The sequence below is a fragment of the Callithrix jacchus genome, chromosome 11 (genome assembly GCF_049354715.1).
Source record: "Callithrix jacchus isolate 240 chromosome 11, calJac240_pri, whole genome shotgun sequence".
In the NCBI taxonomy this organism is placed as follows: domain Eukaryota; kingdom Metazoa; phylum Chordata; class Mammalia; order Primates; family Cebidae; genus Callithrix; species Callithrix jacchus.
The window spans coordinates 59,460,296-59,532,384 of NC_133512.1; the positions used below are offsets into that span (position 1 = coordinate 59,460,296).

A 72,089-nucleotide genomic window follows, 5' to 3' on the forward strand; every position below is an offset into this window, starting at 1 on the left:
TCGTGGCGATGATTTTCCCCATACTGTTCTTGTGGTAGTGAATAAATATCATGAGATCTTATGGTGTTATGAGGGGAAATCCCTGTTGTGTGGTCTTCTTTCTTTTTTGTCTGCTGCCATGTAAGACATGTTTTTCGCCTTCTATTATGATTGTGAGGTCTCTTCAGCCACATGGAACATTGATTGAGTCCGTTAAACCTCCTTTTCTTTATAAATTACGCAGTCTTGGGTATGTCTTTATTAGCAATGTAAAAACAGGGGTGTTGCTGAAAATGTGGAAGCGACTTTGGATCTGGTAACAGACAGAGGTTGAAGCAGTTTGGAGGGCTCAGAAGAAGACAGGAAAATGTGGGAAAGTACAGAACTTCCTAGAAACTTGTTGAATGGCTTTGCCCAAAATGCTGATAATGATATGGACAATGAAATCCAGGCTGAGGTGGTCTCAGATGGAGATGAGAAGCTTGTTGGGAACTGGAGTAAAGGTGACTCTTGTTATCTGTCAACAAAGAGACTGGCATCATTTTTCCTCTGCCTTAGAGATTTGTGGAACTTTGAACTTGAGAGAGATAATTTAGGGTACCCAGAGGAAGAAATTTCTAAGCAGCCAAGCATTCAAGAGGTCACTTGGATACTGTTAAAAGTATTCAGTTTTAAAAGGGAAACAGAGCATAAAAGTTAGGAAAACTTGCAGCCTGACTATGCAATAGAAAAGCAAAACCCATTTTCTGAGGAGAAATACAAGACTGCTGCAGAAATTTGCATAAGTAACAGGGAGTCAAACGTTAGTTGCCAAGATAATGGGGAAATGTCTTTAGGGCATGTCAGAGAACTTTGTGGCAGCCCTCCCATTGCAGGCCTAGGAGGAAAGTTTGGTTTCCTGGGCCAGGACCAGGGACCCCTGCTGTGCACAGCCTAGATACTTGGTGCCCTGAATCCCAGATGATCTAGTCATGGCTAGGAGGGCCCAGGGTGTGGCTCCAGCCATGGCTTCAGAGGGTGCAAGGCCCAAGCCTTGGCAGCTTCTATGTGGTGTTGAGCCTGTGGGTGCACAGAGGTCAAGAATTATGGTTTGGGAACCTTCACCTAGATTTCAGAAGATGCATGGAAATGCCTGGATGTCCAGGCAGAAGTTTGCTGCAGGGACAGGTCCCTCATGAGAACCTCTGCTAGGACAGTGCAGAAGGGAATCATGGGGTTGGAGAACCCACATAGAGTCCCTACTGGGGCATTGCTTACTAGAACTGTTAGAAGAGTCCTCCAGATGCCAGAATAGTAGACCCCCTGACAGCTTGTGCTGTGTGCCTGGAAAAGGCACAGACACTCAATGCCAGCCCATGAAAACAGCCAATAGGAAGGATGTACCCTGCAAAGCCACAAGGGTGGAGCTTTCCAAGACAGTGGAAATACAGCTCTTGCATCAATGTGACCTGGATGTGAGACATGGAGTCAAAGGAGATCATTTTGGAGCTTTAAGATGTGACTTTCCTGCTGGATTTTGGATTTGCACTGGGCCTTTAGCCCCTTTGTTTTGGCCAATTTCTCTCATTTGGAATGGGTGCTATTTATCCAATGCCTGTACCCCCACTGTATCTAGGAATTAATTAACTTGCTTTTGATTTTACAGGCATATAGGTGGAAGGGACTTGCCTTGTCTCAGAGGAGACTTTGAACTGTGGACTTCTGAGTTAATGCTAAAATGAGTTAAAACTTTGGGGGACTGTTGGGAAGGCATGGTTGGTTTTGAAATATGAGGACATGAGATTTGGAGGAACCGGGAGCAGAATGATATGATTTGACTGTGTCCTGACCCAAATCTCATCTTGAACTGCAGCTCCCATAATTCTCATGCTTTGTGAAAGGGACCTGGTGAAGATAATTGAATCATGAGGGCAGTTTCCCCCATGCTGTTCTTGTGGCAGTGAATTAGTCTCATGAGAGCTGATGGTTTTATAAGGGGAAATTCCTGTCGCTTGGTCCTCTTTCTCTCTTCTCTGCTGCCATGTAAGGTGTGCATTTTGACTTCTGCCATGATTGTGAGGCCTCCCCAGCCACGTGGAACAGTGAGTCTGTGATATAGCTAACTTAAGTTGGAACCTGTATACTGCCATCTTATAAAAGACAAAAATGTTTCCATTCTCCTCACAAGGACTGCTAACCTTGGTTTCTGTAAACTGCTAGATTATTTGCAGGATGCAAAGAGAGGTAAAGCTGCATACCTTCTCTTATCTGCCAGAATTGCTGGCCTTTGTTTCCCAGAGTAAGCACCCCCAGATAATTCCATCCTGGTGCCAAGCAACTGAAAATCTATGGATCCCACCCCTACCCAGACGATGTGTAAATGAATGCTAATCTTAGCATCTGTGAACCCCTTAAATAACAATCAGAATGTCAAATAGTCCCCTGGCCCTCTAAATGCCCGGAACCCCCTCACCCTCCTCTTCGCCCAGAAGGTGATTTGAATCCACTGGCCCTCGGAATTTCTGAAGCCCCTCATCCTCGTCTTAGCCTGGGAGGTGACTGACAGCTTTCATTCCCATCTCCACCCCCACTCCCAAGGTGGTTTTGCGAGTATAAAAAGGTCTTGTCTTTCTTCTCTCGGGGCCATGGGTTGGAGAGATGTGAGTCCTCTGTGGTCGCCGGCAATAAACCCTGTAATTTGGCATACTTTTGTTCTGGTGCTGACTTTCTGTGCTGAGTTCGATATAACAATTGGAGGTCCCACCGAGATATTTTTATTTCTCACCACCAGACAAAAGCCATTTCAGAGTCTCGCCTGGGTGGCCGCTCCCACCTCGGAAGCCTCTAGGGGAGGCGCCCCCTGAGCTGTCTCAGGGCCCCGGAGCACCACTGCAAAGGAGTGACCACCCGGCTGACATTCGCCCAAAATTCTTCAGGGTCCTAAAAGCCTCCGGAGGTAGGTTGGTTTGGAATCTGGGAACCGGTTCAAGGGAAAGGGCCTGTGTCAGGGGACTGACGGGTCATTGCAACTCCGACCTGGCAAGCATCACCGAGACATTGCTTGAGGCTTCTGGTGGCTGGCATAGTGGGTGCCAGCCTTCTGGTAGCTGGTACACTGGGTACCAGCATCGAGTAGCTGGTATAGTAGATATCAGCTTTTGGTAGTTGGCATAGGGGTGTCAACATTCGATTGTTTTCCGTAGCCTCTGTGTGAGTGAGTGTGTGAGTATCTATGTAGTCCCACAGCTGAAAGCTACGGGATTTGAGTGGGCCTCCACCCGCGGTTCCACGGGAGCATCATAAGGCATAATGGTGATTCACCTCAGAGCTGTCCTACTCGGACTTCCATCCTGAGGTGACCAGGCTCGGGGATTATACGAGTACACCTTAGTCAAGACGTTCCTGAAATACCCCTCTGGGGGCGTGGCCGGGCAGGCAACTGAGTGGTCTCCTCTGGGAGGCTCCCATCCCTTGTTCGTCACTCTTTCATGTGGTTCTGTCTCACCTGTAAATTTGTTAGTTTTATTAGACTTCTGCTAGCAGACATACGCTGGTTCAGACCATCTTCCCTTGAGGTAGGAGATATATTACAGTGGTTGATGAACCACTGGATTCAGGGAACTTTCATTGATTATACCCCTGCAGAGATTACTCTCTTCTCCTTCTTTCTCATCTTCTTATTCTATCACTGAGGCCTCATTCTTTCTTTCTCTGCCATGTGGCAGATAGTCTTAACTTTTGTTGTTTTTATTCTCTTCCTTGTTATGATCATTGTGGGCTGTAAATTCTCCCAGCCACCTCCACTGGGAAAAGAATATTTTTGCCGGTGCTGGGTCTGAGTCCATGTCGGGAAGGCAGTTGTGCCCTCGGCCCCTCGGAAGCAGTTTCTTTGGGGTTATAGGAAACAAAGTCCTAGATCAGGGTCTACGAGAGCTCTTTATCAGATTGGGATGGAAAACTGGTAACTGCCTATTCTGTCAGAAAAGTGTCCAATGTTGTTATGGGCAGTGCCCGGTGGTGTATCACAGGGAGGCATACTGGCATCATCCCAATTGTTGGGAATTCGGGTGCCATAAACTACTAAAGACAGATTGGCAACTCTTTTGCTCGCTCTATGAATTGTGGTGGGTACAAAATACACACCCAGTTGATCTGTTAGTTCATCTCTTTTGCCATATCCCCACTTTTCCACGGGCTTTGGATAGGAGAGCCTATAATTGGGAGGATTATGCCCGAGCAGCAGTAAACCTCCATAGAGCTTATTCTCACTAGCTGTGGTTTGCAGAGAAAGAGGCCACCACCTTACCCTGGCCCTTATCCCCTGTTCCTTTAGATAGGACTAGAGACAGACCCACCAATTCAATTGTCTGGTCCTTGCAGGACCTGGCTGCAGAGGCCTTACTGAAACCTGCTTTAGAAAGGGCAAAATTTGAATTGGAGGCTTTCCAAAATTGGCTATACCACAGAAAAAGAAAGACACGAGTAGTAAGCAAGAGTCCCAAGAGAAAGAACAAGAAAGCAAGAGAGAGGGGAGAGGAAATAGGAAGAGAGAGGGAGACAGGAATTAAATGCTTTTCAGGGTCCCTGCGTAAAGGTGACAAAAAAAGCTGCGGGCGGGGAACTCACAGCCGGCCCAGCAGCGGCTTGGAGCTCAGTTTAAACTGACACAAAAAGTATTTTTTTTCCCTCCTCTGCCCGCTGCCAGCCCCACCTGGCTTTCAGGCAGGACACATTGCCTCAGAGTGTAGCATTTGCATCTAAAAACTGGCTTTAAGAAAAGCTTTTCTAACTCTTAGCAGTGCAAATTTATTTGTTAGCACAGCAATTAAAGTGGGGGAGGCCACAAACTGCAAAATTGTTAGTTTAAGTCCTCAATAAAGCCAGTCTTAAATTAGTAAAATTTCTCAAGGAAAAATTAAAAAAAAAGTAAAAAAAAAACCAAATGGGCTCATCTCAGTCCCGACCATGCACCCCGCTCTGATGCATGATGGAAAACTTTAAAATAGGGTTCTCCGGCCAGTATAGTATAAAACTAACCCCACAGAGGCTTCAGACCCTCTGTGAGTTAGAGTGGCCAGCCTTTGGGGTAGGCTGGCCAGATACGGGGACATATGACCCCAAGATAACTCAGGCTGTCTGGAACATCGTGTCAGGGTCCCCAGGCCACCCTGATCAATTTCCATACATTGATCAATGGCTGAGGCTGAACCAGCACCCCCCTCCTTGACTTGAAAAATGTATAAGGCATGCTGGACTTCCGGTTATGCTAGCAGGCCCAAAGAAGGGCCCCTCAGCACTGGCTGTTCTTCCAGGCTCTGCCGAGGACCAAGAGTTGCCTCGACCATATTCTCGGCCCTCAGGAGCGGGGTCCCAACACCCCTCCCCAGACAGTACTAATGACCAGCCCTTGTCTCCTCTCCACACTCGAAGCAGGGCCCCACACCCACAGGCAGTCCTTCCTCTCCAAGAGGCTCCCCCAACAGCAGAAAACAATTAGGATCGCCCATTCTTCGTTCACTTCTTGTCAAGTGACTTATATAACTGGAAGGTGATAGAAATTAAGGGGAGGGCCAAAACACCAAGTGCTAACACAAGGTTTATTGAGAGCAAGGAAACATCTGCTGGGCTGCACCCAAAATTAACACGCAGCACCTGTGGCGTGGCAAAGGGGATTTCTATGGCCTGCAAGCCGGCAGATGCCTCTAGTGTCAGGGGCTGTGCAGGAGGGGAGGGGCTGGGGAAGTGCTAAGTTTGATAGTTCCTGGGAGGGCTGGGGAACTGCTAATATGGTGAGAGGGGGAGGGTTAGAAACCTGCTGAGATGAAAAGTTCCCCGGGAAGGGGACTTGCTTGGGAAGCTGAGGATCATAAGGCGGTAGCAAGGTTTTGTAAATTCTGTCAGAAAGCTCAACATCCCCCATTCTGGGCACTTAAATCTGTACTACAGACTTATCGCCCCACTTAGAATAACTGCCAACAATTATTACTGAGTTTGTTCACCACAGAGGAGAGGAGTAAAATTAGATAAGAAGCCCATAAAGCAATACTTGGGACAGGGGGAAGGTCAGTACAAGACCACCAGGAACAAATTAATGAACTTTTCCCTTCCACCAGGCCCCAGTGGGACCCAAACACCCCAGTGGGCATGCAGGCTTTGAACAATTTTCACCGGTACTTATTAGAGGAAATTAAGGGGGGCAGCCCGAAAACCCACCAACCTCTCCAAGGTAGGGACCGTGACCCAGGGTCCACAGGAGCCTCCTGCCGCTTTCCTTGAGCGCCTACAGGACGCCTATGGCACCTACACCCCTACTGATCCTGAGGCCCCGGAAAATCAGCGGGCCATCAATCTGGCTTTTTTTCCCAGTCAGCCCCAGACATCAAAAGAAAGCTACAAAAATTAGAGGGGTTCCAGGGAATGAATCTAACTCAGTTGTTGGAGATCGCCCAAAAAGATTTAACAATGGAAACACCGGACCGGGCGTGGTGGCTCATGCCTGTAATCCCAGCACTTTGGGAGGCCGAGGTGGGTGGATCACAAGGTCAAGAGATCAAGACCATCCTGGTCAACATGGTGAAACCCCGTCTCTACTAAAAATACAAAAAATTGGCTGGGCATGGTGGCGCGTGCCTGTAATCCCAGCTACTCAGGAGGCTGAGGCAGGAGAATTGCCTGAACCCAGGAGGCGGAGGTTGCGGTGAGCCGAGATTGCGCCATTGCACTCCAGCCTGGGTAACAAGAGCAAAACTCTGTCTAAAAAAAAATAGAAACACCTTAGAAGCCAAACAAGATAAGTGAGTTACTAAGGCAGTAATAGCAGCTCTCCAGGAAATGTACACCTCCATTGGAGATCAGGAAACCCGAGTTATCTCAAGGGGACCAGAAATACAGCAGAGAGGCCCTAGGAGACAGAGGCCCCAGCTGGGGCCTAACCAATGCGCATTCTGCTGAAGAGAGGGACACTGGAGGAAGGAATGTCCAGAAAGAAGGAGTCGAGGGGTAATACAGGAGAGAAAGCCAAGGGCCGTTTTCAGCTTGGAAACCTGGGACTGACAGACCCCGGGCTCTTATCAACTAAGCCCCCAGGAGCCCAGGGTCACTTTGAAAGTTGGGGGGCACACCTGTCATTTTCTTGGTCGATACTGGCGCGGCCCACTCGGTCCTTACTCAGCCGTTGGGACCACTGTCCAACAGAAAAGCAATTATTCAGGGAGCTACAGGAAAAACCACATCAAGCCCTTGGACCACCAACTGACTCGTTGATCTGAGAAACGGTACTGTCACCCACTCCTTTTTAGTTATTCCAGAGTGTCCATACCCACTCCTAGGATAGGATTTACTCCACAAACTTCAGGCAAATATTTCTTTTTGCGAGAGTCAGGCTTGCCTCTTAATTCCTCCCCGCTTGACATCAGGGCCACCTCAGCAAATCCTCATCACCTGTGCTCTATCAGATGAGTATCTCTTGCAGGAAGCGTTATTCTCAGAAGCAGATCAACCGCCAACATCAGACCTCCTCTGCCAGTTTCAAGAAAAGGTACCTGGAGTATGGGCTGCGACAAATCCCCCAGGCTTGGCAAGTCACTGTACCCCGGTCATGGTCCAGCTATTGGCAACGGCAACTCCAGTCCAGGTATGACAATATCCCATGAGCCAGGAAGCTAGATGGGGAATTGCTCCCCATATAACCAGACTTCTAAAAGGAGGAATCCTTACTACCTGTAAGTCCCCCTGGAATACTCCCTTACTCCCGTCTTAAAACCAGGCACAAAGGACTTGAGGGGAGTAAACAAATGAGTGGAAACTGTTCATCCTACAGTTCAGAACCCATACATCCTCCTGAGTCTATTGCCACCGGACCACCTCCTCTACACTGTCCTGGACCTAAAAGACGCATTCTTCTGTATACCGCTGGCTCCGTTCAGCCAGCCCTTATTTGTTTTTCAATGGACTGACCCGGACACAGGGGTTTCTGGGCAACTCACTTGGACGAGACTGCCGCAGGGTTTCAAAAATTCCCCTACGCTGTTTGATGAGGCATTGAGCCAAGACCTTGCAGCTTTCCGAGCTGAGTTCCCAGAATGTACCCTGCTCCAATATGTGGATTACTTACTCTTGGCTACAAAAACTCAGGAGGCCTGTAAAGAGACCACTCAGTCATTATTAAAAACCCTGCAGACTTTAGGGTACCGGGTCTCAGCTAAAAAGGCCCAACTCTGCCAGCCGAGAGTTACTTACCTGGGCTATATTATAGAGAATGGCAACCGGGCATTGGCACCCAGCCGAATCCAAGTCGTGCTGCAAATACCCACCCCCACTACAAAACGCCAAGTTCGAGAATTCCTTGGGGCAGTAGGATACTGCAGACTATGGATTTTGGGATTTGCTGAGATAGCCAAGCCCCTGTATGCCTGCACTGGAGGAAATCAGCCCTTGACATGGACAGAGGTAGAGCAACGGGCTTTTGACAAGCTCAAGACTGCCCTGACTGCGGCCCCCGCCTTGGCCTTGCCAGACATCTCTAAACCTTTCCAGTTGTTTGTGCATGAAAAACAGGGAGTTGCTAAGGGGGTACTCACCCAAACTCTGGGACCCTGGTCCCGGCCAGTCGCCTACCTCTCAAAAAAACTTTACCCCGTAGCCTCCAGATGGCCAGCTTGCCTAAAAGCGGTAGTGGCGACAGCCTCATTAGTCAAGGAGGTGGACAAGCTGACTTTGGGGCAGGAGTTAAACTTAGTAGCTCCCCACACGGTGGAGTCGCCAGGAAAATGGATGTCAAACGCCCGCATAGTTCAATATCAGGCCTTACTTTTGGATCAGTCCCACATAAAGTTCTTAAAGACCACAGTTTAAAACCCTGCTACATTGCTACCTGACAGCAAGCCAGAGGAGCCTTACATGATTGCCAACAGGCAATAGACGTCCTCCACGTTGCGAGACCAGATCTCACTGACGTCCACCTGCAGAACCTGGAAGAGGTACTGTATACAGATGGAAGCAGCTTCATGGTCAACGGAGTCAGGTACGCCGGGGCAGCTGTGGTCACCCTAGAGCGGGTTATCTGGGCCCAGGCTCTCCCACATGAGACCTCAGCCCAGAAGGCAGAACTCATAGCTCTAATAAAGGCCTTGAACTGGGCAGAGGGAAAAATTGTCAATATCTACATGGATAGTCAATATGCCTTTGCTACAGCCCATGTACATGGAGCCATTTATAAAGAAAGAGGGCTGCTTACCTCAGAGGGAAAAATCATCAAAAACAAAGAGGAAATCCTAGCCTTGCTAGAAGCTATATGGAAGCCTAAGGCAGTGGCATTAGTACACTGCAAAGGACACCAGAAGGGAGATTCACCAGAGGCAAGGGGAAATAGGGCAGCGGACCTACAAGCCACATAGGCAGCCCTGTGGCCAGTAAAACCTCTGACTCTTCTTGTGACTCTGCTGGCCCCAAACCTGCCTCCTACCCCAATATACTCGCCTGAGGAAGAAAACTTTGCTAAAGAACAGGGGGGACGGCAAGATTCCATAGGATGGTGGATTCTACCAGACACAAGGATTGTGCTCCCCAAGGCCCTAGGAAGGGTTCTAGCTAAGGACATACATCAGGCCACTCACTTACGGCAAACAAAACTAACTGAGCTGCTGAGGGCCAGATACTACATTCCACATTGATATGAGATTGTTAAGGAAACTTCTACTCGTTGTGACGTCTGTGCCAGAGTAAATCCAGGGGCCAGTAGGGCTAGTCAGGCAGGGATAAGACTTAGGGGTGCCAGCCCAGGGGAACACTGGGAAGTAGATTTTACTGAAATAAAGCCCCCAGCATGTGGCTATAAATACCTCCTTGTGTTTGTAGACACTTTTCTCTGGACGAGGCTTTTCCTACTAGGTCAGAAACCTCACTGGTATTAACAAAGAGATTGCTACAGGACCTGGTTCCTCATTCGGCTTGCCCCTGACACTGGGATCAGATAATGGCCCTGCCTTTACAGCACAAGTTTTTCAGGGCCTGGCCAAGGCCCTGGGCATATCCTGGAAGGTACACTGTGCCTATCGCCCCCAGAGTTCTGGGCAGGTTGAAAGGATGAACCAGACCATAAAGGAAACTTAAACAAAATTTATCCTAGAGACTGGTGAAAACTGGGTCAAACTGCTTCCTTTTGTTCTCCTCCATACCCGATAAGAAAGGCTTTACTCCTTTTGAAATTATGTTTAAAAGGCCCCCCTCCCTTACTTCCCAGACCCACGGATACCGTGCATGCTAAAATTCATAACCATACACGCCTTAAGTCTTTGCAGGCACTCCAGTCTGTTCAGTCCCAGGTGCATGCTGATAAGGGGAGCTCAACCTACCCCAGGGGGCCTCACTGGCTAGCCGGTACACCCTCTTCCAGCCAGGGACGAAGTCCTGATAAAGAGATTAACTGCCTCCAGCCTGAATCCTCGCTGGAAGGGACCCTACACCGTGATTTCTCGTCATCCCCACAGCAGTCAAGGTGGACAGACTTCCTGGGTTCACCATCCACACGTCAAGACCTGCCCCCGCGCCGATGCAAGATGGGAAGTGGTTTCATCCTCAGTGGACTCCCTAAAGCTAAGACTTTCGCGCTGTTCACAGTTGTCATCCTAATCTCTTTAATTCCTGTAACCACCCCCTTAATGCCCACTTATTGTCAATAGGAAGGCTCAATGGGACAATTTGTTAGTACTGTACTTGGGGCTGGAACCACCCTTGTCAACTTAACCCTAGAGTACATTCCCAGAGATCCCATAACCTTCTCCCTAGACCTCTGCACTCTTAAGTGAGAGCCTAGATGCAAATACTATAAGACAAATGAAGACAAAAAGATAGGGTGGGGAAATGCGGTGAAAGCAAAGGAAATAGGGTATAGAAACGTAGTGGCCGAAAAACAGCTTCAGACAATGAGGCTATATTTATACCCAGAGTCCACAACAGATAAGAAGTGAAATTCTCATAGCACCCAATACAGACAGATGTTGGAAACAGGCCCCCATAATTATACCCCTATTAGTAGGACTTGGAATAGCAGGGTCCACCCCTATAGAAATATCTGCCTTAGTCACTGGGGACCAAAATTTCCAAACTCTTTCACATCAAATAGATGCAGATATTGCCCATCTGGAAAATTCCATCACCAGATGAGCTGAACAAGTAGACTCCTTGGCTGAAATGGTATTGCAAAATAGAAGGGGTTAGACTTAGTTGTTCTTGAAGGAAGGAGGGTTGTGCGCGGCTATCGGTGAGCAATGTTGCTTCTATGCAAATAACTCTGGAATTATCTGAGACAGCCTTGCTATGGTTAGGAAAAACTTAGAAATGAGGAAACACCTCAGAGAGGCCTTAGGAAATTGGTACCAAAACTGTTCTCTTGGTCCCCCTGGCTGACATCCCTGCTCACTGGGTTAGCAGGACCTTTAATATTAGTGGTCCTAGGGTTGACATTTGGGCCATGTCTTTTAAACATGCTCGGCAAATTTATCCAGGAAAGAATAGATTCAGTAAATAGTTCTAAGATCCAGCTATGGGCCCCTGTGTCAATAAAAAGACACCTGTTGAAGATTCAATACATGTTATAAGAACAGGGGGGAATGTGATATAGCTAACTTAAGTTGGAACCTGTATACTGCCATTTTTTTTTTTTAATTTTTTATTGGATTATAGGTTTTGGGGTACATGAGCAGAGCATGCAAGACAGTTGCGTAGGTACACACATGGCAGTGTGCTTTGCTTTTCTTCTCCCCTTCACCCACATTTGGCATTTCTCCCCAGGCTATCCCTCCCATATACTGTCATTTTATAAAAGACAAAAATGTTTCCATTCTCCTCACAAGGACTTCTAACCTTGGTTTCTGTAAACTGCTAGATTATTTGCAGGATGCAAAGAGAGATAAAGCTGCATACCTTCTCTTATCTGCCAGAATTGCTGGCCTTTGTTTCCCAGAGTAAGCACCCCCAGATAATTCCATCCTGGTGCCAAGCAACTGAAAAATCTATGGATCCCACCCCTACCCAGACGATGTGTAAATGAATGCTAATCTTAGCATCTGTGAACCCCTTAAATAACAATCAGAATGTCAAATAGTCCCCTGGTCCTCTAAACGCCCGGAACCCCCTCACCCTCCTCTTCGCCCAGAAGGTGATTTGAATCCACTGGCCCTCGGAATTTCTGAAGCCCCTCATCCTCGTCTTAGCCTGGGAGGTGACTGACAGCTTTCATTCCCACCTCCACCCCCACTCCCAAGGTGGTTTTGCAGGTATAAGAAGGTCTTGTCTCTCTTCTTTCGGGGCCACGGTTGGAGAGACGTGAGTCCTCTGTGGTCGCCGGCAATAAACCCTGTAATTTGGCATACTTTTGTTCTGGTGTTGACTTTCTGTGCTCAGTTTGATATAACAAGTCCATTAAACCTCCTTTTTAAAGATAAAGTATCGGAGGACTCAAGATGGTGCTGTGAGAACAACCCAGGATTGGAGCTCATGTTGAATCCACAAACGGTGAGTCTGAGCTGCATTTACAGACTGATCTTTGTTGCCCACAGAACGGGGAAACTCCCAAGTATAAAAAGACACGGGACACCAGGCAGTAGGTCTGCCTGGCAAAGCCGGCAGCCGGGGCGGCGGCGCCGGCCCTACCCAGCAATCCCCACAGGGCGCGCGTGTCCGGGTGCCCTGTTGAACCGGCAACCTGAGACTTGAGAGGGCTGGACTTGAGACTGAACGAGACTTGGACAATAGCCCAGCCCAGGGGATTGCAGGGACAGATCGTTTGGGATACCCAGTGGGACGAACAAAACCGCGATTTCAAACTATCCCGAGCAGACGGTCCGAGACGCTCTATGGGGGAGGGGCGTCCACCACTACCGAGGCAACCCGCCCCAACTGAGATACACGCCCACTGCTGACACAGCCAGCCGTTGCCGAGGCAACCCGCCTCAACTGAGATACACGCCCACTGCTGGCAGCCAGCCGTTGCCAAGGCAACCCATCCCTACTGAGATACACGCCCACTGCTGATGTAGCCTGCCGTTGCTGAGGAAACACGCTACAATGAAGAGACTCCGCCGCAGGGCGTGGCGGAGACCACAGCAGAGCCTGCAGGAACAGGGCGAATCACACAACAGCAGGGCGGAGCCTCGGCAGCCAAACAGTGGCTAGTCTGCCTTCTAGCTGGGCAGGACACCTCATCGAACATCCAAAAATAAAGCCCAAACCCCTCAACACAGAGCATTTGAGGAAAAAAAAAAAAAGGGTTTTTTAATGAGCTGTGTTGCAGCAGAATCAAACATAGCAGCCTAACAGCCCTGAATGAACAACAGAGTGCACAGCTCAGCAATTAAGCCCGTATAAAGTACAAACTGTCTCCTCAAGCAGCTCCCTGACCCCTCTATATCCAAAAGACTGACACTAGGCAGGCATCATCCTGGGACAAAGATAGCAGAAAAAGAAACTGGTAGCATCCCTCGCTGAGCCACAGCTGCTAGAGGTGCACCCCAGACAAGCAGGGTCTGGAGCGGACCTCAGCAGTCGTACAGCAAAGGGGCTAGACTGGTAGAAGGAAAACCAAGCAACAGAAATACTTCATCATCAACACTCCGGGTGTCCACTCAGAGACCCAATCGAAAAGTCAGCAACTACGCAAACGACCAGCGGACAAATCCACAAAGATGGGAAGAAACCAGCGCAAAAAGGAGGAAAACACCCAAAACCAGAACACCTCGCCTCCTAGAAAGGACCAAAACTCCTCACCAGCAAGGGAACAAAGCTGGACAGAGAATGACTGTGACGAAATGATGGAATTAGACTTCAGAAGATGGATAATGAGAAACTTTTGTGAGCTAAAAGATCATGTATTAAATCAATGCAAAGAAACTAAGAACCTTGAAAAAAGATTTGAAAAAAGATTCGAGGAAATGATAACAAGAATGGATAACTTAGAGAGGAATATGAATGAATTAAAGGAGCTGAAAAACACAATACGAGAACTTCGTGAAGCAAACACAAGTTTCAATAGCCGAATGGACCAAGCAGAAGAAAAAATATCTGAAGTCGAAGACCAACTCAATGAAATAAAACGAGAAACCAAGATCAGAGAAAAAAGCGCAAAAAGGAATGAACAAAGTCTCCAAGAAATGTGGGACTATGTGAAAAGACCTAACCTACGTTTGATAGGTGTACCAGAAGGGGACGAAGAGAATGAATCCAAGCTGGAAAATACTCTTCAGTACATCATCCAGGAAAATTTCCCCCACATAGCAAGACAGGCCAACACTCAATTGCAGGAAATACAGAGAACACCACAAAGATATTCTGCAAGAAGAGCAACCCCAAGGCACATAATCGTCAGATTCAACAAGGTTGAAATAAAGGAGAGAATACTAAGGGCAGCCAGAGAGAAAGGTCGGGTCACCCACACAGGGAAGCCCATCAGACTCACAGCAGATCTCTCGGCAGAAACACTACAAGCCAGAAGAGAGTAGGGGCCAATATTCAACATTCTTAAAGAAAAGAACTTTCAACCCAGAATTTCATATCCAGCCAAACTGAGTTTCAGAAGTGAAGGAAAAATAAAATCCTTTGCGAACAAGCAAGTACTCAGAGACTTTGTCACCACCAGGCCTGCTTTACAAGAGCTCCTAAAAGAGGCACTACACATAGAAAGGAACAACCAGTACCAGCCATTCCAAAATCACACTAAAAGCTAAAGAGCATCAACATAATGAAGAATCTATAACAACTAACAGGCAAAACAGCCACTTAGCATCAAAATGGCAGTATCAAATTCACACATAACGATATTAACCCTAAATGTAAATGGACTAAATGCACCAATCAAAAGACACAGACTGGCAAATTGGATAAAAATCCAAAACCCATCAGTATGCTGTATTCAGGAAACCCATCTCACATGCAAGGATACACAAAGGCTCAAAATAAAGGGATGGAGGAAGATATACCAAGCTAGTGGAAAGCAAAAAAAAGCAGGAGTTGCAATTCTCATCTCTGATAAAATAGACTTTAAAGCAACAAAGATCAAAAGAGACAAAGAAGGCCATTACATAATGGTAAAAGGATCGATACAACAAGAAGAGCTAACGATCCTAAACATATATGGACCCAATGCAGGGGCACACAGATACATAAGGCAAGTTCTTAATGACTTACAAAAGGACTTAGACTCCCACACAATAATAGTGGGAGACTTTAACACTCCACTGTCAATACTAGACAGATCAACCAGACAGAAAATCAACAAGGATATCCAGGGCTTGAACTCAGACCTGGAGCAAGCAAACCTGATAGACATTTACAGAACTCTCCACCCCAAATCCACAGAATACACATTCTTCTCAGCACCGCATCACACCTACTCAAAAATTGACCACATAATTGGAAGTAAAGCACTGCTCAACAAATGCAAAACAACTGAAATCATAACAAACAGCCTCTCACACCATAGTGCAATCAAGCTAGAACTCAGAATTCAGAAACCGACCCAGAACCGCACATCTTCATGGAAACTGAACAACTGGCTCTTGAATGTTGACTGGGTAAACAATGAAATGAAGGCAGAAATAAAGAAGTTCTTCGAAACCAACGAGAACGAAGACACAACGTGCCAGAACCTCTGGGACACATTTAAAGCAGTCTCTAGAGGAAAGTATATAGCAATAAGTGCCCATATGAGGAGAATGGAGAGATCCAAAATTGACAACCTATCGTCAAAATTGAAAGAGCTAGAGGAGCAAGATCAACAAAACTCAAAACCCAGCAGAAGACAAGAAATAAATAAGATCAGAGCTGAGCTGAAGGAGATTGAGACACGAAAAACCCTTCAAAAAATCAATAAATCCAAGAGCTGGTTTTTTGAAAAGATCAACAAAATAGACAGACCACTAGCCAGATTAATTAAAAATAAAAGAGAGAACAACCAAATAGATGCAATAAAAAATGATAAAGGGGAAATCACCACAGATTCCACAGAAATTCAAACCATCATCAGAGAATATTACAAACAACTCTATGCACATAAACTAGTAAACCTGGAAGAAATGGATAAATTCCTGGACTCCTGTGTCCTCCCAAGCCTAAACCAGGAGGAAGCTGAAACTATGAATAGACCAATAACAAGGTCTGAAGTCGAGGCAGCAATTAAGAGCCTACCACTGAAAAAAAGCCCAGGTCCAGACGGGTTCACAGCCGAATTCTACCAGACACACAAAGAGGAGCTGGTACCATTCCTTCTAAAACTATTTCAAACAATCCAAAAAGAGGGAATCCTTCCCAAATCATTTTATGAGACCAACATCATCCTGATACCAAAACCCGGCAGAGACCCAACAAGGAAAGAAAACTTCAGGCCAATATCCATGATGAACATAGATGCAAAAATCTTCAATAAAATATTGGCAAGCCGATTGCAACAGCAAATCAAAAAACTTATTCATCATGATCAAGTAGGATTCATCCCGGGGATGCAAGGCTGGTTCAACATACGCAAGTCTATCAACGTAATTCACCACATAAACAGAACCAAAAACAAAAACCACATGATTATCTCAATTGACGCAGAGAAGGCATTTGACAAAATTCAACAGCCCTTTATGCTAAAAACCCTCAATAAACTCGGTATCGATGGAACGTATCTCAAAGTAATAAAAGCTATTTATGACAAACCAACAGCCAATATCATACTGAATGGGCAAAAACTGGAAGCATTCCCTTTGAAATCTGGCACTAGACAAGGATGCCCTCTTTCACCACTCCTATTCAATATAGTACTGGAAGTTCTAGCCAGAGCAATCAGGCAAGAAAAAGAAATAAAGGGTATTCAAATAGGAAAGGTGGAAGCCAAATTGTCTCTATTTGCAGACGACATGATAGTATACCTAGAAGACCCCATCGCCTCAGCCCAAAAACTCCTGAAACTGATAAGCAACTTCAGCAAAGTGTCAGGATATAAAATCAATGTGCAAAAATCACAAGCATTCGTCTACACCAATAACAGACTTAAAGAAAGCCAAATCAAGAGCGAACTGCCATTCGCAATTGCTACAAAAAGAATAAAATACCTTGGAATACAACTCACAAGGAACGTAAGGGACCTCTTCAAGGAGAACTACAAACCACTGCTCAACGAAATCAGAGAGGACACAAACAGATGGAGAAACATTCCATGTTCATGGTTAGGAAGAATTAACATCGTGAAAATGGCTATACTGCCCAAAGTAATTTACAGAATCAACGCTATCCCCATCAAGCTACCATTGACTTTCTTCACAGAACTGGAAAAAACCACCATGAACTTCATATGGAACCAAAAGAGAGCCCGCATAGCCAAGTCAATTCTAAGCAAAAAGAACACGGCGGGGGGCATCACAGTACCGGATTTCAAACTATACTACAAGGCTACAGTAATCAAAACAGCATGGTACTGGTACCAAAACAGAGATATAGACCAATGGAACAAAACAGAGGCAGCGGAGGCAACACAACATACATACAACTATACAATCTTTGATAAACCCGACAAAAACAAGCAATGGGGAAAGGATTCCCTGTTTAATAAATGGTGTTGGGAAAACTGGCTAGCCATGTGCAGAAAGCAGAAACTGGACCCCTTCCTGACACCTTACACTAAAATTAACTCCAGATGGATTAAAGACTTAAACATAAGACCTGGCACCATAAAAACCCTAGAAGGAAATCTAGGCAAAACCATCCAGGATATAGGAGTAGGCAAGGACTTCATGAACAAAACACCAAAAGCATTGGCAACAAAAGCCAAAATAGACAAATGGGACCTAATGAAACTCCACAGCTTCTGCACGGCAAAAGAAACAGTCACTAGAGTGGATCGGCAACCAACAGAATGGGAAAAAATTTTCGCAGTCTACCCATCTGACAAAGGGCTGATATCCAGAATTTACAAAGAACTCAAACAGATTTACAGGAAAAAAACAAACAAGCCCATTCAAAAGTGGGCAAAGGATATGAACAGACACTTCACGAAAGAAGACATATATGAAGCCAACAATCATATGAAAAAATGCTCATCGTCACTGGTCATCAGAGAGATGCAAATCAAAACCACATTGAGATACCATCTCACGCCAGTTAGAATGGCGATCATTAAAAAATCTGGAGACAACAGATGCTGGAGAGGATGTGGAGAAAAAGGAACAGTTTTACACTGTTGGTGGGAGTGTAAATTAGTTCAACCATTGTGGAAGACAGTGTGGCGATTCCTCAAGGCCTTAGAAATAGAAATTCCATTTGACCCAGCAATCCCATTACTGGGTATATATCCAAAAGACTATAAATCGTTCTACTATAAGGACACATGTACAGGAATGTTCATTGCAGCACTGTTTACAATAGCAAAGACCTGGAATCAACCCAAATGCCCATTGATAATAGACTGGATTGGAAAATGTGGCACATATACACCATGGAATATTATGCAGCAATCAGAAATGATGAGTTTGTGTCGTTTGTAGGGACATGGATGAATCTGGAAAACATCATCCTCAGCAAACTGACACAAGAACAGAAAATGAAACACTGCATATTCTCACTCATAGGTGGGTGATGAAAAATGAGAACACATGGACACAGAAAGGGGAGTACTAAACAGTGGGGTCTATTGGGGGGAAAAGGGGAGGGCCGGTGGGAGGGATAGCCTGGGGAGAAATGCCAAATATGCGTGAAGGGGAGAAGAAAAGCAAAGCACACTGCCATGTGTGTACCTACGCAACTGTCTTGCATGCTCTGCTCATGTACCCCAAAACCTATAATCCAATAAAAAATTAAAAAAAAAATAAATAAAATAAAGATAAAGTATCCAGTCTCGAGCATGTCTTTATCAGGAATATAAAAACCGACTAATACACTATCATAAAATCTGTTCTTTTTATTTTCAGAGAAATAAGCAGGTACCAGAATTTAAAACCAATACTAGGGGCATTAAGAAGACAAACCTATTATATATTTGTTTTCTCTTATTTTAAGCCAATCACCCATAATAATCATGTTCTTTTGGGATCCATTCTCCTCTAGGTGGCACCTACCCATTTCTGTGCATTTCTGCCTGATCAGGGTTATTGTATTTCTAAGAATGAAACATCTGTGCACAGCAATCTAGAACCATGCCAGAGCAGCTTTTCCAGTTTCTCACAGCAGCTTGGATTTCTAGTCTTTCTGAATTACCTGAAGCAAGTTTTAGTTTTTCTTAGCACGGATAATACCTATGCCCTAATGCATATTACTTCAATTTATTCATAAACATTTATTAAGTGCATTGTATATACACAATATTTTGCTAAATCCTGTTAGGTAAGTCCAACTTAAAGAGTTACTTAAAAGATTTCTGCAGAGAAACTGCAGTGTGAAGATGATTGTCCATAATGAAAGCATAAGCAAACAACAGGTGGCAGAACTGGCATTTTTCTTATCCAAGTTTAATCTCTTTATCAGCTTCATTGCAAAGTAATTTTTTGGAAACCATCCAGAAGACTATCTGAAATGTGGATTTATATACAGCATAGGTAATGTTAATCCCAAGCCTTATCTTATTATCTTGGGATATTAGCTGAGAGAGAGAGAGAGAGAGAGAGAGAGAGAGAGAGAGAGAGAGAGAGAGAGAGAGAATACATATGTATGTATATGTCTTTATAAATATATTGGGAATGCATACATGGATGGGGGTATGACCAAAAGTTAGGGAGATCTTTGTTGTAGGGAAAAGGGGAATGTGGAAAGATTCAGTAAAAGAAGAGACAGAGATAATTCTTCTTTACGTTGTACTCAGCCCTCTCTGTTAGAATGTAAACTGAGAGGGACAGGAATGACTACTTTCCATTTGACTCCTCAGGCTTACAATAGAGTATGGTATATATGGTATGTAGTGAGTAGTTGGTAAATAATTATTGAGTGAAGAGTACCTGCAGTTTTAAGAACTATAAAAGGGCCAAAATAAGATAGGGGGAAAAAAAGAGTCTGCTTAACTCATCATTTAAGAGGACTCTGCTAACTGTATGCAAACAGTCTTAGGGGGTTGAAGCCAGAAAGAGTGAAGACAATGACTGTAGCTTCCAATAAGGTTGCATAAAAAGGAGAGAGCTGGGCAAGTGGCTAGAGAATGGTCTTCCAAGGGTAAGGAAGATTAGATTCTCCTTATAGATGGAGAGAATGAGAACTACATAAAAAAAGAGATTGAAGATATATAAAAAAGTATAATTGTTGGTGGTACTGGAGAAAAGTGAACAGAGATGAAATCCAGAAAATAGTGGAAAGATTGTCATTCAACAGAAACAGAGACACTCTTTCCTCAGGAATTAGAAGAAAGAAGGTAAATGTGAGTTGAAAGGTACACAACTTTGTGGGGAGAGGTGAAGGACAATAAACGTTCTCATGACTGATGGTAGTCAAGACCAGTTGAAGGGGATGGAGCGTACAGACTCTGGAACCACAAAAATTAAGGACTCGTTCCCTGCTTTCCACCTTTATTTGGGTGAAATGAAGAGAAAAGCTATGCCAATAATTGAGTTTTCTGGAAAAATTTCAGAAGCACTGAGAAGAGAGTGGTGGATAATAATATAAATACTAAGGTACTTAAAATTCATATAAGTGATAGTGCAGTGATTTGGAATTTATCTGGTTATGGAAGATAAGATGTTTTGAACTTGGCCCCAGAAGAGTGAAGAGTTTTCACTGAAGAGAAGAAGAAGAGTGGTTTTATTTTGCCCTCTCAAACTAGAAGTGATGCATAAGGATTAAGTATTCCTTTGGCCGAGCCATATTTTTATGTATAGGAATTTACTTTATACAATTAGTAGAATTCCTCCCCTAGACCTACTGGGTGTGTGGGCTAACCAGGAATTTCTAACAGAGGGTACTGGTTGTATTTCCTTAGTGCTTCCGGAAAGAAGATTCTTCGGTGCTTCTGGAAGGAAGCACTTAAGGAGGTGAACTCTTTAAGGTGTTAGCCATCTTCAGATCTCTACCGCTAGCAGAGGGCTTGACTAATAGTAGCTGGAGCTCAAAAAAATTTATTGAATTCAATTCTCCCACTCAGCTTTTGCTCTAGGCCTCTCTTCAGTTCTTTTAAAATTCTGGTTAGCTTCCTGAAAGCCATCATCTCTGCCTACTTCATTTGTACACATCTCCGTTATAGCTCTTTTCCCATCATATTCAAGTCAGTTGTATAACATGCCTGTCTCTCCTAAGGATTGGTTGCTGCAGAATCCTTAAGAACCCACTATAAGCTTCCCAGGGGAAGCAGTTAATTGGATTAGTGCAGTCAAAACCACAGAGACAGATTTGTGGACAACAGAGCGAACTTTATGCACTGTTTCCATTTGAGGTGGGATAGGGTTCTTCCAATTACTAGTGAAGGAAACAATTCATCTTATTAGTATCACAAAGGGGCTTTGAAAAGCGAAGACTTCCAGCTCCCGCAGAGCTTGATGTACTGGGGCCTGCTGTGCTATGTGGCCGCAAGGTGGCTCCAGAGACTTTTGCATTAAAACAAATGCCATCAAGGTCCTCTGGTACCACTGCTTTCTCCTTACATGGTTTTTCCACCAGACTTTCTCAAACTTAGTGGAAAAAGAAAGGATAATATTTATGTGGTTGGGCTGGTGTTATGGTATTTGAGCATATTCTGCAGTTTAGAGAATTTTCTCTAAATTTTCTCTAGAACTTTCTCTAAACTTCTTTCATGAAGTTTAGAGAAAGTATTAGGCTATGTATGTTTAGGCTCACTTCCATCTGTGTATGTGTCTGTCTATCTATCATCTATCTATCTATCATCTATCTATCTATCTATCTATCTATCATCTATCATCTATCTCATCTATCACTAACATCTGTTTACTTATTGTATATATGCTTGTATCTTTATATAATAATTATCCTTTATTTTCTATATATCTACATCTGTATGTAATATTTATTAAATGCTTACCATTTCAAGGATGTCACATCATCTTATTTGATCTTTATAAAAACCCTTAAAACTAGGTACTTTCTTCTTTTTACTGATGAGGAAATTGAAGCTTAGAGAGGATAAATAATCTTCTTCTGGATATGAAGTCTTTTTACTCTTTATAACCGCAGTATAATGCTTATCATCGCTTCTTTAACTTTCATATCTTTGTGAGTTCAAAATATTTGCAAGAACAGTTAATAGGCAATTATAAGAACAATAATAGTCAATTGATTAGAAAGAGAAGAAAGTTACTGACAAAAATTTTTGTCTCTGACTCCTGACCTGTTAATTATTAGTTTTTTTTTGTGATTGTTGAAATCTTGTCCTTGGTCAAAGTAGACATATCACATCCAAACTCTAATTGTCGCTGAAACACCATATGATCTATGCAGGTTATTGTAGAAAGGTAGTTAAAGAAATCATTCTCTTTCCCAAACAGCTTTAACAGCCCCACTGAAACCTGAGGCATTATTTCAGGGATTGGCTCAAGAATCATGAACGGCAGCAGTGATCTGAGACATTGTGATCTGAGACATTGTGAGAAGATTACTTATTTATTCCTTTTATTCCTGTCACCAGGGCCAAGGACTTCATTCATTCAAGGTGTTGGAATGATTGGTTTATGGCATATACTTAGTTTAGAAGTCCTAGGTAGAGTGAAGGAAAAACTATCTTTCTAAATCTGAGGCTTATGATCTGTAAAATGAGAAAGCAGTTGTCAACATTAAATGAGATAATAAATGTAAAATGCTCCACATAGGGTCTGGCACATAGAAGGTGTTCAACGAATGCCACTATTATTATTGAAGAATAATGGATTGTAGCATTGAAGAAAAGAACTGGCAGAAGGAGAAAGGAAAGGGCAATGAAGAATGAAGGAAGACAACATGTACTAAGGGACTGAGGGGAATAAGAAAGGAGGCCCTTAGTTATATCCAACTAGGCTGAAATAGCTGTTCATTAGTTTCTCAGTCCTGATTACAACCAACCACAAAGGCATACAATTTATTGCAGGAGACTTAGAGATCATCTAATTTAACCATGTTATAGGAGAGGAAACAAGTTCTGGGACTTATTCAAGATCAGCTAGTGACTTAGAGCTCCAGGTATAGAATCCAGGACTCCTGACTTTAATTCTAGTTTGTTTTACTGCTGTTTACTCTGTGTTATGTCAACCAGGACATTTGCAATCATGAGACTGAGATAATTTTTGTTTCTATTGTATGAACTCACTTTAGAGCACTGAGTTGCTGAAACATAATGCCACATGGAATTGAGGCATTATAACTTTAAATCAAAAGGACAACTTACAATGGAGACTTAGTTCTCCTTGACATAGTATCCTCAAGTTCACAGTACATTCAATACATCTCTTCTTAGAAAGATTGCACATAATGTGATTTTCCCCATTATGAAAGAAATATGGCTTCTTTTGTATGTGATCTCTTCAAGATTCTTTCTATTATTTTTACTTATGATATAACAGAGATTTATTTCTTAGTAAGTTCCCAAATAAAAATAGCAGTCACTTGACTTTATGGGATAACATATTTTCAATGGAGTTATGCTTTCAGAGCCTTCTTTAGAAAAAAATGTCACTTACGTAGGTGTATTAGCATCTCTCTTTTATACATATTGCTATTGGACAAACACAAGTGAATGGTTGCGTTTGTCCAATAGCCATGTGTATTGGTTGTAATCAGGACTGAGAAACTAATGAACAGCTATTTCAGCCTAGTTGGATATAACTAAGGGCCTCCTTTTTTATTCCATTGAATGGTTTTTCAAGTTTTAGAGGATGCCAAAATGGAAGGACTCTTTCTTCAAATATGACATTTAAAAATTTTATTTGTAATCTTACGTGTAAAGTAGCTCTATCATTCCTGTTTCATTACTTTGTATGTTTTATATTACTAATTGTTTATGTTGTTCATTCCATGATTTAAATAAATATCTTTTAAAAAATATTATACCTTTTCTCCCACTCTCAGGTATACACATCAACATAAGAAGAAAATTGGAATTGCGATAATACTTTAAAAATTATTTTTATTGTGACTTCCAGTTATAAAAGTACATATTGGTTGAATAAAATGTGGACATTGTAGAACAGAAACAAAAAGAATTAGTGGTAATTTCATCAACCAAATGGAGTTTACCTGTTGAGAATTTGAATTGCCTTTCCAGAGAAAGATAGGCCGTTAGATAGTATTGTTTTGTTTTACGTAACTAGGATTATACTAGATATTGCTGCTTTTTGCCATATAATTGTCACTCAATTTCCTGATCTCTCAGAGCAGTATCTTCATAAAGGAGGTGTGATCTAATGGGAAAAATAGCTCCACAGAGAACAATGCAAAAATCAAGTAATTTCTTCTGATGAAAAGCTTTGGACATGTGACCGTCTCTGTGGGTGCCAGGTATTTTGCTGTCACGAGGTTTAGAAATTTGAAAGTGTTGGGATAGACAAAATCAAGAGGCAGGTTGTTAAGAAGGAAGAGGAAGAAAATACTGATTTTCTTGATAAGTCAAGGACAGTATTTAAATGGAGCTGAGTGTGTTGATTCCATTTTTGTGATTTAACCTATTGAAGCAGCTATTTTCATCAGTGGCACCATTAAAAAACCCTTTAGTTTGTGAGATTTTGTCACTTCAAACAATGCTTCAGTAAACATTCTTGTACTAATCTCCATACTCATAGTGTTTTTGTCACTATGTGGTAGATATCCAAGCAAGAGACTGCCAGGTCTGCGGCTGTATGAATTTTGATTAATAAGCCAGATTACTTCTTTTTAAAATTTTAATTTAATCTTTCATTGGTACATAATATTTGTATATATTTCTGGAGTATATATGAAATTTTGTTTCATGCATAGAATGTGTCACGATCAATTCAAGGTATTTAGGATATCTATTACCTTCAGTATATTTTTTTAAATCTATACTTTCATTAAGACAAAAACTGAGAGTGTAATATCAAGTTTACATTTAAATGAAGTTTCCACAGAAATCTAACACATGCCTAAAAAGATTTTACAATGTAGCTCTAGATGCAAATCTAGACAATATCAAGAACTGATGGATCTCATGTCTCAAGACCGAGCATTTTGGGTATCAGTTACTTCTTAGGATTTCTTAAAAAATTTGTGTGTATTTTAAAGTGAACCACTGACTGCCCAGTATGAAAGTTTCGTCTTCTCCTGAGACCAAGGCGTTTGAAATCACTCAATGCTTGAATCAATTCAGTGAAACTTTGTGCTGGCAGTGACTGAACACTGCCACCAATGGGTTCAAGAGTTCAAAGCTCAAAAAAGGGAACAGCTCCAAGAGTTCTCCCCACTAAGAGCATGGGCCCTTGTCTTTCCCTATTGTCTTATCTCCTCTACTGCCTTCTTCCTCTTCCCCAACACCTCAGCCAGTGGCTTGGATGAACAAGCTGATATTTATAACTTCATTATTGGAAAAAAAAAAGGGTCTTCTAATTTCAGGAATTAGCATCTCTGAGACAGAATGATCTGCTTGTACTGTATACATTCCAATAAAAGACCTTCCCTCCTTAGTCAGTTTCTATCTCCAAAATGGCAACTTCGGTAACTCATGAAGTGGCTTAGTCCTTTGTGGGAAACAGCAACAAGTTTAGGCAGGGAACACATTTGCTGATAAGTTTCAGACATTCACAGCTTTTAAACAGTCTCTCACAGTCCTTATTTATGGTGCCAGTGGCATTTTTTTCAAAGGTAAAATATTCTGGACATAGAAGCAAATCATTAGTTGTCTGTTCTTTCTATTGCTTCACCGTTTCCCCTTTCAGGCCCCAAATTTTAATCAAAATGATGCTACCCATCTCCCTTTCTCCCCTCTCCATCCATCCCACCCTCCCCCAAATAATACATCAGTAATAGCTAAAAACTACACACATGTTATGCTGTAAAAATGCAGGGTTAACACTATTGGCAAGAAGGCTGTGGGTTGTGGAGATGCTCTTTGAAGATCTTCAGTATTTATTTCTCTCCCACACACCCAATTCTGCAAGTTTTGTCCTTCATAGAAGGTTCTTTGCTTTTCTCAGCAAAGTGCAGAAAAGGTTGCCTTGAAATACTAATCCCCCTTCCCCTCTGCTGGGATAGGTGTGCAACCTATACAGCTTGGAATGCTTTGAAGCACTTGGGCTGCTGCAGGGCACAGAAACTATACTGGTTCTTCAAAGGAGATCTCCTCAAGCCACCTCTATGGTGTCAAGACAAGTAGAACTCCTTCCCTTCCCACTTGAAATCCACAGTCAGATGTGACAGGGGCTGGTACTCAGGAGAGTTAATTCTTGTCATCTTTTTTGTCATCATCCTCTGGGATAGGAATGTCACATCAGCCTTTCCTCATAGAAGGATATGACAACCTGTGGGCACTTGACATTGGATTCCTTGGCAGGGACCAGGTTGGCCTCATCAGAGTTCTTCCATTTCATCAGGAACATGAGCTTTCCACTGGAGTCTGTAGCTCCAACAATCTGCTCCAGCTCCAAACCCCAAGCAAAGCGTCGTGGCTTTTCTGACTCTTCTTTCTCCTTCTTTGGTTTGCTCTCCTTGCCCTTATCTTCAGAGTCAGAATAAGCTTTGTGCTTGCCTCCCTCTGATTTATCTGTCTCATGTGCTGTTTTCTGTGACTGCAAAAACTCAGCAGTGAGGTTGGGGTAATCCAGGTTCTCTTCTGGCTCCCATGTGTTGTCCTCATCTGAGTGAGAACCCTTTCCACTTTAGGAGGTATTCCACTTTGCCCTTTACCACTCGACGGTTGAGAACTGTTCCCATCACATATTCTTCTTCTTGTTCTAGCACCTCCTCCGCTAATCATATCTATGTGTTGGGAACATTTCAAGCCCTCTCTTCTAGCTATTTTGAAATATACAATACATTGTTGTTAACTATATTCACCCTACTCAGCTATCAAATATCAGAACTTATTCCTTCATCTATCTATATGTTTGTACTGACTAAACGACGTCTCTTCATCCTCCTGCCTCTGCACCCACACACCCTTCCCGCTTTCACTATCTAGCTCTACCTCTGTAAGATCAACTTTTTGAGCTCTTTTACATGACTGAGAACATGCAACATTTGCCTTTCTGTGCCTGTCTTACTTCACTTAACATAATCACCCATGATTCCATCCATACTGCTGCACATAACATGACTTCATTCTTTTTTAAGGCCAAATAGTACTCCATTGTGTATATATGCCACATTTGCTTTATCCATTCATCTGTTGATGGACAGATGATTCCATATCACTTAGGTTGATTCCACATATTTCCTATTGTGAATAGTGCTGCTGCAGTAAACATGGGGGTGCAAATATCTTTGTGAGATACTGATCTCTTTTTGATAATTATCTAGTAGTGGGATTGCTGGATTGTATGGGACTTCTATTTTTAGCTTTTGAGAAATCCCCATGCTGGTTTCCATAGTGGCCATACCAACTTACATTTCCACTAACAGTGTGTAAGAGTTCCTTTTTCTTGGCATCCTTGCCAATATCTGTTATTAGTAATTTTTTTTTTGGTGTGTTTTAGTAATAGCCATCTAACTGGGTTAAGATGATATTTCATTGTGGTTTTGATATGCATTTCCCCAGTGATTTCCCCTCTGATGGTGTATATGGGCACTGGCTATGGTAGGCATGGACTGGGTGATCCCTAGGTCCCCAGAGGAATGCTTGGGTAGGGGTAGCAGTGGCTATGCTATGGCCCTGCTGCTGGGGAGAGTGGGGTTGCTTTCAGTGGCAGCAGTCAGAAGCATGTGGCTGGTGATGTGGTTTTGGCCCTAGGTGGTGGCTATAGGTGGGGTGATCTTTCCTCAGGGTGCTTTTAAATGTGTGGTGGTCCTGCTACTGGGGGCTGCACAGTTGCTGCCAACAGTTTATGGGTTGGCTCTGGTGGCAGCAGCTGCGGATAGGGGATGTCAACGGGACTCCAGGGTTGTGGACATGCAGGGGCTATTGGGCTGCAGGGCAAGATGCAATCTAGTGGGGATTGGCTGTATAAAATAGTGCCTTGCTGTAACTACTTAGGACTTGGGGAGTGTGTGGTACCTGCTGTGACTTCCCTTTCTAAAGCAATGCCATCACATGGTCTCCAGCACCTCCCTATGTTAGTCTCAGGACCTGGCAGGTCAGGTGGCTCTCCTGTGGCTAGGATTGCAGGAGTTCTTGGTGGGAATGTGGACAGCTAGGGGTCACACTCACTTACCCTTTCCCCAGCATGGGGAGCCTCTCCAGTCTCTTAGTTGATCAGTCTGAGCAGACTGCCTCAGTTCTCTGGCCTTCCTTGCCTCAGTTGTTAATTGCCAACTCTCTGCTGCATTGTAGCATTCCCACTTAGGTGATTTACTCAAAGTGTAATTATCTACTATTTCAGTTCTTCTTTGTGGAGGAGGTGAGTACCAGATGCTTCTAATCACCCAATTTTGAGCCCTTCAAAGGATCAAGCTTTTGATTCACTAATTAACTGGCTGTGCCTGAAGACCCAGTCACAGCTGGGTGGATTTAGGAAGATCTCTGCATCCTTTCAGAAGGAAAACTCAGAGCTCACCAGCCAGTGGATGGACAGGACAGAAAGAACAGAGAAGAAGGTAGAGGACGCTTGCTTACTTGTGTCCAGATCCTTTTTAAAAAATACTCTTAACAGCTAACATTTTGTCTAACAATGCGTTTTCCTGGCAGCCCCACCAATAGTGGGCTTTACTGAACAAGGAATTTGCTAATCTGGTGAATATGTAACCTCATAATATAGCTACTTTATTTTGTTTTTGCTCTACCTGAAAGTTCAAGTATATATATCTCCATAGATTAATTGGCCATTTGGAGTTGCCTTTCTGTAAATTATCAATTCCTATAATTTGCTTGAAGTTCATATTGGTTTGTTTGTGATTTTGTTATCAATTTCGAGAACTTCTGATGGAGGGATTAACAGTTTATCTGATATATATGTCAAAAATATTTTTTCTCAACTTGCTATTCCTCCACCTCCACCTTCTCCTCCTCCTTCTCCTTTTTCTTTTTCGAGACAGGGTTTTGCTCTGTTACTCAAGCTGGCGTGCAGTGGTGTGATCATTTCTCACTGTAGTCTGCCTCAAATTACTGGGCTCAAGAGATCCCCCCTCCCACCTCAGCTTCCCAAAGCACATGAGCCAATGTGCCTGGCATCAACTTGCTATTGCTTTACTGATTTTGTTAGGGTATCTTTTACCATATAATAATTTATTTCTATAAAGTTAAGTAGGCCTAATTTTTTTAAAGGCTTAAAGTTATATATATGTAGTCTTCCAGATTTTTTCTTGTTTTTTTTTTTTTTTTGTTGTTGCTAATTTCATATTTGTCTTTAATGCTTCTCAAATTTAGTTCTCTGTATTGTGCAAGATAGGGATATAATTTTCTTTTCTTTCACATGAGTGGTCAATTATTCCAATCTATTTTTTCCCTATGAAAGATATTTATTATTTTAAAAAATTGAAATGTAATAGTTGTATATATATGGCGGGACATGTGATATTTTGATGCTTGCATACAATGTATAGTAATTAAATCAGAGTAATTGAGATATCTATCACCATAAACATTTATATTTTCTTTGTGTTGAGAACATTTTAATTCTTCTCTTCTGGTTATTTTGAAATATATGATAAATTATTGTTAACTATAACTTACCTATTGTACTACCAAATACTAGAACTGTATTTTTTTTTACCCATTAACCAACTCTTCCTTATCTTCCCACCTACTTCCCTTCCCAACTGGCAACCACCATTCTACTGTCTATCTTTCTAAAGAATTTAAATATCACATTTTTCAGAAATAAATCCTAATATATAGTGGAGTCTCTTTGGGTTTGGCTTCTTTTGTGTTTCACTCTTTGTCCTTTGCGATGCAATTACAAATTGATTTGAATGCAATGGCTTAATGGCACACTTTGATATCTGGTAAGAAAAATTGTCTCATGCTATTTATTTAGCTGTGGTTTTAATGAAGCTATATATGCACACAGTTTAATAGTCAAATAGTTTTATATGGCTTTTTTTCCCCTTCAAAAACTGGTGGTTCTTGCAGGCTCTTCTGTCCTGCTTTCCCTCTTTCAGAGGCAATAATCAAATAACCGATTGATTCCTATTCGATGTTGAATTTTACATTGATATCCTACTATGCAAGATGAGGATTCAGCTCTCTTTTGTTCTCTGTTGTAACCAGGTGTTTCAGGTTCTTGGACCCCCTCCCAGAGGAATGGGGAAGAGGCCATAGAGGAACAGTGGGCCCACCTCAAGTAAGTATCAGACCCAAAGAGTTTTGCAGAAAAGCAATTTATTAGGCAGAGAGAGAGAAAGGGAAGTAGGGAGAGAGAGAAAGTCAGCTCCCATGCTGTCGTGGGAGGGGATCCCAGAGAGGGAAATCAGCACAGGTAAGGGGCAGGGGGTCTTTTAATCTGGGAGTTACTCCCGTCCCATTCAAGTTCTTGTCCAGTGAGAGGAGTTTTTCCAAACTTCCGCTGGAGTCGCTGATCTTTGACTCTGACATCTGATTGGTTGTTCAACCCACAGTCCTCCCATAGCTTTTCGAGGGCTTTCTAAACAAAGGGAGCTCACCTAGGCAGTCTACCTTCCTGCAGGGGCGAAAGTTAGATGAAGACCTCTAAGTTCCCGGATGGAGACGTAAAAGAAGGCAGGTCAGGCATGTTGCTGGGAAGTTCTTGCCTTTGAAACCATTCCCCTTGTGGACCCGGAAGAGAAGTTAACACATTCCTTCCCTGTCCCACCACACATGCACCATACCTATCTTCTCCCCACTTAATGTCATTTTGGTTGGATAACTATTCACTAATTATAACTCTGATACCCTCTTCACTGATGAGGTATTTAGCATTATATGATCATTCTCCATTCTTAAAAAAATTTTTTTTGAGACAGAGTCTCATTCTGTCACCCAGGCTGGAGTGCAGTGGTGCAATCTAGGCTCACTGCAACCTTCGCCTCTGGGGTTCAAGTGATTCTTTTTGTTTCAGTTAAGTTGAGCTCAAACTTAGCTTTGGCCTTCCTTCCCTGCTGTGACAGCCTTGGCTGCCTTGTTTCTCTGCCTGACTCCTGCACAACAGTTGCTTTGACAGAGTTTGTGTCTTTTGGTTCTAGAAAATATTCTTAATTCTCTATTGATGGTTCTCTCTTCATGATTTTCCTTATTTTTCTTTCACGATCATACAGGGACCAGGATTTTCGCTGTTAGATTTATCCTGTGGCTCTGCCGTTTCTGAGGGTTGTGGAATTCTCATCTAGATCTCTGAAGCAGATAGGAAAAGAGAAGGAGAGTCACTTTGGGAGGTTTTTGTGGACCAGGTCTAGAACCAGTATACAGCATTGCATTTATATTCTGTGGAGGAAACACAGTTACACTTAGTTACACACAAATGTAAGGCAAGTTGGGAAAATGTAGTCTAGCATGTGCCTGGGAGGAGAAAAAAAACAAGACTTTGATGAACATAAAGTAGTCTCTACTACTGTTTGCCCTGCTGGTCACTTAGGATCTGTCTCACATTCTTTCTACACATAGGACATATTACCCCAGTCCTTCCCAAAGGCAGATAACCCATCTGGTCACTGCATCCCATTACAACTCGTGGATTTCTGAGAGATAGGCAGTCTTCTCTATGAGGGTTGGATGTATATATTTGTGAACTATTAACATTTGAACAAGGAGGAAAATTATCTGCTCTTCTTACCCCTTCAGTGATGATGGTACAGGGACAAGGAAAGCTCCTATCTGGAAAAGAAAAGGATGGGAGAGATACAGCAATCTCCGGCTCATAACTTCTGAAATTCTGTTAAGCAAGCATTCAAAAGCCTGCCTAACCTGGAGTGGAAGAGATTTCTTAGTTTCCCCTGATTCTTCTGTTGGAGAGGCACTCCTTTGATCACTCTTCATAGCCCTTGGATCTTCTGGGAGGTCCTTTCTTGTCCATTATCCTTTATGCTCAGATCAGAAACAGATTTTGATGATGATACCTTTTTTTGGAAGTGTAAGTGGCATTTACGTCCCTTCCTTTCCAAGTTTTATGTTAAGGCTTTTCCAAGCCAGGCTTTTTAAAACGAGCCTCATAATTTCTTTGGCACTTCTACCAACATTTTGATGGTTTTTGATCTATTTGATTTTAGAAAATTTTATTCTAGTCACCAGTCACATAGATTTTTCCTAGGCATAATTATTAAGGTTTGCCTATTTATTTCTTCACTCTTATATCTCTCTACTTAAACGTGGCTCCTGTGAGTTGTGGCTTATTGGGAGGGTGGTATCTTTGTTCTGAAACCTGTTGCAAAGCTGAGTCACTTAGCAGAAAAAGCTCACTGGACATTGTTCTTCAAAGTGTTAAAAAAAATCTGTCATACTATTTGGGTAAAGAAAAGCCAGATTCTTCAAACCCCGTAAAGTCCTTGGATGTTGGGCTTTTTCTATTCTCTTCTGTTATTGCCTGAAAAACAGGCAAATTCTTGCCTAAACTTCTGTCTTTCATGTCGCACCTTGCTGAAGGCAGGGCAATTGTAGCCAATACACGAGATCTCTCTAAAACTTTCTAAACACTTCCTCTAGGGCTATAGACTCGGTAATCTGTGGCCTGTCTTCAAGTTATCACAGATGGCAGTTTTATCAAATGTTTTACCTAGCATCACGGGGTCGACAGCCTTCCACCCTGCCCTGTTTGTTTACTTAGATGCCATCTCAACTCTGAATATTTTAGTTTAGTTTAGTTTTGTTATAATACAGTCCCATTTCAGGGTAATAGGTTCTATGTAGGTTAAAATATGAAATAGTTGTGGTAAATTCTCGAATCATAGTGGCTTAATACAGTAAAAGCTTAAACCTTGCTTACCTGAAGTCTAGTGTATTCAGCAGACAGCCTTGTATATAGTTATTTAGGGAATGAAGTTCTTTCAGTTTAGTGGTATCAAAGTTTATACTGGATCCTTTGCATCTGATTGGCAAAAAGGGGAAAATGAGATATTTTCCTATAGGAAGTTTTGGTGAAACACCTCACTCTCATCTACATTTTAATGGCTAGAATTCAGTCACATGGTGAAACTTCATTGCAAGGGAGGCTGACGAGTGTGGTCTAGGTGTGTTCCCAGAAGGAAAAGGAAGCTGACTTTGATGAAAACGTAGCACTAGCTGCCACCTGTTTTGTTTTGCCATCTTTAGAGACTAAGCCTTCCCCTGCCAGGATTGGAGAAGGGCAGTTTTCTGCCTGTTCTGAGTGGAGTTGAGATTTAGGATCTAATTGGTTCTTAAATAGATTCTCAACCAATATAAGCGGTCTAGCGACCAAACCTTCAATCTTTGCTCTTGTCTCCTGTTCTTCCAGAGGTAGGTTTGATATTGCAATTCCTGATCCCTTTGGGGTTTTGGCAGTGTAAATTTGTTTGTCATGACTTTCTACAATGCTGATTTAGGTTTTAGTTTTTTTCAGATCTGATAGATGATTTGCAAAACATCCATCTGTTTTTTAATTTCCCCAATTTTGTTGCTACTGTGTACTCTTCTGTTTTCTCTGTCATTGTGGGTTTGAGACTTACAGAAAATTCCCTGTGAAACCATTTTAGTAAGTCTTTAGGAAAGAAGAGGGGTAACTACATGTATTTAATCCAACATCTTTTCCCCCCTCAGTACTTTTCATAATTTTCTTGGAATAACTTGGAATAATCTTTACAGGAAATGTTTGAATATATTTTGATATATTAGTAGCAGTATAGATATACATCCAGTAGAAAGAATGTAAGCCCCTTTACATGTAACTTAAAGGGATGTCCAGTGTACTGTGTTAAAAAAAAGAGCTGGACAGTAGTTAGAGTGGTAAAATCAGCTCTTATACAGGAATTATTGCAGTCAGAAAAAAGAGATTTTACTATAAAAATGAAATCAATTCCAAATACAGCAAGGACAAGTGGGGATTTATAGCCAAGAAGCAGGATGGGGGCTGGTGGATAGAAAATTACCGAAAGATACTTCCTCTTAGGTGGATAGAAATTACTAAGAGGAAACACCAAGGATAAGGGGGATTCTGGCTAAACTGACTTGACAGGATTCTTCTAAAACTGAGTGACACGGGCTTGAGAAGGATGGACATGAAAACCAAGGCCAAAGTTTAGTTGAGAAGATAGCTTAGAGAAACCTGACTAAGATGGTTCGTCAAGGAAAGAGTGGTCAAGGAAAGAGTTTTTGTCAACTGTTAAATGACTTAATAAAGGTTGTGTGTGGGTGTGTATGCATGTGTGTGTGTGTAAAACATGGTTTTGTGACTACAGGAAAGGATCCACTTCAGCTGATTAACATTGGTTCCCTGGCTGGGGAAAGGAGTCATGTGCTTGGGAGGAGAAAGTAGAGTGGAGAAAACAGGCAAGTGAAAGAAAAGTCAACTATTTAAAGAAAGGAGTCTACAAAGATAGCATTTGTCGTGTCATTCCATTGATTTAAAATTTACAATGTATACAGATATGCATATACTATATGTCTAAAAACACGTTTGAAAGAGTGCTAAAGATATGTTAATTTTGGTGTGGCAGATTATAAATGGCTATGAATTTCTTGACATGCCTGTTATCAAAAGGTGGGCAACTGTGAACCTTTGTCTTGGACCTGGGCGAGCTCTGTGACTGCTTTCACCCAAGAACATAGCAGAGGTGATGTTCTACCAGTTTCCAGGGTTAGGCCTAAAAAGAAAAGTATCTTCCAATTTCTTCTTTTGGAACATTGGCTCTTGGAGCCCTGAGCCACCATGTAAGAAGTCTGACAGCCCCAGGCCCTAGAGGATGAAGTGACATGTAAAGAGAGAGGCCAAAGAGCTAGTCATGTGTGTGAAGAAGACACCTTTGAAAAAAATGTTTCTAAAGCCATGCTTGAAAAGATGCTTACCACAATGATAATAATGTATCATGTTTGAGCTAGCATTTTAGATGATTTACTTTCTTGCTCAGACTTACAAAAGAGATTATATAGTGATGTAGTTGAAAGTATGGATACTGAAGCCAGACTACCTGCGTTCAAATACCACATCTGTCACTCATTAATCTGGGACAAGTTAACTAACTGCTGTGCCTCAATTTCCTTTTCTATGAAATGGGGATAATAGTACCTGCCTGATGAGATTGTTATGAAGATTAAATGAACTAATTCACATAAGGAACTTACAAGAGTGTCTGATAAGTGTTAACTACCATTAGCAATAATGTATTATTCAAATTATTTTCTCTGAGCTTATGGAAAAAAAGACACCAAGGATGGCAATATGGAAACACACTAGCCTTCACTCCTAAATTCTTTGTTAATGAACTCTATATATAGACTTAAGGAAGTACAGATAAAGTCTCACACATAAGGACTTTTGAGGTTTATGGCATTTCGTATATATAAAGTACCAGATGGGTACCTACAAGATAGTAAAATATAGCTTAATTCTAATATTTAGGGTAAATCAGGTAGGAGCCACAGTTTTATGAGCTGCAAGAAAATTAAGTAATCCCCAAAAGTTGAATAACTTGAAGATTAGGATTGTGACCAGCAATGGAAAGGAGTTAAATGCCAATGTTCTTTAAGAAGTTAGAAGAACGTTTCGGTTTCTGACGCTTACGTTTCTGTAGGAAAACTATGGTGTTTAATGAACTCTTTGGTTAGATCCTATCTCACCGAAGTTTTAACTCCAGTTTATTGGGAAATATTTTTCCTCTGAAATTGAATTTATGACTATAAAGGTAATAAATGAGAAACATAGAATTCCATCCATTGCTTTATCTAAAATAAAGCATTATCTATAGATCAGTTTCCCAAAAACTGTGCCAAGGCAAGTAAATTAAGTGGAAAAGAAATTCTGATGATAGATACAGGCCAATAAAACTTACTGTGAACGTATTTTGGATTTCAATCATACACATTGACTTTTTACCTTTATTTGAATGCATTTATTAGCTGTGCTGCAATCTTCATTCTGGCTATACTGAAATGCCCAAATTATATGGTAATAAGATGCATATGACCCAGTTCTCAAAAATTATTAAACTACAAATGGTTCTTTCTCCACGATATTTTCATGTTAGAGGGTAAAATATATTGTTTTATCTTCTTGAGATAAATTTCATAAATTTCATAAATTTTGATCTTGACAGGGAATGAAGAGAATATAGGAAATGAACATAATTTCCCCTTTCCTAGGGTAATGTCAAATAATGTCTCAATTCTGGTCTTCATTTGTACAAGGGATGTACATTTGAGTGTCTAATCTATGTAAACCAGTCTGTAGAATTTAATGGAAGATTTAAAGATTCAAAAGGAGCTGAAGCCTCATTTTGAAGGCAAATTATATGTAACTATGATATAAGGCAATATGAGGTAAGAGCTATATTATTTTATGTAATACATATATTATGACCTAATTCTAAAAAGAGAATATCAGAAGTCAAGAATGCAATAGAGATAAAAATCCACAGTATTGTGGGATCCCGGAGAATGAAAATATTATTTTTACCCAGGAGAATCAGGTAAGGTATTTTAGCTGGGTCCTGAGAATAACCAGGATTTTGAGTAATAGAGAAGGGACCATGTAAACAAAAGTGTGTGAATGTCTAATACAACCAGCCAATGGCATAGGATCTGTTTGGGTCACAATATATGAAGATAGGCAGTAAAGCTCCAACTGTACTAACGTGTGGTAATTCAGATGTTTGAAGACTTGGCCCTGACTTTTTAGGCACATTCAGCGATTAGCCTAGATTAGCAGTCTCCAAATTATCTTATTTAGAAAACTAGTTCAACAAAGTATCTGGAGGTATTCTAAGAAAAAAATGGTTCCATAATTAAAGAGGTTTTGGAAATCTTAGGCTGAAACAACCTAGACAAAACAGGACTTTTCAGCACCTTTACTATGCTAGTATGCTGAGTTAATCTTCTAATGTGAATTCTTGACTATCTTTCAGTGTTTCGAAAATATTGTTTAGTTTGTTTGAAACACCTGATATTCATACTAGGTCTCTTTAATTAATGTAATTTAACTTACTGTTTTTTTCTTCTTTTCTTTCTTTTTTTCTCTTCTTCCGTCCCTGTTTCTTTCCCCTCTCTTAATTTTTTCTATTCCAAGGAATTTAAAAATTATAATTTTAAGAACTCTGTGACCTCAAAGTTTGTGCTGATTATAGAAAATGAAGTATATCTCTTTAAGAAATTGATTCTTAAAATACTGATAAAAATCAGTATTTGCCCCTGTTGAAATGATCTCTGATCTTACACTACTATCCTTCTAATGATGGCATATATTTGTTCTTACATTCTTAATGTAAAAATAATTCCTTCTAATTAGAAGAGGATATCTTTATATTTTTTCTCTAATGTTAACCTGGAGTGCAGCTTCTGAGTGGTGAGGAAAAAAATGGGACACTTGTCTGCCAGATCAGCTGAATCACTCTGCAGGTCAATTGGTGATACGTTTCCATCAGACTCCCTAAAATTATTATCTTTTTGGGTTGCTTTCAGGCTTGCTAAATGCTTGCACTGAAAATCAAGCATTTTTCTCATTGTCGTTAAAGTATGTAAGAGGTAGAGCTAGAATTAGCACCCAGGAATCTCTGATTTCAAAATTTTATTTGCCTGCTGCTATGGCAAATTAGAACTAGCACCAAAGAGAGGCTAACATCCTTTATGTCTATCCTGATAATCTATAAAATCTGAGAAACATATGTTAGGCTCTGATCCATAGTTTTGAAATAATTTCTTTGTAGAGGTGGCAATTAACATTCAAACAACAGACAAGCAAATAGAAAACACACAAATAGAACAGAGAAATGAAAAAATGTAGTTTTTAAATATTGTAAACAAATGATATCTTTTGGGATCCAGTAATAATGACATCACTATGCATATGAATGAGAGATAAAATCTCATTTGGAATAAATAAAAACCCTTTTGAGATTGACACATCCTCCTAAAAAAATTTAGGAGAAGAAATTGTTTATCGATTGTGGCAAATTTAAAGACTATTGGTAGAGAACTCTATACCATTTAGAAGACATTTTAAAGGAATAAATACTGTAAAAATATAAGCATAAAACAAGAAAGATAAAAATAGAAATGAGTAACATTCCTTTGTGAGAGGAAGAGAACACATGATATAAAGTAGTGTAGCAATAAAAAGAAATCTTTAATTGGAGCACTGAGAGACATTAAATTTTCTTTTACACAAGTTTAGTGGAGACCAGTCACTTTTAAGTACATGCTCCTCAGGGTGTATTGGGACTAGAGGTGTGAATAAGGAACCAGCTAACGTGTGGAATTGGTTTTTTAAAAATGTGAAAATGCTTAAGGTTGACATTTGTTAAAACCCATTCCACTAAAATGGTATAATTTTTAATAAATACACAAGAAACTAAAATGTCAAAAGATAAATCAATCTTCTCTTTTCAGACCTTTTGGAGCTGTGCTATTCTCACCCCTACTGTGACTCTTTCACTTGAAAATTATTCACAACAAAAGGACAAGTCTCTCATTTTTGTGGCCACAGGGAATAAGAGAGATGCTATTTAAATTGTAAAAGTCCTCTTAAAAATGCTTTCTTTGTAATAAAGACGGTACTTAAATTTGAAGAACAATTCCTTTTTACATTTGTTACCTAATATGCTGCACAGTTTCAATTGATCATCTTGATGGCTTTCATTATTAAATATGGAATAAATTCCCCTTTTCTCCATTAGGCTATTTAACTTTAATTTTCATAATGAATTGCAGTAGGAAAGGTTAAGGGTTACCCTCCTAAAACCCAAGTAGAAAATTTCATTCATCTTCTAGGCAAGAATGGCTATAACAAAAGATCAAGTTTCACAGGTGCTCAAGGAAATAGGTTCTAAGAGGCAGCAAAGGACCTAAGGCCCTTTGGAAAGGTTTTCCAGGAATTAAATATTTTCCATTGTGACTTTTATTTCCTTCTCCTTCCCCTTGCTAAATACTAACCCTCCAATCCATGAGAGGACATTTTCCCTTCTGGGTTGTAGGGGTGACAGAACTCTACTCTTCATGCACGAGTGGGGAGAGGTCATCAGAGAGTTGGTCCTATCTCTATCCCTAAAGTCACATTTTAAAAAAATATATGTTCAATAGAAAAAAAAAGGGTTCTTTGTCACTGAAGAACTTCAGAGCAGTAGTTCTTAAACAACTGTGCAAGGGAATCACGTGCAGGGTTTGTTAGAACAAATTGCTAAACCTCAATCCCAGAATTGCTGATTAGGTAGGAATGGGGTGTGGGAAGAGATTGCATTTTTAACAAGTTCCCAGGTAGCTCCTGCTGCTGATCTGTGGAACACACTTTAAGAGCCACCTTACAGTTCTAGTAGGTGAGGTGTGACTCACTTGTGTGCCTCAAATGAGTTTCAAATGAACTGAAATAGGACCTAATTTTGAGGAGTAGCAAGTGGATCACAGAGTAGCCAGAGCCAAAGGCCTATTGCCTGCGGCTGAGATGAGCCTTGTCTGTTTATCCCAGTGTGCCATATTAATATTATTATTTTCTAAATGTGCCATGACATGATGAAGTTGGAGGTGCAATCAATTATAGAACCTTAAGGTTTCTAGTGATTTGATTCTATTGGGAAAAACTCAGTAGGCACAACTTGTTGTCTTTGAAATAGAATATTTAAAAGCTGTAATGGATCCTCCAATTATTCCCCAAACAGTTACGCTTTGTAAGAAGAAGAGAAAGGAATGAGAATATTTGTGGAGCAATTTTTTTTTGTGGCAGGTGCTTTGTGGCTAAGTATATATAAATATGTTATCACATTTAGTTCTCACCATAACCTATTGAGGTAGGTATTATTTTGTTCTTCTTCACCTAACTGGGATTTAAAATACATTGTAATTTTCTCAAGGTCACAGAGCTGATAAGTGGAACCAGAGTTAAACCCAATTATTTCTGATTTGAGGTTCTAAGCTCTATCACATTGTCTCAGGGATGAAGCAAATGAAGGGGCCCTTTCCTTGCATCATCTGAAATGGAATCAGCTTCAGAAACAGTTAAGCCAAGTGGAAGTCATATGTACATTCTCAGTGAAGAGGCCATTAAGGAAAGTATTCCTTTACTGGCTTACCCAACTCAGATACTTTAAGCTTGCAGGGGATTATTTAGCTAGAAATTTTAAGGATGTGGTTACCATGTCTCTTCATGAGTGTGTGTGTATTTCCCTTTGATGTTTGGCTACAGTTGACACCTGTAGTGTTCCATAATTTCTGGCTATGGCATATAGGCACATATAGTTGATATGAAGGATGATGAACTGGGCAGCCAAATGATTATAGGTGAATTTACTCAATTTGAGTAAATTTGGGTTTGAGTATCAAAATTTTTTGGGTATTTTGCTACTTTCCACATCTCTTTGTGGAGACTATCCAGAGACCTTTGTCTAGAAACCCTCTCTCATGGCCACTGGGGCCAGCGTTCTCTGTGATTTAGACTCTTCCACCATTTCATGTTTGTACCTTGTTTTTATACCACCTTAATTTCTAATTCATGAACAATCTTTACACTTAATTTGCATTTTTATTTTACGTGAGCCTTAATCACTTGTAACATTAAAAGTGCTCATTAATATCTTTTATTGTGACTCCTCTCACATTTATTCCATTTGCTATTTGCCCCATTTGTAATGAGGTGCCTAAATAGAGGTTTCAACTGATGATACATTAATTATTTCAGCAAGTCTTTTTTCCTTTTAATTTAAAATAGTCACCTGTGAATATATTGAATGTATATACAGATTGATAAAAGTACTTCTATTTTACAGAGAAAACTGAGAGGTAACTGAAAAATCACCATACAAGCATTTTAGCAGACCATGACTAGGAATACACATTACTCAACTTTTTTAGCCACATGTAATAGCTTTACACATTAAGGTACCAAAAATGAATTTGTACATTAACATGACACAAAAATATAGTCACTCTACAGTACACAAAAATTACAAACAAAATTATGGTGAGTAACCAATGCTTAGGTATTCTATCTTACTTAGAAATTATGTAGAATGACCTATTAGCTAATTCAATTTAATATTAAGATTTTAAGTTACCTAAGATCTTAGAAATTATGTGTAAGCTGAAATATTATATCATAATTACTGTTGATATAAAGCTTGTCACAATGATTCAAATTAATTTTATACAAATTTATATTCTTTAGAAGCTTAAATGTGATGTTGGAGTCATGTTAGGAAGTTCATATTAGCTAGTTTCTTCATGAAGAGACAATTTAACTCATAAAAATAAAAAGTAAATTTCTGTTTAATTTAATTCTGGTAAATTAGAGAAGAGACATAGCTGTTAAAAAAATGTAAACGTGTTACATGTAAATCCATGTAATCAAACCTTAGTACTGTGATCTTGGATTCTTAAAATATTCCTGCGCTAGCAGCTTCTGTAAGAGGAATTTTTTCTCACATGCTTAGTATATTGAACTTATTAGAAATTCAGTTTCCTTATTGTATTGAGAGTTATGGGAATATTAGAGATACTTGCTTAGACTGTGTTGAGAGCTAGCTCTATAAACTAATTAGAATGGCACTCATTTAAGAGACATTATAATTTAAATGATTACTCTCTGGAGAGAGAAAAACATTTTGTATTTATATAACAAGAGGTCAAGACTTACCTCAATTACAGATGCACAGACAGACACAGAGGCACATAGCGAGCTCAATAGCTAAGTTGTACAACTTCAGCTACGGGTCAAAAGTAAACAGAGAAAAACAAAACCAAACCAAAATCCCTGGCCCAGATATCAAAGCATTTTCTTCTTAGAGGGTATGAATTCCTAATTGATTTGTGCTCACAAGTAGACATACAGACAAGCAGAGAAATATAACTAACAAATCACATTATCTCTTATCTTTCATCCAACTTGGGTGCTTGGGTAGCAGCAATCCACCTAAGAAAATGGATTGCTTTCATCAGTTGAGGTAATTCACCAAGAGTTAGACTATAAACCAAATTCTCAATCATTGCTGCCATGAATGGGGAATATCTTCTTTGCTGTCTACATACCAGTAACAAAATAAAACACAAAATCAGTAGAGAGGAAAGAAAAATCCTAGAGAAACTGTCGAAACAAACATCCCAGAGAAATTATCAGCAAAGATAAGCTTCTATTGCCCCTGGGATTCACTGTGGAAGCCAAGAAAAGGTGTGCTTGGGTTTAAATAGCCATGGAGCATGCTTCTCTGGCAACACAGTTTACATGACTCTGTTGGGGCAGTCCAGTTGGTAATCCCAGTGTGTGGCTTGCAATAGTGCTAAGGAGTAATTATCGAAAAGGTAAAAACATGACATTGATGGGCATAAGATTTAAACATATGTCAAATATTGTATTTAACTCAATTAATGATGGGATCAATAAGATGTAATGAACAAAATACATTTACATTACTGTGAACATAAATCACTTGCCTTTCTATGGAAAGAGAAACTTGTTTTACCATCTAAGTTAACTTCTATCTCTACAGAATCAGTTAAAGGTATACATCTGTACAGAATCTGAAAATCCCCAGAGTTTACTAGACCCTGTCCAGCATTCTGCTAAAAGGACACTCAGTAATCCTCTCTTGCCCTTTTCCAGTTCTATGTCAATTTCTTCTGACACTGGGCAATATTAGCAAACAAAACTGACAGAAATTCATGCATTTGTAGAACTTGTGATTTTGTTGGGAAAAATAGACAATACACAGTAAAACTAATGAATAAAGGTATAGAAAGTTTTAAATGCTATGGGAAAAGGAAAAAAGAGAGCAGGGAAAATGAGATTGGAGTTCTGGGTTGCGGAGGGCAGGGTGGAGTATTAGCATGGTCCAGGTGAGGTCCCAGAGAAGGTGATATTTGAACAATGACACAAAGGGAATGAGGGAGTCAGTAAACAAATACATCGGACAAGGGTGTTCCGGGTGGAGACAGTAATTAAAACAGAGTCCCTAATATGTGACTTGTTCAAAGGACAGTGAAAATGCTAGTGTGGCAGGAATGGGGTAAGTGAGGTGGAGAGGAGGTGATGAAGTCAGGGAAGAAAAGGGCAGCCAGGTCATGTGAGGCCTCGTGGACCATTTCAAGGTCTTGGCTTCTATTCGGAGTATTCTACTTTTAGGGTTTTAAGCAGAAGGGTGATATGATCTGACATATGTTTTAAAAGGATTACTCTGGATGTTGTAATGAAAATAATGGATGGTAGGAAGGTAAAAGTAGAAGCAGATAGTCTTACTCGGAAGTTATCAAAGTAAGCCAGGTGAGAGATTACGGTGGCTTAGGCCAGAATGCTAGCAATGATGGTATGAGAAATGGTAGACTCTGGATATACTTTAAAGGTAGAGCCTAGAAGATTTGCTGATAGCTTCAATTTTCATATGAGAAAAAGAAAGTAGTCAAAGATGGCTATAAGATTTTGGCCTGAGTATATATGGAAAGATGGAGCTGCCATCCATTGAGATAGGGGAAAGCTGCAGATAAGATTTACACATTATGGAGGATTATAAAAATAGCCAGAGATTGTTTTTCCTTTTGCATAAATTCCCTTGCAATGTGACACTGCAAGAGACTCCCTTTCCTCATCCCTTGAGGATTGAGGTGTCCTGGCTGACAGACTGCCAACCTCCAGACGTGTTTGAGAACTCAGCTGACCATAAATGCATGAGATCATCCAGCTGCCCAATATCCAGAGAGGTGTCTGAGAGAGCCCAGCAGAGATCAGGGAAACCAGCTTAGACCAGAAGAGCTACCCAGCTGACACAGAGAATGATGACCTCATGAGTTTAAGTCACTGAGAACCTTAAAACAAATTTGTTTTCTCACAGTTCTGTTGACTAGCAGACTGACATCAAGGTGTTGGCAGGGCAGTGCTCCCCCAGAGGGCTGTAGGGAAGAATCTTTCCTTACCTCTTTCTAGCTCCAGGTGGCTCCTGACAGTTCTTGGCATTCCTTGTTTCGTAACAGCTTCACTCTAATCTCTGTCCCCAACTTCACATAGCCACCTTCTTCGTGTGTCTCTGTGTTTTCAGATGATCTTCTTATAAGGATACCAGTTATTTGATTCATGGCCCCCCGATCCAGTTTGACCTCATTTTAACATTTGCAAAGAAGTATGGTATTTCCAAATAAGGTCACACTCACAGGTACTGGGAGTTAGGACTTCAGTATTATTTTTTTAGGACACAATTCTACCCACAACAAGTGGTACTTTTTAAAAGCCAGTATGTTTTAGGGTATTTTATTATATAGCAAACTCTAACTAATAAGGGGAAGAAAACAGATGACCCCTTCTAAAGAATTTTGCTATACCACAGAGCAGAAAAATGGGACAATAGCTGGTGGCAAGAAAGGGGATAAAGAAAAGTTTTTTAAAGATGTAAGAAATAATAGCATGATATTTGTAAAAGCCAGTATGCTTTCCGGGTATTTGTTATTATAGAAAACTCTAGCTAATAAAGGAAAATAAAGAATTCAACTTGGACATGTTAAACTTATGTTTCTCTTTGTCTAGCCTTACTTTCATTTATAGATTTTTTTCATATTTCACTGAGAAAAGAAAAGGAATCAGAGGAGAATTTTCACCAGCCTCTTACATCCAATTTACCTTTCTGCTTGCATTGATTTTATACACTTTGTCTTCCCGTCAGGTACTGTAGGTGAACTATTTGTGTTCCAGTGTAAGGCCAACCTCATTGTTTATGTACCTCTTGTCTTTGTAAGGACCGTACTTCAATCTTTGACCCTTTTCCTCATCTATAATTATTTATTCCCTCTCAGACAGTCCCATCAGCATACAAACATGCAATTACAAACACCATGCTATTATTTCTTCCATCTTTAAAAAACTTTTCTTTATCCCCTTTCTTGCCATGAGGTATTGTCCCATTTTTCTGCTGTGTGATATAGCAAAATTCTTCAAAGAGGGCTTTCCGTTTTCTCCCCGGTTGTCTTATGAGTCCACTCCAGTCATGCTTTTGCCCTCTTGGCACACACATGCCACTTCACTGAAACTTTCTCAAGATCATTGCTAACCTCTACGTCACTAGTGATTATATCTCAGTTCTTACATTACGTGGCTTAGAATCAGCCTTTGGCCTGGTTGATTTCTTTCTCTCATCCTTAAAAATTTGCTTTACTTGGTTTCCAGAGTACCACATGAGTTCCATGTTTGCTCCTCTGCTAGTTTTGCAGAGGTCAAGAACCCTTTTGGCCTGTACTATGTAAAAGTTTAAAGTTACTTCCTGGCTGTATTAGAAAATATAATATTTTACTTCCTCATGTCTGACTGATTTTTTCACTGTTCCTTGCTCATGTACTAGTTGATAGGATTATGATCCTTTTAGGTCTCTTCTATGCAATTGGGAAGATAGCAGTATTTAATGTAGAGGCTACTTTTGAGGATCCAATGTTTTATACATCTAACATTCTTAGGATTATGCCTATATTATATGCCCACAATAAATGTTAGCTGTTATCTATTATCTGTAGGCAAGTGGACTTCTTAATACTGAACCCAGAAATCAGACAGATATATTACCCCAGTCATGAACAGGTTGAATGATCACATGACTCTTCTGTGGAAGGGACTTTTCTTCAAGCCAAAGTCATTGTTTTCAACTAGGGGAAATTTACTTTCTAGAAATTATGCTTACATATGTGAGTGGGCTGTTTTGGCTGTCCCACTAATTAGGAAGTACTTCTGGCATTTAGTGTGTGGGGAGCAGGGCTTAAAGTCCTGTAATGCTTGAAGAATTATGCCTCTCAAAATGTCAAACATGTCCACATTAAGGAATGTTGTACTAAACCTAAAGTTACATGGTTCAGAGTAATTGAGATGTCATACTTTCTGTACTCAGGCAACTATCAAAGCAATGGCAGGAAGGAGGGACTGGGACATGATGTGTAATCCCAATTTTATCAAATCAATAATAAACTAAGGTACTTCTTAGGAGGGATTGAGGAGTGTTACATTAATGGAGTTCCCTCCACACAGAAAGAGTTGGGAATGGGAAATGAGATTCTTCATGTTAAAAATTGGTTGAATGTTGTCTTTATATTCAAGCAGACATTTGGCTGTGTTTATATTCTTGGGTTATAAGTTTTATAATTGCTCCACTGCTTGGTTAAATGTTAATGTTGATCTCTACAGAGATGTTTGCATGCAGACTAATTTTCTTTTTCTTCGATGAATGATTTGATCTCTTCCTCCCTGTATTCCTAATATATTTCTTTGTTATTTTTGACTTTTGGGAGCTTTACAAAACTGTTTATTGATGTTGATTGCTCTAAGTTTATTTTTTTACCTGGAGTATGGCCTGTTTTATGATGTATAGATTCAGAGCGCTTCTATTTTTTTTCTTGCATTGTATCTCTTACTAATGACAGTGTTTCATTATTCTGTTTTTGAATTGATGTTTATGTGGGTTCTTCTTATATATTTTAGATATAGCTAAAAGAAAAATTTCTATTCTGTCCTTGTTTTCCTTGTTAATTTTGGGGATTTCTAAGAATGGAAAGAAAAATTCTGTCAATATGCAACCATATTCTAACTGGGCGATCCTATACATTATTTTAAAGCCATGTTTCAAATTCAGAGCATACAAGGAAACACAGATAATCAATTTTGAATTCAATTTTGTTGTTTTGGATTTTCTTACTGTAAAGTTATGCTTATTCAAGAGTAATATGTCAAGTTAAAATGAAACTAAATATTTTAACATTTCTGCATCCGTCAAGGAGAGAGAAATGTTTTTACACAAATTAAAGTGTATAGTAACCATGGTGTGGCAAAAAAATAAAAATTAGGTATATAGATTGTGTTGGAGTGATCTTGTATAACAGTGGTTCCCAGACCTGATGGCATGTCAAAACAAGTAAAAAAAATTAAAAAAAAATACAAATATATATGGAAGCCATGTTGGAAGTTCTGAGTTTGTAAGTCTGAGTGGGGTTTAGAAATCTGTATTTTCAAAAAGTGAAGGTCAGGTGCAGTGGCTCATGCCTGTAATCCTAGCACTTTGGGTGGCTGAGATGGGAGGATCAGTTGAGCCCAGCAGTTTGAGATCAACTTGGGCAACTTATTGATACTTTGTTTCTACAAAAAAATAAAACATTAACTGGCCATGGTGGCCGAGGTAGGAAGATTGCTTGAGCCCAGGAGGTCAAAGCTGCAGTGAGCTGAGATTGTGCCACTGTACTCCAGCCAGGGTGACAGCGTAAGACCCTTTCTCAAAAAAAAAAAAAAAAAAAAAAATCTCAGATAATTCTGTTGTGCTGAAAGGTGTTCGACAATGCTGTTTCATTAGCAGATATTAGAAATGCTCCCCTGATATAATTGCTCTTTGAGAGCACTTTTTCACTCTTGCACCAGCAGAAATAGTGGAGAGTGCAATGAGGATACATTCTGGGAAAAGAAACATTTTTTAGATTTGCTTATAAATCTTTGTGTGTGTGTGTGTGTGTGTGTGTGTGTGTGTGTGTGTGTGTGTTGGAAAGTCTGTGCCATTGGTGGACTGCAAGGCAGTTGAAATTTTCCTTGTAATTATCTATCACAGCTGTGCTCTGTGCTGTGACATAATTTCAGTTGCCAAAGAGAGAAACCCAATGTGTGGATCGGAACAGAAAAATGAGCAACAGCATTTTGAAGGAAAATATGTATAAAATCAAAATGTATTTTTTTCAGAAAACAATGAAATGTAGTTATTCAAAACACATAAGATAGCATGAATAATTTTCCTCTATAGTATTTTCTAATTGGATTTGATTGATCAAATTAGTTTTTTGGTCTGTATGTTCCATTATAATAAATCATGTTCTAATGTGAATGTTTTATTTTATCTCTAAGAGACCATAAAAAGGGTTCACTTTATTGCAAAGTGCACCTAAAAGATAATTGTATCACTTTATACTTTGGATAAATTTGTTCATAAAATGACTTAAAACTGCTTTTAGTGATAAATGCTCATATCTGACCGTGCAAGAAAATGGGACATTGTAAGTAGAAAACAAATGGATTTATATAAAGCCTTAAAGTTTTTTCTTACATCTGTCATAAAGTGGTTTACTTCTTTAAATGTTGCTTATAAAACATATATATTGTAATTTTAATGTAATGCTGTTCACAAAGCAATTCTTTTTTTTTTTTTTTTTTTTTTAATAAACTTGACCTTACTTCTTATGGAACTCTATGGAAATCTAATTATGCCTCATATGTTAAATGCTTTCTTTTATTTGCTTAAGCAGTAAGGAAATGTAGCTTTAAAATGTCTTTTTGACACTGGAACCTTACCATAAGCATAATCGAAGAGAAACGTCTGGAGGCAGGGGGTTATTGAACATTTTCTGGGTGATTTTTTATTTTTTTATTTATTTTTATTTTTATTTTTTATTGCATTTTAGGTTTTGGGGTACATGTGCAGAGCATGCAATACAGTTGCATAGGTACACACATGGCAGTGTGTTTTGTTTGCTTTCTCCCCTTCACCCACATTTGGCGTTTCTCCCCAGGTTATCCCTCCCCACCTCCCCCTCCCACTGGCCCTCCCCTTTTCCCCCCAATAGACCCCAGTGTTTAGTACTCCCCTCTCTGTGTCCATGAGTTCTCATTTTTCATCACCCGCCTACGAGTGAGAATATGCGGTGTTTCATTTTCTGTTCTTGTGTCAGTTTGCTGAGAATGATGTTCTCCAGATTCATCCATGTCCCTACAAACGACACGAACTCATCATTTCTGATTGCTGCATAATATTCCATGGTGTATATGTGCCACATTTTCCCAATCTAGTGTATCATCAGTGGGCATTTGGGTTGATTCCAGGTCTTTGCTATTGTAAACAGTGCTGCAATGAACATTCGTGTGCATGTGTCCTTATAGTAGAATGATTTATAGTCCTTTGGGTATATACCCAGTAATGGGATTGCTGGGTCAAATGGAATTTCTATTTCTAAGGCCTTGAGGAATCGCCACACCGTCTTCCACAATGGTTGGACTAATTTACACTCCCACCAACAGTATAAAAGTGTTCCTTTTTCTCCACATCCTCTCCAGCATCTGTTGTCTCCAGAATTTTTAATGATCGTCATTCTAACTGGCGTGAGATGGTATCTCAATGTGGTTTTGATTTGCATCTCTCTGATGACCAGTGATGATGAGCATTTTTTCATATGATTGTTGGCCTCATATATGTCTTCTTTCGTAAAGTGTCTGTTCATATCCTTTGCCCACTTTTGAATGAGCTTGTTTGTTTTTTTCCTGTAAATCTGTTTGAGTTCTTTGTAAATTCTGGATATCAGCCCTTTTTCAGATGGGTAAACTGCAAAATTTTTTCCCATTCTGTTGGTTGCCAATTCACTCTAGTGACTGTTTCTTTTGCCATGCAGAAGCTGTGGAGTTTCATTAGGTCCCATTTGTCTATTTTGGCTTTTGTTGCCAATGCTTTTCATGGTTTGTTCATGAAGTCCTTGCCTACTCCTATGTCCTGGATAGTTTTGCCTAGATTTCCTTCTAGGGTTTTTATCATGCCAGGTCTTATTTTTAAGTCTTTAATCCATCTGGAGTTAATTTTAGTGTAAGGTGTCAGGAAGGGGTCCAGTTTCTGCTTTCTGCACATGGCTAGCCAGTTTTCCCAACACCATTTGTTAAACAGGGAATCCTTTCCCCCTTGCTTGTTTTTGTCAGGTTTATCAAAGATTGTATAGTTATAGATATGTTGTGTTGCCTCCGCTGCCTCTGTTTTGTTCCATTGGTCTATATCTCTGTTTTGGTACCAGTACCATCCTGTTTTGATTACTGTAGCCTTGTAGTATAGTTTGAAATCCGGTAGTGTGATGCCCCCCCGCTGTGTTCTTTTTGCTTAGAATTGATTTGGCTGTGCGGGCTCTCTTTTGGTTCCATATGAAGTTCATGGTGGTTTTTTCTAGTTCTGTGAAGAAAGTCAGTGGTAGCTTGATGGGGATAGCATTGATTCTGTAAATTACTTTGGGCAGTATAGCCATTTTCACGATATTAATTCTTCCTAACCATGAACATGAAATGTTTCTCCATCTGTTTGTGTCCTCTCTGATTTTGTTGAGCAGTGGTTTATAGTTCTCCTTGAAGAGGTCTCTTATGTTCCTTGTGAGTTGTATTCCAAGGTATTTTATTCTTTTTGTAGCAATTGTGAATGGCAGTTCGTTCTTGATTTGGCTTTCTTTAAGTCTGTTATTGGTGTAGATGAATGCTTGTGATTTTTTCACATTGATTTTATATACTGAGACTTTACTGAAGTTGCTTATCAGTTTCAGGAGTTTTTGGGCTGAGGCGATGGTGTCTTCTAGGTATACTATCATGTCGTCTGCAAATAGAGACAATTTGGCTTCCACCTTTCCTATTTGAATACCCTTTATTTCTTTTTCTTGCCTGATTGCTCTGGCTACAACTTCCAGTACTATATTGAATAGGAGTGGTGAGAGATGGCATCCTTGTCTAGTGCCGGATTTCAAAGGGAATGCTTCCAGTTTTTGCCCATTCAATATGATATTGGCTGTTGGTTTGTCATAAATAGCTTTTATTACTTTGAGATACATTCCATCGATACCGAGTTTATTGAGGGCTTTTAGCATAAAGGGCTGTTGAATTTTGTCAAATGCCTTCTCTGCGTCAATTGAGATAATCATGGGGTTTTTGTTTTTGGTTCTGTTTATGTGGTGAATTACGTTGATAGACTTGCATCCCCGGGATGAATCCTACTTGATCATGATGAATAAGTTTTTTGATTTGCTGTTGCAATCACCTAGCCAATATTTTATTGAAGATTTTTGCATCTATGTTCATCATGGATATTGGCTGGAAGTTTTCTTTTCTTGTTTGGTCTCTGCCGGGTTTTGGTATCAGGATGATGTTGGTCTCATAAAATGATTTGGGAAGGATTCCCTCTTTTTGGATTATTTGGAATAGTTTTAGAAGGAGTGGTACCAGCTCCTATTTGTGTGTCTGGTAGAATTCGGCTGTGAACCCGTCTGGACCTGGGCTTTTTTTGTGTGGTAGGCTCTTAATTGCTGCCTTGACTTCTGCCCTTGTTATTGGTCTATTCATAGTTTCAGCTTCCTCCTGGTTTAGGCTTGGGAGGACACAGGAGTCCAGGAATTTATCCATTTCTTCCAGGTTTACTAGTTTATGTGCATAGAGTTGTTTGTAATATTCTCTGATGATGGTTTGAATTTCTGTGGAGTCTGTGGTGATTTCCCCTTTATCATTTTTTATTACATCTATTTGGTTGTTCTCTCTTTTCTTTTTAATCAATCTGGCTAGTGGTCTGTCTATTTTGTTGATCTTTCAAAAAACCAACTCTTGGATTTATTGATTTTTTGAAGGGTTTTTCATGTCTCAATCTCCTTCAGTTCAGCTCTGATGTTAGTTATTTCTTGTCTTCTGCTGGGTTTTGAGTTTTTTTCATCTTGCTCCTCTAGCTTTTTCAATTTTGATGATAGGGTGTCAATTTTGGATCTCTCCATTCTCCTCATATGGGCACTTATTGCTATATACTTTCCTCTAAAGACTGCTTTAAATGTGTCCCAGAGATTCTGGCATGTTGTGTCTTCGTTCTCATTGGTTTCGAAGAACTTCTTTATTTCTGCCTTCATTTCATTGTTTACCCAGTCAACATTCAAGAGCCAGTTGTTCAGTTTCCATGAAGCTGTGCGGTTCTGGGTCGGTTTCTGAATTCTGAGTTCTAGCTTGATTGCACTATGGTCTGAGAGGCTGTTTGTTATGATTTCAGTTGTTTTGCATTTGCTGAGCAGTGCTTTACTTCCAATTATGTGGTCAATTTTAGAGTAGGTGTGATGTGGTGCTGAGAAGAATGTATATTCTGTGGATTTGGGGTGGAGAGTTCTGTAGATGTCTATCAGGTTTGCTTGCTCCAGGTCTGAGTTCAAGCCCTGGATGTCCTTGTTGATTTTCTGTCTGGTTGATCTGTCTAATATTGACAGTTGAGTGTTAAAGTCTCCCACTATTATTGTGTGGGAGTTTAAGTCTCTTTGTAAGTCTTTAAGAACTTGCCTTTTGTATCTGGGTGCTCCTGTAGTGGGTCCATATATGTTTAGGATCGTTAGCTCTTCTTGTTGTATTGATCTTTTTACCATTATGTAATGGCCTTCTTTGTCTCTTTTGATCTTTGTTGCTTTAAAGTCTATTTTATCAGAGATGAGAATTGCAACTCCTGCTTTTTTTTTGCTCTCCATTTGCTTGGTAAATCTTCCTCCATCCCTTTATTTTGAGTCTTTGTGTATCCTTGCATGTGAGATGGGTTTCCTGAATACAGCACACTGATGGGTTTTGGATTTTTATCCAATTTGCCAGTCTGTGTCTTTTGATTGGTGCATTTAGTCCATTTACATTTAGGGTTAATATTGTTATGTGTGAATTTGATACCACCATTTTGATGCTAAGTGGCCCTTTTGCCCATTAGTTGTTGTAGATTCTTCATTATGTTGATGCTCTTTAGCATTTAGTGTGATTTTGGAATGGCTGGTACTGGTTGTTCCTTTCTATTTGTAGTGCCTCTTTCAGGAGCTCTTGTAAAGCAGGCCTGATGGTGACAAAATCTCTGAGTACTTGCTTGTTCGCAAAGGATTTTATTTTTCCTTCACTTCTGAAGCTCAGTTTGGCTGGATATGAAATTCTGGGTTGAAAGTTCTTTTTTTAAGGATGTTGAATATTGGCCCCCACTCTCTTCTGGCTTGTAGTGTTTCTGCCAAGAGATCTGCTGTGAGTCTGATGGGCTTCCCTTTGTGGGTGACCCGACCTTTCTCTCTGGCTGCCCTTAGTATTTTCTCCTTCATTTCAACCTTGTTGAATCTGACGATTATGTGCCTTGGGGTTGCTCTTCTTGTGGAATATCTTTGTGGTGTTCTCTGTATTTCCTGCATTTGAGTGTTGACCTGTCTTGCTAGGTGGGGGAAATTTTCCTGGATGATGTACTGAAGAGTATTTTCCAGCTTGGATTCATTCTCTTTGTCCCCTTCTGGTACACCTATCAAACGTAGATTAGGTCTTTTCACATAGTCCCACATTTCTTGGAGACTTTGTTCATTCCTTTTTGCACTTTTTTCTCTAATCTTGGTTTCTTGTTTTATTTCATTGAGTTGATCTTCGACTTCAGATATTCTTTCTTCTGCTTGGTCAATTCGGCTATTGAAACTTGTGCATGCTTCGCGAAGTTCTCGTATTGTGTTTTTCAGCTCCTTTAGTTCATTCATATTCCTCTCTAAGTTATCCATTCTTGTCATCATTTCCTCAAATCTTTTTTCATATCTTTTTTCAAGGTTCTTAGTTTCTTTGCATTGATTTAATACATGTTCTTTTAGCTCACAAAAGTTTGTCATTATCCACCTTCTGAAGTCTAATTCCGTCATTTCGTCACAGTCATTCTCCGTCCAGCTTTGTTCCCTTGCTGGTGAGGAGTTTTGGTCCTTTCTAGGAGGCGAGGTGTTCTGGTTTCGGGTGTTTTCCTCCTTTTTGCGCTGGTTTCTTCCCATCTTTGTGGATTTATCCACTTGTCGTCGGTGTAGTTGCTGACTTTTCAGTTGGGTCTTTTAGTGGACACACAGATTGTTGGTGATGAAGTATTTCTGTTACTTGGTTTTCCTTCTACCAGTCTAGCCCCTTCACTGTATGACTGCTGAGGTCCACTCCAGGCCCTGCTTGTCTGAGGTGCACCTGTAGCAGCTGCAGAACAGCGAGGGATGCTACCAGTTTCTTTTTCTGCTATCTTTGTCACAGGATGATGCCTGCCAAGTGTCAGTCTTTTGGATATAGAGGGGTCAGGGATCTGCTTGAGGAGACAGTCTGTACTTTATAGGAGCTCAATTGCTGAGCTGTGAGCTCTGTTGTTCATTCAGGGCTGTTAGGCTGCTATGTTTGATTCTGCTGCAACAGAGCTCATTAAAAAAACCCTTTTTTTCTCAAATGCTCTGTCTTGGGGGGTTGGGGCTTTGTTTTTGGATGTCTGTTGAGGTGTCCTGCTCATCTGGGAGGCAGTCTAATCACTATTTGACTGCCGAGGCTCCGCCCTGCTGTTGTGAGGCTCGCCCTGTTGCTGCAGGCTCTTGCTCTTCTGCTGTGGTCTCCGCCACGGGCTACGCCCTGCAGCAGAGTCTCTCTGTTGTAGCAGGTTGCCTCAGCAATGGCAGGCTGCCTCAGCAGTGGGCGTGTATCTCAGTAGGGGTGGGTTGCCTCAGCAACTGCAGGCTGTGTCAGCAGTGGGCGTGTGCCTCAGTCGGGGTGGGTTGCCTTGGTAATGGTGGACGCCCCTCCCCCACGGAGCACCTCCGGGACGGTCTCCATGCGTTTGGAATCGCCGTTTTGTCTGTCCCACTGCGCTATCCCGCACCCTGTGTCCCTGCAATCCCCTGGGCTGGCCCACTGCCCAAGTCCCTTTCAGTCTCAAGTTCAGCCCTCTCAAGTCTCAGGTTGCCGTTTCAACAGGGCACCCGGACAAGCGCGCCCTGTGGGGATCGCTGGGTAGGGCCGGCCGCCGCCACCCCGGCTGCCGGCTTCTCCAGGCAGAGCCTCTGCCTGGTGTTCCATGTCTCCTTTATACTTGGGAATTTCCCCATTCTGTGGGCAACAAAGATCAGTCTGAAAATGCAGCTTTGGCCGGGCGCGGTGGCTCAAGCCTGTAATCCCAGCACTTTGGGAGGCCGAGGCGGGTGGATCACGAGGTCAAGAGATCGAGACCATCCTGGTCAACATGGTGAAACCCCGTCTCTACTAAAAATACAAAAAATGAGCTGGGCATGGTGACGCGTGCCTGTAATCCCAGCTACTCAGGAGGCTGAGGCAGGAGAATTGCCTGAACCCAGGAGGGAGGTTGCGGTGAGCCAAGATCGGGCCATTGCACTCCAGCCTGGGTAACAAGAGCGAAACTCGGTCTCAAAAAAAAAAAAAAAAAAGAAAATGCAGCTTTGACTCATCTCTCCGCGGATTAACCGAGAGCTTCAATCCTGGGTTGTTCTCCGATTTTTTGTTTTAAACTACGGTTTCTGAACCTCTGAGCATGGACTTGACACTAGACATTTAATTATTATATTTTGACTGTAAACTAAACTGAAGAATAATTATGCTCTTTCTGGTTAAGAAAGCTATAATTGTGAAAGTTATAACCGTGTAGGTGATTTCTTAAATTTCTATTTATTTTATCTCAGGGTAAAGAAAGAGCGGCATTAGCCTACTTGTTTTGGTAGGAATATCTTCCAAAATATTGTTGTAATTGACAGAAATTAGAATTATATTGCCTGCATATTAAGTCTTAGAGATTAATATATTTTAGTTTGGAAGGTATTCTGGATTAGGGGTAACTTTATCCCACAGAGACCTATCTGGAAAAACATTCTGGTTTTCTAAACATGTATCTTACCTTTTTTTTTTTTTTTTGAGATGGAGTCTTGCTTTGTCACCCAGGCTGGAGTGCAGTGGCCTGGTCTCAGCTCACCGCAACCTCCACCTTCCAGGTTCAAGCAATTCTCATGCCTCAGGCTGCCGGGTAGCTGGGACTACAGGAATGTGCCACCATGCCCGGCTAACTTTTTGTATTTTTAGTAGAGACGTGGTTCACCGTGTTAGCCAAGATGGTCATCATCTCCTGACCTCGTGATCCGCCCACCTTGGCCTCCCAGAGTTCTGGGATTACAGGCGTGAGCCACTGTGACCAGCCTTAAACATGTATCTTTAAGAAAGAAAGTGCCTTTCTCCTCTAGTATCCCTTTGTCTCCTGATTCCGATGAGTATGTCAATTGTACTTAACCTGAGTCTAAAAGTCACAAAATCTGGAAACTTACCTCCTGCAGTGTCTCTTTTATCTACCTTTGACATGTGCTCCCTCCCAAGCTCTGCTTTTGTCTGCTCTCCAGAGTTTAGCTGGTAGCATTTTGTATTATGTATGGCTTTTATAGTTTCATCCTTCATTAGGATCTTGGTCCATTTATCGCCATTTAAATATTTCTCCATCTTTCTTGAAATCTTCATTCTTATCTAGTTTGCACAGGTTGGAATACCTTCTTGTGTAGTTTCCTCAGAAAGGACACTTGCTGACATGTTTTCTTTTTATGTTGGTTTGTCTCATTTTAGAAAAAAATCATCAGTCTTGTTTTTGATAAATTGCATCTTTTCTAATCATTCCTACTGATTATTTTTAGAAAAACCAAGACTTTTTAGTTTAAATTTCTATTTTATCTTCTTTTTGCTTTGATCCTTTTCATTTATTTCTTAACGTTTTTCCTCTGCATTCTGTGGGATCATTTTAAGTTTACAGTTCTCATCACTTATTCTGTTTTCCTCAGTATCAATTCCATGGTTTTAAAATTAAAAGTAATATTTTATTTCTATTTATTTCATCTTCCTATTCGTTTAAAAAACTAACATTTACATTTTATCCTATTACATCCTTTTAGCTATATTTACTTTTAATTTCATTTTGCTTTTCCTATTCAGATTTTGGTTTCTTTTTCATAGAGGTTGTGCTTTTCAATTGTTTATAAAAGTGGAATTATATTAAAAATTTTCCTTCAATTCCTATTTGTAACTATCTTTACAGGAATGCTTCTTCTTTTCTTTTTAATATGTTGTACTCCTATACTTGTTTTTCAGTATATTTACTTAAGCGCATTCTACTTTTTTTTTTTGCCTCTATTCATTCTTAAAATAATAGAAAATGTCATTTATAGAGTACCAGCTTCAGCTTAGACACTGTAATTGATATTTCCATGCGTTATCACTATTTCCATTTAATAAGTGAGAAAGCTGAGGCTTAGAGTGGAGAAGCTAGAATTAAAACTCATGTCTATGTGGATTGAAAGACTGTGCTTACTCCATGATCCCTGGAATAAGTGTTCTTTCCATAAAGGATACTTATAATGAGTCAAAATGCTTGGATCACACTAAGCTAACTTGATGCTAGTTGAATTCCATATAAATTTCCCAAAGAAACCAAGTGACTGTGCAATTATGAGTCTAATTCCTAGTATTCACAGTCTTCTGTTTTTGCTGGACTGACTGAAATGTGGGATGTTCTTTTACCACTTCTGCTTAAACAAAAATTAGCACTAGGAGCCACTGCAAAATCTGTATAGTTACCTGGGCTCTTTACTTGTCTCTTCTTGAAGTACTTTACTAGTGGGATCTATATTACCCCAGAGGCAAATAATAACAGCTACCTTTTCTGTTTTTTGAGTTGTTGTTTATTACAGTTGGAATTGAAATCTGATCTGTTTCTACAGAAATATAAACCAAAGGGAGCACTAAGGAGCATAACCCTGGCTGCTTCAAAATGCAATGTCCATTCCACATGGAGTGACTGCTCATTTTTACTTAGCTTATACAGCCCCTGCATTTTCTAGTGAGTGACTGACAAAGTATCTTCTTAGGATAGGCAGTTTATTCTTTCTAGTTAGCAAATTATTCATGAGTCATAAATTGTATTCCCCAATAAGTTTGATCAGTGATAAAGGTAAAGTATAGTTATGAAAAAGGGCTCCTGGTTGATGGCAATAAGTTGACTAGCAATATTAGTTTTTGAATTTGCATTGGTTTAATCTCTCTTTTTCTTTTTGTATGGTGTGGTGTGGTAGGGTGTGTGTGTGTGTATGTGTATGTGTGTTTAATAGATAGAAAGGTTGCATCAAGAATGAAAGACAGGTATCTTTTTTTTTCTTTCCCTAGACAAGGTCTTGCTATTGCCCAGGCTGGAGCGCAATGGCATGATCACAGCTCAATGGCTCACTGCAGCCTTGACCTTAGATTTGTCCTTTTTGTTATGTTTATTTTTTCTATTACCTCCACCCTAATCTAGGCCCTCATTATCTTAAGTGCCACATAACTTTATTTTATGCCTCTGATATCTTTTCTTCTTTATCAGCCATGCATCCTAACACCCTTCTCTCTAATCTGCCATGAATCCTACCACTATTTTTTCCTCCAACACCCAACTGCGGAAGCACTTTTATATCATCCTCCTATACAAGTGACTATGGTTGATGTGCGTTGGTTACAGCAACATGCACCAGGTGGTCTCTTTAGACCTAACTAAACATTCAGACTTACTTAGACTTAGACTATCAAAGGCTGCGTTAACACCAGCCTATGCAAAAGGAGTGGGAAGGCACAAAGATTGCCACATGGCAGCATCAGGTCTTTCTTTCTCCCCAACCCCTCTCTTTTGTTTTAGAGACAGAATCTCACTATGTTGCCCAGGCTGGTCTTGAACTTCTGGGCTCGAGGGATCCTCTTGGCTCAGCCTCTGTGGTAGCTGGGATTACAGGCATACACCACCATGCCCAGTTGGGTCTTTCTTTCCTGAGGGAGTTATTATAGCAGTCCAATAGCTAAGAGGCAAGAGAACTATCTGCCTTAGAAGTCTTCAGTTCTACACTGTTCTTCAACAACCCTCAGGCATAGCTTCCTAGGTCCCTGCGAGGACATGCCTGTTACAAGAGTCACAACATTTAGGGAAACTGAAAGTATGGCATCCACATCAGTTCTTTATAGTTTATAGTTCTTCATCATCCGGAGTCGTTTTACTGTAAGCAATGTTATGAGGCAATACAATTAATATTCTATCCTTATTGGGTTATCAGGAGAAGAAATAGCAACTCAATTGATGATTATCATCTCAAGCAGAAGGGGAAATAATTTTGTTAACTCTTTGTCTGCAAATCACAATTAAGTTGGAACTCCTTGATTCATTATTGAAGCCTTTTAATGCTCTGCCCTCCCTGCCCCATTTATTCAAACCTCTTTCCCAGTGATCCCCAGATAGCCTCCTCTGACTGTCACATAACATAGTAAGAGCCTAAAATACTTTCTTCATCGTATCCTGAAACTCAGTGTCTGGTGTGATTCCAGGCAAGAAATAGCTACAAAATAGAGTATCAAAGTTATAAGAGATATTCTAAATTGATGGCTTGATACTGTTTTACATTGATGTAAACTAAACATAGAAGAAAACAGAATACCCCTCTGACTTGTTGATGAATTCAGAGAGCACCATTGCAAAACTTTTTTGTGGGTAAAAAAACTCACCTTCAACCAAAACATCTAGTGGCAGAAATCTTACAGAAAAAGCACAATGATAACATAAAAATCAAAGTTGAACCATAAAACTGTTTAGGTTTCAGAACTGCAGGAAAGACTTACTTCCCAAGGGAGCAGCGAGGCCAAACAGAGAACATGGAATGTGTGGTGTTAGGAGACAGGAGGCTAAGAAAGAGGTTCAGGCTGTCTGGTTGATGACTCCTAGCAAGTGAATTAGCTTTTCTCTGCCTTAGCACATGTCCATGAATATACATAGTGATAGTTTCCCATTATTCACCAGAAGTAATATAGTTAGGATTAATGAGGTGGTACTGTGAAATGTCTCAAGTTATATAGAAGAGAAATTCAACAGAAATGTCTGGTATTTTAATATTTTCCATTGGATATCAGAGGGTAGAGCAAGAAGAAGATGATTTACAATAAAGCTGCCTTTAATTGTGACTACATAGGCCAATTAGAACAGATAGTAACAATTTTGCATGAATTAGGTCAATATAAATAGGCAATTAAATTAACTCAGGGAAACCTGTATTATATCATTCTTCAGTAGAAGAATTTTGGATATAAATGATTCTTGTAGTTGCTCCCCCGCTTTTTACATGTTTTTGTGTGAAAGAATCATGAGCAAATAGTCCCTTTTTTAGGCAAAAGACTGAGCATTTTAAAATTACATTTTGCACAAACAATACTGGACAAAACCTATTTCATAATAAATAACAAAATAGAAAATTTTGTGAGCTGCACATCTGATACTTGTGTTGCCAAGTTAAACTCCAAATCAGATGGACAAGTTAAAAGACATGTGCTCCCTAAACAAATGTCCAACTTAAATTATACTTCAAGTTAAAAGGTGCATTTTAAATATGCACTTGATACATTGTCATGTCTGTTTTTGAATGGAAGTAATGAACATATGATAGGAACTGATAACCCTCCTTTCTAAAATAAATATATATTTTTCCAATTAAAAGCATAGGAAAGAGTGATACTTCATATGGTGTTTAACACTTATCAGCTATAGTCCAAGGAAGTAATAAGTCCAACTTTCTTTCTGAGGAAACTTGGAATCCTATGATTCTCTCTCTTGCTCACATCAGCCTTAGCAAGTAAAAGTAATAGAGTAGACAGGAATGCTTCCCAGACTGCATTTATTCAGTCTGTGTAATTTATTACTAAAGGAGGTCATCAAGCCAGTTATAACAGCTGGATTCAAAATGAGGTTGGGAGAATTTTATAGCCAATAACATTTATATAGTAAAGTAAGTGACTTAAGAGTTTTATGTTTTAGGTCATAAGATCATACTTCAGTTCATAAAATATTAAACCATAGAGTTAGAAAGAACTTTTTTATTGCAAAATATCCTTGGAGACCTTTGATAGAGATCACTTCTGGTGGCTTGTGATAGACAAAAATGACCTAACAACAGCAAAATAGGAATGGTATTTGATGGCAAGTCCAATATCTATATAGCGCCACAACCAAACACAAGGAAAATGTTCAGCAGAATTTCAACTTCTGCCTGACTCTGTTGAAATAGTGACAAAATAGCTTATTGAAAAAGATAAAAATTTAGTTGAACAAATTATTGATATTATGGAGACATAAAAATCTTGCTTTTTGTTGATTTCAGCTGAAAAAACAGGAGTTCCAGTAAACTTGCTTGGATTTACATATAACCTAAATGCATCCAAATAGTAACAAATTGATCTAATTTTTAATAATTAAAAAATTTATTGGTGGAGTGGGAGGTATTCAGATACAACTTTTTAGTTAGGATTGTTTCATGGTCCTTCTCCTAATTAGACCTATAATGCAATGGTTTCTTACTCAGAGTACGTGGGTTAACCAGGAATTCAAGAATTTTAAATCCACTGCAATACCATTTAGTTCTCAGAACTCCTGATTTCTACAGAAGGATAACATATTTTTCGGGCTCAGAGACTGTGGAAATTAAAGTGTTTCTCTTGAAGCAGGAAAGCTTTTATCTTGACATTAACATTCACAAGTCTTGCTTTTTAGTTGTACTTTAGATATAAAAAAGTTGTGAACCAAAATTTGTAATGTGTGAAACTGTATAATGTGTGTTAGTTTGATCTTATGATGTATACCAACAGTCTGTGATCGACACTTATGAAGGAGCAGTAGACTTGGAATAATTCTTTTTAGTTTCTTTCATGTTTAGGTCCTGCTCTCCATTTGGAGTATGGAAGCTTTTAAGCAGAGTCATGAGGCTGATTCTTTATAATACTTTCTACATTAGCTTTTTATATGTTACCTATGTTGCTTATTTTCTGAAATCAGCTCTCAAATATGTGATCTGCTGACTTGATTTAATGCTGGGCAGGAACAGAGATGATGATAGTAGAAACACAGAGCTTTAAAACTGGTTTTTGAGCTTATCAGAAACAGAGTGTAGGAAGGTAGTTACCTTAGGCTAGGAGGAAAAGGGAGAAGGTAGTGGTCAAAGGCTACAAAATTTCAGTTAGACAAGAGGAATAAATTTCCGAGATCTATTATATATCATGGTAACTATAGTTAATAACAGTATATTGTAAATATTGTCCTCTATGATCAGGAACAAGACAAGGATGCCCACACTTCTCATGTCTATTCAACATAGTTCTGGGAGTCCTAGTCAGAGCAATTAGGCAAGAGGAAAAAAAAAAAAAAAAAAAAAGAAGGCATGCAAATTGGAAAAGAAGAAGTTAAATTGTCACTATATACAATGTATTGTATAATTTACAATTTCTATATATATATATAGAAAGCACCAAAGACTCTACCAAAAAACTCTTTGAACTAATAAACAAATTTAGTAAAGTTTAAGAATACAAAACCAATGTACCAAAATTAGTAGCATTTCTGTACAGTAACCATGAGTGATCTAAAAAAGGAAATTAAGAAAATAATTCCATTTACAGTAGCTACAAAATAACAAAATAGGAGGAACAAGTTGAAAGACATGTGCATTCTAAACCAATGCATAACCTATATTTATATTCCAAATTAAAAATGCATTCAAAAACTACACTTGATACGTTATAGTATGTGCTTTTGAATGGAAGTAATGAACATCCAATAAGAACTGACAACCCTCCTTTTAAAAATAAAGAGTTTTTCAATTAATAAAATCATAGAGAAGAGTGGTATTTTATATGGTGTTCAACATTTATCAGCTATAGCCACAAGGTTAAATTTTAACCAAGAAAAAATATAAACATTGATGAAAGAAATTGAAGAAGGCACAAATAAATAGAAATATATCTCATATTCATGAATTAAAAGAATCAATACTGTTAAAATATCCATAATTTCACAGAAATGGAAAAAACAGCCCTAAAATTCATGTAGATCCACCAAAGACCACAAATATTAAAAGCAATCTTGGTGCAAAAAGAATAAAGCTGGAGGTATCACACTGCCTGACTTTAAAATATACTACAAAACTATAGTAACCAGAACAGCATGGTACTGGCATAAAAACAGACATGTAGACTGATGGAACAGAATATAGAGCCCAGAAATAAATCTATGCATTGGTCAGTTTGTATTTGACAAAGAACACAGAATGTAGAAAGGACAGTCTCTTCAATAAATGGTATTGGGACAACTGGATATCCATATGCAGAAGAATGAAATTAGACTCTTATTTCACATCATATAGAAAAATCAACCCTAAATGAATCAAAAAGTTAAATATAAGACATGAAAGTGTAAAACTACTAGAAGAAATCATAGAGGAAATGCTCTATGACATTAGTTTGGGCAATGATGTTTTTGGATTTGATGCCAAAAGCACAGGTAACAAAACAAAAATAGGCAAATGGAATTACATCAAATTAAAATGCTTCTGCACAGCAAAGGAAACAATCAACAGAGTGAAGAGACAAGTTATAAAATGAGAAAAAGTATTAGCAAATGATACATCTGGTAAGGGGCTAATATCCAAAATGTTTAAGGAATTTAAACAACTCAATAGCAAGAAAGCAAATAACACAATTAAAAACTGGACAAAGGACTGGATAGACATTTCCCAAAAGAAGACGTACAAATGGCTGACAAGTGTATGAAAAGATGCTTGATATCCCTGATCATTAGGGAAATGCATATTAAAACCATAATGATACACCACTTCACATCAGTTAAAATGGCTATTATTAAAAAAGAAAAAAGCCAGGTGCAGTGGCTTAAGCCTATAATCCCAGCAGTTTGGGAGGCTGAGGTGGGCAGATCACAAGGTCAGGAGTTCAAGACCACCCTGATCAACATGGTGAAACCCTGTTTCTATTAAAAATACAAAAATTAGCCAGTCTTGGTGGCATACATCTGTAATCCCAGCTACTCAGGAAGCTGAGGCAGGAGAATCACTTGAACCTGTGAGGAGGAGGCTGTAGTGAGCCGAGATTGTGCCACTGCACTCCAGCCTGGGCAACAGAGCAAGACTCCATCTCAAAACAACAACAACAACAAAAACTGTAACAAGTGTTGGTGAGGATGTGTAGAAAATGGAATCCTTGCATACTGTTGGGAATGTAAATTAGTATAGCCCTTATGAAACACAGAATGGAATTTCCTCAAAAGATTAAAAATAGAATTATCGTATGATCCAGCAATCCCACTACTGGGTATATATTTAAAGTAAATGAGATCAGTATGTCAAAGAGATGTCTACACTCCTATGTTCATTAAAGCATTATTCACAGTAGCCAAAGTTTGGAATCAATCTAAATGTCCATCAGTGGATATGTGGATAAAGAACATGTAGTATGTACACAATGGAATATTATTCAGATTTAAAAATAAGGAAATTCTGTTATTTGCAACCACATGGATGAAGCTGGAGGACATTGCATAATGAAATAAGCAGGCACTGTAAGACAGATACTGCGTGATCTCAGTTATATGTGGAATCTCAAAAGTTGGAATCTGAAAAAGTTGAACTCATAGAAATAGAATATAAAATGGTTGTTACCAGGGCTGGGCAGGGGAGAGGAGCAGGTCGGGGTTTGGAGTGATGTCAGTCAAAGCCTACAAAATTTCAGTTAGATAGGAGAAATAAGCTCAAGAGATCTATAGTATAACATGGTGACTATGCTTCATAACAATGTATTATATTCTTGGAAATTGCGAAAAGAATAGATTTTGTCTCTTCTTCCACAAAACGGAAAAGTAAAGAAAAACTGAAAGCTAGCCATCATATACCTTTATCTTGCTTTAGGTGTTAATTTACTTATCATAACAGAGATTGTAGTTAATTTTGAACCTTTTATAGGAACTCTTTGTACTTCTGCTCACAGGTGACCAATTATTTCCGTAAGTGGGTAGGAAATTTGAAAATCTGACCAGCTGAGTTATAATGACTGATCTTGAAGTAGCCTTTATGCATGTGAAGTTTATTGACCACACCTGCTAGATCTTTAGAGGTAATAGGTTCAGTCAATCTAAGAAACAGCTTGTCATGAGCACAAGGAATAGTGATGCTTTTAAACTGTACTGCGCATACAAATCACCTAGGAATCTTATTAAAATGCAGATATTCTGCTTCGTAGGTCTAGAATGAACACTGAAACTCTGAATTTCTTTTTTTCTTTTTTTGAGACAGGGTCTAGCTCTGTTGCCCAGCCTGGAATGCAGTGGCATGATCATGGCTAATTGTACCCTCTGACTCCCCAGCTCAAGCAATCCTTTCACCCTAGCCTTTCCAGTAGCTAGGACCACAGGGTGCAATTTTTGTATTTTTTGGTAGAGACTGGGCTTCACCATGTTGCCAAGTAAAGTCTTGAATTCCTGGTCTCAAGCTATGTACTTGCCTCTGCCTCCCAAAGTGATGAGGTTACAGGTGTGAGCCATTGTGCCTGGCCAAAACTCTGGATTTCTAACAAGTTTTCCGATGTGGGTAGAGCTTCTAGTTTGGGCTTAAGATCAAATAGAAAAAAGCTAGCTAACAGTCTGACCTTTGCATCTGATTCTCCCTTCTTGGCTTTTTTGGCCTCATCCTCTCTCTGACTGATTTCCAGCCCCACAACAGCTGGATGTGCAGGCATTCTTTTGGTCTTCTTAGTACTGTGCCAAAGATCATATGTGCTGATATTGGGAATCCATACCCTGCAGCACTTAAATAAAGCGAAATGTTCTTACTAGTCTTAGAGCTGTCATTTTCTCCCCTGAGCTGTGAATAATAGCCTCAATATCTTTTATTTGTCTTTGTATACACAGATTCAGAATTATGTTTGTCTCATTCTATGATTATTTTGTGAAGTAATATCAGAATTTAGAGCCTTTTATGAAATAGAGGACTGAATCTATGTTTGGAAATATGGTTCACTCAAACACTTATAGTTTAATTTAGAGATAAAAAGGAATCGTTTGATTTAAAATGGATATTATTGGGAATATGGGCAATATCATTGAAAGTTACCATTGAGTGGAAGTTTACCATTTCAGGGAAATGTCAATCACATCTAAACATACTTGTAAAAGAGAGGAAAAAAAAAAACAAAACCCACCCTGGAAAATCATTCTAACCACAAGGTGGCAGTATAATATACATAAAAAGGAATTTCAAATGAAATATGATTTCAGCCAAATCTCTGAGGAAATGATTGTCAAAATAAATAGCATTTCCTAATGCAGTGGTATGCAGAAATGCCTCAGTGAAGATTCTTATTTGTGGCATCCTGGAATAACCACACTTTAAATTGTAAGCTATGTAAATTGGGCATTTTCCTGGGTCTTCAGTTTACATTTGCAGAGGACAATTTTGGATTTAAAGACAAATCTGTAATGTAATATTTTTTATTTATTTTGGTTCAATTTAATCAACAGGATTACATGTTACATGTAACCATTTCCAAGATGCGAACCCTAGAAGCTTTGACAAGTTCTTAACTCCACAATTTGCTTCAACTGCCTTTTTAGTGAAGAATGTTTATTAAAAGTTTTGAAAATGTTTTATTGTTCCACTCTTTGTGACACTATACTACTTAAAAAAATCTTGAAAGTATACCTCATTTTCTTTAGACTTTTTATCTTAGTCATGAACACAACTGTGTTGTCTACTAAAAATTAGGTGGATTGTGCTATGAGCACCCTGCCAACATTTCGTTGGAAAGTTGAGATTCAGTTTACCTAAGCAATGTCCAGTAGAAAAGTGAGATAAACATTGCAAAAGACACAAGGGTATCCAGATGAATAAAATTCACTTTTCCTTTTGGAAAAGGATTGGAAAGATCATGCTTGGAGATGATAAGAGAATTCCACAAAGAACAAGACATGTAGATTAAATTATTCATCTGTTCCAGCTCTTTAAATAACTTTCCATGAGGTGAAACTGTGGTCTCTACATATTCAGAACCTCCAAATGCAAGCTACAAGGAGACACTTTTGGCAGCCAATTGGGGATGGGAAAAAGAAAAATGTTTTGGTTGGGATAATGGGTGAAATTTCTTCGCATTCCCCTGTTGGCAGAATGCCTCCATGTCAAGCTGTTATCGGGCTGGAAGTCAGTCAGAGAGAGAATGATGCCAAAAAGCCAAGGAGGGACACCTGGGCAGATGTGAGCTGGGTCTGGCTCAGGTGTCCCCTATGCAAAGGAGTAGGGACTGTACTTTTGTTTCTTTTAGACCTTGCTGAATATTTGGGCAGCATTATGTAAATCTTACGTGTCTAAATATGAGTGAGATTCCCTTAGAATCAGTGTGCAGAATCGAGTGAGCAGGGAGCACTTTTTGGAATTTATGAATATAAGAGACTTCAGGTTTATGAAGTCTGTAATACTAGGATGCTCCTTCAATTACTCCTTTTGAAATAACAAAACACTGTTCAAAAATGTTCAAAGAATCTTCATCAACATGACATTAGGATGCTTACAATGGTTTGCTAACAGAATTGATACATATAAGGAGGGAAAATTTCAACATAGGCTTAGTAAATCTTCCAGGGGATGTAATGTCACAATCAGAAGTTTATGTTGCTGTGAGCTTGAAACCACTGACAAGGACAGGGAAGTGCTAAAGCCACAGTGTGTTATTTTGTGGAGTTGTAGTTAGTGGAGCAATGATATAGTTAATGCAGCAATGGAGCCATCAAAACATACACACATTTACATACAAACGTAAAGACTTAAGTTAAAAACTCAATTCAATATATGAGGGATCACATGTCTAAGTAAAACCATCATTGTCATTTAGTTTACTATTACTGTCACATTCAGAAAAGGTGTCTTTTCTTGACCAAAAAAATATAATCTAGCGATGAAGTTAGTCTTGCCAAATTAACTTGAAAAAAATAACTAATACAAATTTTATTATTTTACTTTCCTAATTTAGTTAACAAGGTTAAAGCATTAATTTTAAAAATAGGCTTAATTAAACATCAAAATTATTGTGGCAACAGTCCTGTACCTACAAGGCTCCTATCCTTGAGGACACCCATACAGAAACACACACAGCATGTGATGGAGAAGTATACTACTTTGGATCCTTATCATTTTGCCTGAGTAAATAAAATGTCTTGACAACCACGGATACTAATCTATGACCTGGAGTGGCAGCAGAAACCACTGTTCTGTTTCCAAGCAATCACAAATTGATGCTTCAGCATTATAATCAGGGATTAAGGGGACTCACATCAGGCCAAAGACATTCAGGATTGGGCAAAAAGACACAACATATCCTGGGGTTTCCATCTACCTTTTCACATTCAGAAAACAGGTATTGTGTAAATGGAACCAACTAATGTTAAAAGATCAACTTAAATTTCACATACCTTTCCTACAGAAAAGCAAGACTTATTTCTGACTGAAGCAATCAGGAAAGTCAAACTCAGAGATTAACACTAGGAAGAGGAGCTATGCAGGGAGTAGGAGTGGACATAGCAACATGGAACACCAAGAGATTGTTTTTCTAACAGTGGCTGACACAGTGAGGGCATCAGGTTTAGATATAGCTGCCCTACATGTGGGCCCAATTCATTCCAACACCAATTCATATACAATTCAGTCACCTCTGAAGTTTAAAATTTATTTTCTTGCTAGAATTGCTAAGACAACTTGTGATAGGCTTTGAATTGGCTAAACAAAGCATAATGACAGTAGGAGTTGTTATTTACTCTGATTACAGTGAGGAGGCTAACTCACCACTGTACAACCAGGGGTAGAACACTTTTATGTGGGAAGCAGCTAGTAATTGCCTGGTCCAGCCAAAGCTCTTCCCCAGCCTGTGGACTGGGCAAGGGGATGAGAACTCCTATGCTGTCTGTTAGGGGTGAACAGCCCCTGAGTCATGCTGGGGCCAATAAGCTGAGGCCCCAGGAAGATAAAGGTTATAGCTGTAGGCTCTGGCAACACAGAATGGATGGAAAAATCAGAGAGCAGCACTTATTGACAATTTGAGGTATAAAGACAATGGGAAAATAAGCTTGTCTCCTAGATAAGGAAGAGGCTGCCAGGATTGTCACTATTTTCTTATGGTGGGACTCATGCTCCTCTTCCTTACTTTCTTGGGAAAGAAAAAAAATATGACATTTCTTCTCAATGAGTGATGCTTAAGACATAATTAATTCCCTGAAATAGAAATATAATAGACAATAAACATATTTGTATAATGTTGAATAAATGATTTTTGAATTAAATGAAATTAAGCATAATTCAGAAATTCTCTATATTTCAGATTAGAATGATTTTTACTTGACTGTAGCTTTTAGTACTTTGTTTCTTTACTTCACCCATCATGAGTAGTCAAAAATATATAAGGGCTGAGGGAAAAAATTTCAATTTAAATGAAACTTTCTGGCAGTCTTTTAAGATTTGATTAATTATTGAGGTTTAATTTTTATACAATAAAAATACACCTGTTTTATTTATTTTTTGAATTTTGTATTTCCATAGGTTTTGGGGAACAGGTGATATTGGTTACATGAGTAAGTTCTTTAGCGATGATTTGTGAGGTTTTGGTGCACCCAGCACCTGAGCAGTATATACTGAATCCAACTGGTAGTTTTTTATCCCTCATTCCCCTCCCATACTCTCCCCTGAGGCCTCAAAGTCCATTGCATCATTCCTGTGCTTTCATCCTCATAGCTGAGCTCCCACTTACCAGTGAGAACATATCATGTTTGGTTTTCCATTTCTGAGTTGCTTCACTTAGAATAATAGTCTCCAGTTCCACCCAGGTTGCTGTGAATGCCTTTAATTCATTCATTTTTATGGCTGAGTAGTATTCCATCATATTTATATATATATATATATGGATGGATATATATAGTGGATAAAGAAATTGTGGGGTGTGTGTATATATATATATATGATATATGTATATCATATGAGATATTTATCATCTATGTATTGATTGATGGGCATTTGGGCTGGTTTCATCCATGTTTTTGCAACTGCAAATTGTGCTGCTATAAACATGCATTATATTTTTCATATAATTACTTATTTTCCTGGGTAGATACCCAGTAGTGGGATTAGTGGGATTGCTGGATCAAATGGTAGTTCTACGTTTAATTCTTTAAGGAATCTCTGCACTGTTTTTCATAGTGATTGTACTAGTTTACATTCTCACGAGCAGTGTAGAAGTGTTCACTTTTCACCACATCCAAGCTGCCATGTATTATGTTTTGATTTTTTTTATTATGGCCATAAAAGATACCTGTTTTAATTGTACAGTATAGGTTTTAAGAATATATATATATATATAATCAGTTGCATTTCAATCAACATATAGAATATATGCAGAACTCCAAAAAGTTTTCTTGTGCTCCCTTGCAATTATTCCCACATAATTTCTGTTGGAGGCAACCGCCAATCTGCTTTCTGTCACTACTTTTACCTATTTTAGAATTTCATATAAAAAAGGTTATATGCGATGTACTCTTTTATGCTTGCTTTCTTTTGCTCAGCACGATGTTTTTGAGAATCTTTCATTGTTTGCATGCATCAGTAGTTTGTTCCTGTTTATCGCTGAGTAGTATTCCATTGATTGAATGTTCATTGAATATTCATCACCATCACTTATTCTTTAACCTGGTGAGGGACTTTGAAGTGTTTCCAGTTTTTGGCTAATATGAATAAAGCTGCTGTGAACATTTGTGTACAAGTTCTTGCGTGAATATATTCTAATTTTTTCTTGGATGAATACCTAGGAGTAGAATTTCTGAGTCACCTGGTGAATATGTTTAATTTTATAAAAAATTCTGGCAATCTTTTTATTTTTGTAAAGGGGAAACATTTTGTAATTTATCTGCTTTTTATTGTGCTTTTATGTTCATAATCAAGTTGATTTTTTTTGGGGGGGAATCCAGTTGTGGTTATTTCATTTATTGTCAACCATGCTGGCATAGAAATAAAGACATGGCATTTAAATAAGGGAAAAAGTCTCTTTTTCTCAAACTCTGTGGTTAGATGATGTGGTTAACCTGCATGGTACTTAAGTGAACTGAGACATATACAGAGCTTAGCATAGCTCCTGGCACACAGTTGATGTTCAATGGGTGTCAGTTGTTGTATTTGTTATCTGAGTTTACTTATAAATTAGGTTGGGAGAGAATATGTGACCTAAGTGCTGCAGAAGTTAAACTGGCTTTGTACTATACTGTAATCATCTTTCTGGAAAAGCTTAGCTCACAATGGTGGTAGCTTAGTCATCTGCATTATTGGCTAATCATGTGTATTCATGTACACTAAATAGATGGAAACAAGTTCAGAGTATTAAAACACAGAAAAAGAATCCAATAATATTGCAAACTGCAAAATGCAAAAATACAATAAGAGCAGAATCACTAGGTGGAAAATTGTAATAATTTAAAGCTGAATAGGTACTTTTCTAAAGATTTACCAATAGCTCCTTGCCCCAGCTTTCTAAAATAAGATAATTTTATTAAAATCTACCTTTAACTAAACTGGGTCAACTTTGGTGCTTAACCCTTTAGTTTGATGAAAAAACCATGCTGACAGCATACAGCAAACTTAATTTTTTTTGTCTTTTTTTTTTTTTTAATGCACTTACCTTTAATGCTTCTTAATCTGTGGATAGCACTATTAAATCCAGAGGTAGAGAGGAAAAATTCAAGTTTACAAAGAATTTGCGTCTTAAAAACAAAGGGAAACACTTTCTGTAATGTGTATTTTACTCAGAACTATACATCACTTAGTTTCGTTCTTTGGCAAACAGTCTTTGAGATCATGTTGCTGATCTACAAACTTAGATGGTTGCCCAAGGCAGTGTGAGCAAGCTCTGTTTCCAGTAAAACAGAGTTATGTGGGACACTTCTAATTTTTAGAACAGCTGAAGACCTTCTATGTAATTAGTTTTCATTTCTGATGAGAAATTAAGGTGACATTAAACTGAGTTGGTAGAGGTAGGTGTAGTGATTATGTCCAAAATAACACCAAATTAAGATCAAAAGGACTACAGTGGTTAACGGCCTCATTAACCAAGTGCTGTTTGAAAAAGGGTTTGTTTCTGTGGTGAATTTCACTGAAGATTGTCAGTTGCTAAAATGCACACAGTCTCTATCAGTGTTTTTCAGCTACAAAATCTAACTTAAAGTTGAAATAATTAGGGTATAGAAGGATCCAGGCCACCCGGAACCAGGGTGTGATCTGAGATATTCATAAAGGAGAAAGCATGAGAAGATATAACTCTTAATTGAATTAATATTCTCAACCTGCAAGTGAGAAAGGCAGGGTAGACCTTGAGCAAGTGGAAAGGAAACAAGAGTCTGTGAGGTAATATAAAATCTCTATAAATTGTGGTGGTGGTTTTGGTGCTATTTGGGGGCCATTCACTGTCAATATATCGACCTGTCTGTGTACTTTATCTCTGTGTTTACCAATATAACAATCATTGCATTTCCCTTTGTGCTCATTTAAAAACCAATGCTACAAAATACAAAGAAAGGGAGAAAAATCAAGATGCTATAGGCTCTAAAAATCCCACTGGATGTTACTAATGTGCTTCATCTTATTTCATATTTCATTCACACCCTGAGTG

The 72,089-nt window shown here is 39.5% G+C and overlaps 1 long non-coding RNA gene and 1 pseudogene across 1 annotated transcript; one reads left to right on the forward strand and one right to left on the reverse strand.

Moving 5' to 3' along the window:
- Window positions 1–26,275: 26,275 nt before the first annotated feature.
- LOC118143861 (chromobox protein homolog 1 pseudogene) lies at window positions 26,276–29,706 on the reverse strand (annotated as a pseudogene).
- A 493-nt stretch (window positions 29,707–30,199) lies between these two features.
- On the forward strand, window positions 30,200–38,096 carry LOC144578377 (uncharacterized). Its single transcript, XR_013524012.1, has 2 exons — window positions 30,200–30,272; window positions 34,294–38,096. It is a non-coding gene; the product is annotated as an uncharacterized LOC144578377 (long non-coding RNA).
- Window positions 38,097–72,089: the final 33,993 nt, after the last annotated feature.